Genomic DNA, 72,089 nt, shown 5'->3' on the forward strand with positions numbered 1-72,089 from the left:
TACAACCAGTAGACAGAGCTACTGTATTTTAAGAGCTGACAGTGTATACATATTTGTTAAGCTTTCCTAATGTGTGCTTTTATTCCATTATTAACTTGTCATGACTAAGGTATACATGTATTTATGCCTTTGTATATGTCATTTTTTTTGCTGTAATGACATGAATATTGTTATTTACAACTTCTGATATTATTGATTGTTATAGATTTTCTCAAATATATTTATGTAAAACATTTTTCTCTTGTTATAGGCTTTTTTAGCACAGAGTAAAGGTTTGTGGAAATATGTGAATGCAAAGTTTTAATGGTGAATGTACAGGTATATTTATATGCATGTGTTACATGGTACCAGTACTTACAGTAATTCTTCCACCTTTTTTCATGTTTGTAAGATGTTTATTCAAGCATATTCTGAAGGCAATTTTTCTGTGTTGACTGCTAAAATTATACTTTTTGTGCAGCCCTGAAATTGACCAATCCAATGTATTGTCTCCAATATTGTATTAAAGATTGCATAAATTGCACTGAAATTAGCTCTTTCACATGCGAAATGGTTGAGGAATTAGGGTAACAATTTATCAGTCATATGACAAAGAGTCATTAGGTGTGTGCAGATATACAATGTCTTCTAGTCACAGGGCGATTCCGTGCTGCCAAAGTGTTGTCGCCACTGAAGTATCATGTGGAAGACAACCAGACATGACACCTCACCCAGTCCACATTTTACTGACAACCAGTCCTGTTTCCTTGCTCTAACCTCTCAGTGCTGAGTGCAAAACAAGGCAGCAACAAGTCTTTGGAATGACCTGACCAAGATTTGATCCCGGTCTCCTGACTCCTGGTGGACATTCAAACCATTAAAGCCACCAAAGCAATCTTTCCAGTGTTTAATATCTATCTTAAATTTGCTTCCTGGTATGTGCATTGGTTACTCCATTCTGCTTCAGCCACATGTAACACGTGATATTGCTTGAAGATTATAAATTTGGGATGCTAACTGAAAAATTTTCTGGGTCCAGTTCAAAAGTGTATTAGCACTTAATCCTGATATTAAATGTAGTCTGGACTTACATGACATCAAATTTATATAGCACCAAGACTGGTATTAAGATTTAAGTCTGGCTTAATTTTTAATACACTTTAGAACAACAGGACTATGAACTTCCTTTACTATAAAGGGGAGTTAAATTGAGTTGACTGATAGGTTGATATGACAAACCACGAGCATATATGCCTGGTTAAGGGACTGATTAAAATTCTCCCCCACAAAATTTTACTGTTTTTACTTACTTGATACTGTTTAATTTATTTTTTTATTTGATTGGTCTTTTACGCCGTACTCAAGAATATTTCACTTTTATGATGGCGGCCAGCATTATGGTGGGAGGAACCCACAACCATCCGCAGGTTGCTGGCAGGCCTTCCCACATACGGCCGGAGAGGAAATCAGCATAAACTGGACTTGAGCTCACAGCGACCGCATTGGTGCGAGACTCCTGGGTCATTACGCTGCGCTAGCGCGCTAACCAAGTGAGCCACGGAGGCCCCAATAATGTTTAAACGCTGCACTGAAGTGTTTTTCGCTGTTTATGATGAAGGTCAGGAAACTGGGTGGATATAGTGGAATTCAGCGCCCAGGGCAACGTATATAGTGTTAAGTGGCAACGTATATTCCATGGCAACAAGTAGTCTGTAGGTATTACGTTGCCATGGAAATTACGTGTGGATGAAACAACAGCTGCACAAGCGTCACCCACCGACTGTCCCCCACGCATGCTGCCAAGGCCTCACATGTAGGAACAAATTTCATAACGCATGGCTCAATCACGCAAATCCGTGCATCACAATTAAGACACAGGAATGTGCAAAAATATTTCATTTCTGTGAATTGGCTTTTTAAAGATCAACCACATAAACATCAGCCAGCTATTCATCAGTAAGCTGCGGTGAACCGGGCATTTAGAAGTGCAACCACAAAAACCAGCTATCACCACGTTAACAATGAACCTTGGTGGAATAGGGGTTTTAGAAGTACAACCACAAAAACCAGCTATCACCACGTTAACAATGAACCTTGGTGAATAGGGGTTTTAGACGTACAACCACAAAAACCAGCTATCACCACGTTAACAATGAACCTTGGTGAATAGGGGTTTTAGAAGTGCAACCACAAAAACCAGCTATCACCACGTTAACAATGGACCTTGGTGAATAGGGGTTTTAGACGTACAACCACAAAAACCAGCTATCACCACGTTAACAATGAACCTTGGTGAATAGGGTTTTAGAAGTGCAACCACAAAAACCAGCTATCACCACGTTAACAATGAATCTTGGTGAATAGGGGTTTTAGAAGTGCAACCACAAAAACCAGCTATCACCACGTTAACAATGAATCTTGGTGAATAGGGGTTTTAGAAGTGCAACCACAAAAACCAGCTATCACCACGTTAACAATGAATCTTGGTGAATAGGGGTTTTAGAAGTGCAACCACAAAAACCAGCTATCACCATGTTAACAATGACCTTGGTGAATAGGGGTTTTAGAAGTGCAACCACAAAAACCAGCTATCACCACGTTAACAATGAACCTTGGTGAATAGGGGTTTTAGAAGTGCAACCACAAAAAACCAGCTATCACCACGTTAACAATGAACCTTGGTGAATAGGGGTTTTAGAAGTGCAACCACAAAAACCAGCTATCACCACGTTAACAATGAACCTTGGTGAATAGGGGTTTTAGACGTACAACCACAAAAACCAGCTATCACCACGTTAACAATGAACCTCGGTGAATAGGGGTTTTTAGAAGTGCAACCACAAAAACCAGCTATCACACGTTAACAATGAATCTCGGTGAATAGGGGTTTTAGAAGTGCAACCACAAAAACCAGCTATCACCACGTTAACAATGAATCTTGGTGAATAGGGGTTTTAGAAGTGCAACCACAAAAACCAGCTATCACCACGTTAACAATGAATCTTGGTGAATAGGGGTTTTAGACGTACAACCACAAAAACCAGCTATCACCACGTTAACAATGAACCTTGGTGAATAGGGGTTTTAGACGTACAACCACAAAAACCAGCTATCACCACGTTAACAATGAACCTTGGTGAATAGGGGTTTTAGACGTACAACCACAAAAACCAGCTATCACCACGTTTAACAATGAACCTTGGTGAATAGGGGTTTTTAGACGTACAACCACAAAAACCAGCTATCACCACGTTAACAATGAACCTTGGTGAATAGGGGTTTTAGACGTACAACCACAAAAACCAGCTATCACCACGTTAACAATGAACCTTGGTGAATAGGGGTTTTAGACGTACAACCACAAAACCAGCTATCACCACGTTAACAATGAACCTTGGTGAATAGGGGTTTTAGACGTACAACCACAAAAACCAGCTATCACCACGTTAACAATGAACCTTGGTGAATAGGGGTTTTAGAAGTGCAACCACAAAAACCAGCTATAAGCCAAATAGACCTACATACATTCGGTAATAGCTAGGTCAGCATCAGGATCCATATATTCAAAAAGAGCCGTGACATCCACCAAAAAGTCCATGCGTGTCGTCTTGCACTAAAGGCCCCTCGATAAGTTCATTTATTTATTTGTTTGTTGTTTTACGCCATACTCGCGAATATTTCAGACACATCTGCCAGCAATATGCTGGGAGGAAACCTAAGGCCAATTTAACAACGCTATTTCTGACTCAAGTCAGAAACGTGATCTTAAAGCTTATTTTTTCGGCCGTAGAAATTAAAAATTTTATCCACTTCACCCATGTTATATTAACAAAAATGTGTCCAAATTTCAACTTCGTGTACTAAAAACTAAGCTTTGTGAAGGAGTTTTAAATTTTGATTTAAGTCTGTCCCTCGATAAGTGCCCTTGCTAAAAGACACAACGGAAAGAATTTGCCTGAAGAAATAGAGTAACTGACCAATCAAATATGTGACGGACAGACGGAACATACAGACAGACAGACAGACAGATGGAATAGACAGACAGACATGGAATAGACAGACAGACAGACAGATAGACGGAACAGACTTTATACAGACCTGCTTGTTGCATCTTACACGTTTAACAATGACAAAACACACATCTTAAGAGTGAATCTAAAATTTTATTCATATCTGCGTCCCATTATACATACATGCATCTGTACCTTTGGACTTCCCTAATTCCTCAACCTTTTCACATCTGAAAGAACAACTTTCAGCGCAATTTATGCACATTTTGAAAGTTGACTGTGGAGAGAAAACTACGTTGGTTGGATTGGCCAATTTCAGGGCTTCACAAAAAGTGTAACTTTATCAGATCAATGCTTTCAGACTATGCTAAAATGAACACCTTGGAAACACGCAAAAAGGCTGAAGAATCAAAATAGTCACCATGGCAACCCATGTCACCAAACAATAAAAACAATTTTGTTCCATCACTCAAATATTCTTCGACCTTTCATTTTAGTGTGTTTTACTTTTTATATTATCTTTTTTTTTTTTAAATAACTTTTCTTTCGGTTTCTTTTAAACATTTATTTTTTTTTTCAATTTTTACTATTATTTTTTTTTTTCAGTTTTTTTATTAATGTCTGTGTACATTTTTTTTCTTTCGTAGTTTGATTGACATTAGTAATGAGGAGAAATACCTGTGAGTAAAACAAGGTAAGAAGAAAAAACAAACTGAATTTCATCATATTGTGCTATTTAATATAACAATAATTAAACCTGTGACAGACGGACAGACAAACAGACTGAAACTAATTCATAATATGTACAATTGAATGTATATGCTGTGTAATAAATATATGTGTACAAAAGTTATTGTAAATTCTGCATGAAGTATCAAAACTGTAGTTGAACACTGCGCTTGTATAATGCAAACACGAAGACAAATTGCACTATTACAACATATCTAAACTGTGTTCTTTTTTTTTTTTTAACACATAATTTGAAATCTATTTTAGTCTTTATTTTACTATCTCTATTCTCTGTCTACGGAAAACAAGTGCATTCTCACTTGCACAATTCCTGATTGATATTTCACGCATATTAAAAGACATGTGCGTAAAAAAGTGTAATCTGGCACAAATATGTGAAAATGATTCAAGACGGTGCTATAAAAAAACTTAAGGAAAACAGTAAGATCTGTATATAAACAGTAAAAAATTGTATTAAAGCTTAAACAGATGCATCTGCGGCATTAAAGCTGCACCAACTCAATATACAAATACTGGGATTATGTATCCAGTACCAGACACACATCATGTGAAGTACCAGGACCCCATACCACAAAGTGATTCATTATTTTTTGCTTCAGTCAAAACTCAAAACCTTAATATAACAAATAATACCAAATTTATGGTCTCAGGGTATCAAATTTTGGTACCTTTGTCTTCATACCATCAAGTGTCCTGAATCTCAACTTACATGGTCTAAAAGATAAATCTGTATATAACATGTTAAATCCCAGACTGAAGTCAAACTCGGTTTGGGGAATTCCACCCCCCACCCCCCAACCCTCCCACTACCCCTTGTCATTGTACATGTCTATATCAACTACTAGTGACTAATTAATGCACACCTGGCTTTCTGTGTGTCACTAAAAACTTTCTATGGTATTTTTTTTCAAGAATACTTTGTTTCCATCTACAGATACAGTATAACAGTGTAGTTTACAATACATTTGAAACTACGAAGATTTTTCAAAAAAAAAAAAAATTGAAATAATTATTAATTACGTTACACCTGTTTTTGGCTAAGATATGGGCTAATTATAATTTGACTTCATGGAATATCAATTGGAATTCTGGGAAGACTTAACTTGCCACCTTATATTTTACATGCACACCTAATAATCTTCTACAACACTGCTATGATTAACCCACAATTTTGTAAGGAGATGCTAAATAGATACATCAAGGAATTTACCTATTTACCTATCTTGTATACAAATGTACATCATACAATTCACTTTCCACCAATGAAAACATTACAAATATCTCCACAACTGAGAACATCACAAATGTCTGCACTCATGAGAGCATAACTACTGTCTCCACCAATGAGAACTCCACAACTGTATTCACCAATGAAAACATCACGAATGTCTCCACCAATGAGAACATCATAAATGTCTCCACAACTGAGAACTTCAAATGTCTCCACAACTGAGAACTTCAAAGGTCTCCACCACTGAGAACTTCAAAGGTCTCCACCACTGAGAAAATCACAAATCTCTCCACCACTGAGAAAATCACAAATCTCTCCACCACTGAGAAAATCACAAATCTCTCCACCACTGACAGCATAACAGTTGCCTCCACCAATAAGAACTTCACAAATGTCTCCATCCACATCAGTTAAAAAGTCACAAATGTCTGCACCAATAAGAACAGTACAAATATCTTCACCAATAAGAATATCACAAATATTTTCGCCACATTTTGATCCGTGTCAAACTGGCAAAGACTCACAGGTATTTATTGTTTGTTAAACTATTATTAAAATGTCACCAAAAATTGATGATATTATCAAAAAGATGAATTTCCAAATTCTTTATCTGAAGATTTTACAAACCAAATATGATTATTTCGTGAAATAAATTCCAAATTAATTATCCTACAAATAATGTTATCTTAGAGCTGATGAGCTTTTTTAAAAAGCAAATTTATACACGCACGTATTAAATTAGGTCATTTAAACCGTACAGCTGCAGCATGCCAGTTCTATAATATCCTATAATCAGGCAGACAACAGAGTTGAGAAGCCGATTTCAAGGGGATTGCATCAGATGATTTGTGCTATCGGTGGAAAGCATTTAGACGACAGATTGGCTATCGATGGTGTTTTCAGCCAATCACAGGCTTTAATTCCAAAGTACTTAATGATGAAGAAAACATCTTCATATGAAGACAGTAAGTCATGAATTACGGAGCCAGAGAAACCCTGCGTCGAGTGACCAGACCTTGATTGACAGGTCACCGAACAAGTGACATAACAATGGCTGTTGGGTTGACACACTGACAGACCAGTGACAGGAAAAGAGGGCGTGGCTTTGCATGAAATAGCCAATCAGTCGTCTAAAACGGATAGAGGTCATAATGAAAAGTCTTCATGATTATGACGGGGGCGGAGCGAATTATATCTATCCTATACGAGGCAATATGATTGGCCAAAAATAAGATGTCAACTGAGAGAATGGAGGTAGCCTTTTATGGTTGTCTTACACATGTTAACTTAATATTTCAAAAACTCCTTTTGCCTATATTACGAAAAAACAATTTTCGACAAGAAACAAATAATAAGTCATTTTCAATAATGCAAAGACACAAACTTACACTTATGTTTTCCTTTAACCAACTCCTACGCCATACTTAAGCCCTATCCATACGCACTCTAAATTTTGCAACTGAAACTAATTTATAATAGGTACAATTGAATGTATATGCTGTGTAATAAATATATGTGTACAAAAGTTATTGTAAATTCTGCATTAAGTATCAAAACTGTAGTTGAACACTGTGCTTGTATAATGTGAAAATTTGTAATCAGAACAAATGAAGACAAATTGCACTATTAAAACATATCTAAACTGTGTTCTTTTTTTTTTTAACACATAATTTGAAATCTATTTTAGTCTTTATTTTACTATCTCTATTCTCTGTCTACGGAAAACAAGTAAGTACATTCTCAGTTGCACAATTCCTGATGTGCATAAAAAAGTGTAATCTGGTACAAATATGTCAAAATGATTCAAGACTGTGCTATGAAAAAACTTAAGAAAAACAGAAAATATTGTTAATTCATGACAGTGTATGCCTCTGACTAGATGAGAAACCTTAGGGTTTGAACCGTGACAAAAAAGTGCTTTTGACAGCTTCTCTTCTTGCAGACTAGAGACAAAGGAAAATCTAAACCACAAAAATATCAATCAAAACTGAAGTCCTCAGGTTCATATATATCTATGGTGTTGGAAAATGTATTTCACTGTTAAAAATTATCACTTCATTTTAAATTCTAATTCATAATTAGGTATGAATATTATTTTTCCATATAAATTATTTATGATATTGTATATCTTGTTACGGTTAAAAAAAAGAGTTCAAAATACTCACGTTTATACGTGTACTTGTAAAACCACCGTGTTTAATCTGTAGAGCTACATGTATTTATACAACATGTTAAAGTTCAAAAATACAAAAAAAAAACAACATATAAATCACATTTGTGCCACCACAAAAAACAATTGTATCACCACTACTTTAAATATTGAAAATTGCTGTACTATACTAATATAACAGAAATGTGCTTGATACTGAATATATTTAATTTTCAACATATATATCTTTTATAACTCATATAACATATATTTGCTCTTTTCATTAATGCTATGATGACTGCAGTTCCTGTCCGTTTTCAAAAATCGCCCTTGAGAATTGACGGAACATCTTATCCAGGAAGGTGGGATTTGTAAAGGGATTCAACCCTTCCAGGAATCCAATATGGCCGCCGTGGGACGTGACAATAATGGCAACATTGTGACTGTCGTCTGCGTCTTTCAGAGGTATGGCTGCAGGAGAGAGAAAGTAGCGTTGTCACGGTAACATGGAATGTTACTGAAAGCAAAAGCTTGTCCCAGAAACAAGGCTATCTCCACTTAATCCCCATTGATCTATAGATTCACAGAGTGTTCTCCTGCTTCCGTGTGAACATCAGTGAAATCACACTATTTCCTTCACTGATAAACATATTTTCACTAGCTACATATCACTTTTGTTATTACATTTTGCTATTACACTGATGGAGACCTTGACCTTCGTGGACCGCATCACAAGGCCGTGCACTTCTGCACAATATATAGTTCACCAAAAAAGTGGTAGAAATTCTTCATGTGCTTAATTTACATAAATACCTACATTGCATTAGCATTAAGCACCTTTGTAGAATGTATAATTAATTACAGATAACATTTAAAAGTGTAAAAAGATTTTGTGAGCGCGGACGTGAACGAAACTGCAGCCCGTATGAATAGAATCAGAAATACGACGAAGATGGCACATTGCTTATTTTTTTCACGGATGCAACAGATAAACTGATACGCGTCTATGTACATGTAGAGAAAATGTCAGGATATAAATAATAAACAGAATATTGCACAGTGAAGGTTGAATGCCATAAATATGGTTCTCATGAAAGGTAGAAATGATAACCCATTCAATGCTTTGCGTCTCATGAGCTATTATTTCCACCTTTCACTCGAACAATATTTATGGTATTTAACTTTCACTGTGTCATATCCTCTATTTATCTTATTTACCAGCTTTATTTCTAATACTATAATGAATCATCAATCACTGAAAACATTCCACAAAAGCAAAACTAAAAAAAAAAAAAACACAAAAAAACCCATAATAACAAGAACTGGATTTGAACCAGCAACCTGAATGGTAATGAAACTAAGACACATACTGTGGTATGGAGAGAAGGCATCATCTGCAGCATTGATGCAGATGAGAGGAACCTCAATGTGGTGTATCTTGTAATGCAGGTTAGATTCCTTGTAATAGTCGTCACAGGTCTGGTATCCAAACATCTTGGTGGTGAACCGTTCATCAAACTCCCTTATGGTAGCGCTCTGTAGAAAGAATCAAAACTTCACATCAAACTCGCTGTCGTAGCGCTCTGCACAAACAATGAAAACCCTCAAAACTTCACATAATCATTACATAGTTTTGACAACTTTGTCTCGATGATTTTCGTAAAATTAATATACTACGGCAAGGCACTGACAACAATTTAAGTTTCAGCGACGAAATCCTTTATACTACTGAATGTATTGTTTAAATACAAAGGTTCATTCGTACATCGTAAGTGTCTTTTCTTTCATCATTTAAACTATCAGTTTGAGAATTTACCTGGTTTCATGTATTAAATTGTTAATCTCTTTGTTAATTTACCAGATATCCTACTTTTCATGTCAATTATCTTTTTATGAATTTACCAGAAATTATGTTTCTGATTGAAAGACTATCCCTTCATCTATTTATTAGGTTTACCCACTACTCAATTTATTAATTTATTTGACTGGTGTTCTATGCTGTACTCAAGAATATTTCACTCGTACAACGGCGGCCAGCATTACAGTGGGAGCAAACCGGGCAGGGGCGCAGTGGAAACCATCCGCAGGTTGCTGGCAGACCTTCCCAAGTATCACCCTACTCAAGATCACTGCTATAAGAATATGTTTTGCAAGCAAAACAGATAATAAATTTTTCCATTTAACTCCTTATCTCTTGTAAGGAAAAAAAAATGCAGGCATATGCAAACTAAGAACATGATACAGTTGTCTCCCTTGGATTATTAATGTAAACTCACCTGCAATACATGGTCCATATCAAAATGCTGTTCAAACAGCTCAATATTCCTGAAGAAAAAATCAGAGAAAACTTTAATAAATTAATGATTGATGAAACACATGGGTATTTCTACTGACTACACATGCATATCTGAAAGGACATGAAAATTGCGCTGATATTTTTACATGCCACCCACACACTAAGACTTCCAGCTGTCCACTGACCAGTATCTAGGCCCTCTTGTTTAAAAGTGTATTATAGTCAGTGAGTGAGTGCTTGGGGTTTAACGTCGTACTTAACAATTTTTCTGTCATATGACGACGAAGGAATCCTTAGAGTGCATGTGATGTGCTTCCTTGTTACAGAAGGGATTTCCACCACTCTTTTATCTAGTGCTAATTCACCGAGACGCCTTACCAAAAGCAAGTAAGTCGCCCTGCCCTAGCCATTATACTGATACAGGTCAACCAGTCATTCCACTATCCCCTTCATGCTGAATACCAAGCGAGGAATTTACAACTTCCTCTTTTAAAGTGTTAGGTGTGACTCAACACAGGATTGACCCTGGATCTACAGCTCCTGAAGCAGACGCTCTACCAACTGTGCTATCAGGGCCGGTAAAATAAGTGTAATAGAATCACGCCTTACATTAATTTTAGTCCAGACTAGAGTGTCATTAGTTTTGTATCTGACCAGGACTGGTATTGAGATTTAAGCCTGGTTTGATGCACTTTTGAACAACCAGCCCCTGACCTTGGGTGGAAAATAAAACTTCTAGATCTTGGGATTATGAAACGATTATAGACAAGTCAAATTTTCAGTCATTAAACTTCGTATGTTCCTTTCTGTTATTTTAACTGAAATCACCCAGGCCATGTGATCACACAGTAATCTCAGACTTAAGTCTAAATTTAGACAGTCAAAATATTGCTTGACAACATAAATCAAAATATCAGGAAAGAACATACCAAGTTAAATGACTGAAATTTTGACTTAAGTCTATGATCGCTTAGTGACCCTAGTTTTAGGCGGAGTTTCCCTTCGTTCTGTTCACGCACTCAACTCACAAGGACTATAGGCGTCGTAAGCATCGTGACTTATTTATTTACTTCAATGGCGTTTTACGTCGTACTCAAGTATATTTCACTTATATAACAGCAGCCAGTATTATAGTGGGAGGAAACCCACGACCATCTGCAGGTTGGTGACAGACCCTTCCAAGTACAGCCGGAGAGGAAGCCAGCATGAGCTAGACTTGAACTCACAGCGACCGCATTGGTGGGCATTTTGTGAAATGGACCCTGTACACATGTAGGCCATACATAGATGTATTTGCACACTTTTGGATACTTTTGAGTATTTTAAACCAAAATTTCATCCATGGCAGATTCTGGGAGTTCTTGTCAGGACTTATATTTTCCAAGATTAATTTCTTAGCCCCTACAAAGGTCTTTCTTTTTTTCTCACATGAAACAAATTTGGTCAAATACAGTAAATGTCACACACCCACCTTCTGACTGCCGCACACAGGTTTCGTGCTAAGGGCTGGTTGTACAGAAACCTGTTGATTGGCTGCTCTAAAACTTTGGAGGACTCGAACACATCCCATGGCACAGATGCCACCATTCCTCCCAGAATACCGCATTCTTTGCCTGTTTTGGCCAGGTAGTTGAACAAGATCATCCTACAACATGAACACCATCTAGTCAATAAAACACTTCAAGCTTCTTGTTTTGTAGCTCAACAGTTCACGATGTCAACGCAAACTTTCGTTACCTAAGACAGAATCAGCTCCTGGCCCCCCGATCAAAAAGAGATCTTAGACTTCAGTCAAAATTTCAAATCACTTTAAAATTGTTATTTGTTATGTAACAAGGCCAAAATATTGCTTGATGATGTAAATTCTGGGTAAGTTATTCGAAAAACAAATTTCAGCTAAAATGACGGAAAGGAACCCACTATTACAATTCTATGATTGATATTTTGACTCAATTCTAAGATGGCTTCATGATCGGGGGACCTGAAATGCTATATCCACCAGTTTGTATCAGAGTTTTCCTGGCGTACGTCATATACAGTGTATATTTCTGATAAGCTAACACCTTCATACGTTTCATATTAAAGTAGTACGTATTTGTTAAAAACTGGAGAATCAAAGAGACAGTTTTTGTCAAGATTATCAATTTTTAAAAAAAAGTATAAAAAAGGTTGTTAAAAAGTATATCAAAAGTCAAGCAGGGGCCTCCATCACTCATTTGGTTGGTGCGCTAGCGCAGCATAATGACCCAGGGGCCTTCCACCAATGCGGTGGATGTGTGGTTCAAGTCCAGCTCATGCTGGCTTCCTCTCCGGCCGTAGGTAAGAAGGTTTGCCAGCAACCTGTGGATGGTCGTGGGTTTCCCCTGGGCTCTGCCAGGTTTCCTCCCACCATAATGCTGGCCGCCGTCCTATAAGTATATTACTGAGTAACACATAACAAATAAGTAATATTCCTGACTATGGCGTAAAACACCAATGAAGTAAACAAATAAAAGTCAAGCCAGGCTTAAATCTTAATAAGTCTTTCCCTACTATAAAACAACTGGACTTTAGTCCAAAGTTGATACTGGGCTTAACTGCTAAGACCCTTTTGAACACCTGTTCTATGTTGACCTTAGAGATGTGTTTTAAGGCTGGTTTGGAAGGTAGGATAATTTTAGAAAAAGTTTCAGCATCAAAAGTAAAATTTTTTGACTTTTATTTGCCTCTGAAGATGCAATTTTTTTGGGGGGGGGAGGGGGAGGGGGAGGGGGAGGGGGGCGTGAAATGTTTGGTCATTAAGTGTATCCAAAAATATGATATTCAGTTTAATGAATGAATGAATGAATGATTGAATGAATGATTGAGGTTTAAAGACGCTACAATGGAGATTTTTCCCAAAAAAGTGATTTTCGATATTCCATTCAAATCTTCTGTATTTACTAAGAACAGATAATTTTTTTTCTTTCGTAAAGCCGATATTTACCTGGGCATTTCTAAAATAATAGTTAAAAATTGATTGCATTAAAGCTGATGGATTTTTCGTCAAAAATCTCTGGTATTGCCTCTTAAATGCCATCGTGTCAAAACCATGAAGCCATTCTAATCCCATGATGTTGTTTAAGTATACCTACCCGCCCAGTGAGAATCCGGCAGCAAACAGAGGGGCTTCTGGGAACTGACCCTTGATCCGTTGTACAACCAAAGACATGTCTTCTGTATTAGAAGCACAGTACGTTCTTGGTGTCTGCAAAGATACAGATTTGGGTAATGGCTATGTCACACAAGTATTCATGACTAACGAAGACAGTGTGTGAGCCAAAGATCACGGGTAATCCTCGTTAATGTTGGAATGATTGTATGATCAGCTGTTGGGCATATTGATGAATCTGACGATACTGATTGGCTGACAAAATGATTGACATGACTGACCTTAAGTGTAGCTCCTCCCATACCTCTGTTGTTGAAAACAACCGTTCTAAAAGCAGAAAAATAAACAGTATTTAGTGGTTTACTTGTAACAAAGCATGATAGTGCTTCTGCAATTTGTATGAAATACTACAGCTTAAAGCCACTGTAGTATCTATGCCTCGGATTACAGTGCTACTTCAGTCCTTAGTCAAAATGGGTTAAAATAGTGAAATGATACAAAAAATACCCCAGAGGACATAGCTAGCACCATGGTTCAAAAAACTGTGATTAGTTCCACTATTTGACATCAATAAGTAGTCCCTGAAAACAAAGTCTTCTGCAGTTTCCGTAAAATTTCCCCTTGTGTGACGTGATGATATTCCTTATGTGACGATGAGTCAAGTAGATGTGACGATGGGTAAGGCAGACGTGATGATGGGTAAGGCAGATGTGACGATGGGTAAGGCAGTTATGCTGGAATGACGTCACGATGCCAAGTGTTCTTGCATGATGTCACACCAGGCAAAATTGCAAACGACAGAAAAACTTTTATTTCCATGTCATCCACCAAAACTAGCAACAGCGGCTTTAAAACATTGCAATTTTCGTACAATTTACGAAAGCAATTCAGACTATCTCGATCCTGATCATTTAACCTTGCTTTTAACGCATATAGGTCTTCACACTCTAGTAGCTCTTTAAGACCAGGGGCCAGTTTCATGAAGCATACTTAGTGTTAAGTATTCCTTAGCTATGTGCACTTTTTATCTCTACAACATGCGTTGCCATGGTATTTAAAGTCTTACTTAACTAAGGGCGCTTCATATCTCTACAACATGCGTTGCCATGGTATTTAAAGTCTTACTTAACTAAGGGCGCTTCATATCTCTACAACATGCGTTGCCATGGTATTTAAAGTCTTACTTAACTAAGGGCGATTCATATCTCTACAACATGCGTTGCCATGGTAATTAAAGGCTTACTTAACTAAGTGCACATCATATCTCTACAACATGCATTGCCATGGTAATTAAAGGCTTACTTAACTAAGTGCACTTCATATCTCTACAGCATGCGTTGCCATGGTAATTAAAGGCTTACTTAACTAAGTACACTTCATATCTCTACAACATGGGTTGTCATGGTAATTAAAGGCTTACTTAACTAAGGACGTTCATAACACTGGCCCCGTTTGTATTATAATACAACCACGAACACCCCAGCAATTTAAATATTTATTTATTCATTTGATTGGTGTTTTATGCCGTACTCAAGAATATTTCACTTATACGACAGCAGACAGCATTATGGTGGGAGGAAACCGGGCAGAGCCTGGGGGGAAACCCACGACCATCCGCAGGTTGCTGCCAGACCTTCCCACTTACGGCTGGAGAGGAAGCCAGCATGAGCAGCAATTTAAAAAAAACTCATCAATGATTCTCAAGCTTTATAGCAAACATCAACAAGATTTCACAGCGTGTTGAGACACAAAAGAAGGTCATTTTCTGTCTGCTAACAAAAACCTTGCAGAGTAAAGAGTGATTCTTGGACTCTCCATGTAACAAAACACCAAGCCTTGCTCTAAACAACAATAAATCAGAGGGTTACAGGTCTATGTTATCACATACAAGTTGCAATAAGAGATTATATACTACTGTAATTCTCCAACCTTTTCCCATGCTTGCAACGTGTTTATTTAAGCACATTCTAAAAGCATTATTCCGTGTTGACATATAAAATTATACTTTTTCTAAAGCCCTGACGCTAGGCAATCCAACCAACGTAATTTTGTCTCAATGTTCATAAACTGCCCTGAAAGAGGCTCTTTCACATACGAAAAGGTTGAGGCATTAGGGTATTAAAAGCGTGCGATATTCTGTGTAAAATAAGCCGCAGCTATTGATATTCAATATTGATATCTTTAATTATATAAACTGTTTATTAATACAACGGACACACCTGATGAATTTTAGTCTGGCAAACTTATGGAAACTGACTATAATTATAAGTTTGAACTGAAATTTTCAATGCACCCTAACCATGTGCATGACATGCTCGTTATGAGCATAGAGTTTCATGAGTATTTTGAGTTGTCATGAGCAGATTTCCTATTTCATTCACATTTACATGTACACAAACGTACACATATTTCATTCACAAGTACACAAACATATACATATTCACATTTACATGTACACAAATGTACGCATATTTCATTCACAAGTACACAAACATATACATATTCACATTTACACAAATGTACACATATTTCATTCACATTCACATGTGCACAAATGTACACATATTTCATTGACAAGTACACAAACATATACGTATTCACATTTACATGTACACACACGTACACATACTTCATTCACAAGTACACAAACATATACACATTCACATTTACATGTACACAAATGTACACATATTTCATTCACATTCACATGTGCACAAATGTACACATATTTCATTGACAAGTACACAAACATATATGTATTCACATTTACATGTACACACACGTACACATATTTCATTCACATGTACACATATTTCATTCACATGTACACAAATTTCATTCACATGTACACAAATTTCATTAACATTTACACAAATGCACACATATTTCATTAACATTTACATGTACACAACTGTACACATATTTAATTCACATTTACACAAACGTACATGTTTCATTCACATTTACATGTACACAAACGTACACATATTTTCAAGATATATCAACAAGGACTAGATATCTTGTATATTTTTTGAATAGTACAAATAACGTCTGGCAGCTTACCTGTAACCCGCAGTGGTGGCCTCATGGACAGCGCTAAGGATGTAACTCTCTCCACTGGAACCTAAAACACAGGCAAGGTACGGGTCATGAGCTTTACACAAGGTTCATGCAGTATCATGATACTTGATCACTTTTGCAGATAAAAAACGATATGTCAACGATGTTTATGGTTTATCCTATTTTTACAAAAAAGATGTTTTCGGATCGGTAACAATGTTCCTCTTTAACCACTCCGCCACAACCCCGCTTCCCTTTGTGGTTATAGAGGCAGAGAATCTAACTTTGTGAACCAAATCAAATTTTCCGTATTTACTGAGAAGAGATCAAATTACTGAATATCTGTAAATATCAGACTTGTAAAACAGTACAATTTATAGTGTTAAAATAATCCTAAAGTTTGAACAAATTATAATACTTCATAGATGTTAGGAACTTTATTACTGATTTTACACAGTAACTCTTTAACAGGCGAGGGCTGGTATTTTGGGAAAGTTATTTTGGGCTGTTCTAAAACAATAGCCAAAATTCAACTGGTTTTGTGATATCCATTTTTTGCCAAAAATCTCTGGTTTCTTTAACCTTTCCTGTAGCATTTCACACTGTTGTTTACCTGTCAGACCTGGCAGCAGAAGAACAGTGGGGCGGACATTGGCTTCCCACCGAGAATTCTCCTCATTGTGAAACCAGTCCAGTTTGATCTCACCGCCATCTGGTGTCGTCAGCATCTCACTGCAAACACAAACAAGGGAGACAACTCTTCAGCTAAATCTAAATATTTCCACACATTTTATTTATCACATTAATTTCTTCATTTGACTGGTGTTGTAAGCCAAACTTAAGATTATTTCGCTTAAATGACAGCGACCAGCATTATGGTGGAAGGAAACCAGAGCAGAGCTTAGTTCCTTCATGTTCATGGCAGGAGCAGGTAAATTTCACTTATTTACTATATCTGACATACACATCCTGTCTGTATACACTGTGTAAGAATGGGACACAATAACCCCAACCCTCATCCCCCACTCATGGGGTTCCTGCTTTCATCAATGCTGAAGTCACTATTGCTAAGGTGAACTGAATACGGAAGTTGACCTTGAAACAGCTACCTGTATGGTGAGTACATGTGCACTAAATGACACTCAGTGTGAAGAGCACCATACAATATCTGTGACAGTGACACAGTTTTGTAGAACCTAGTCACCCAGAGCACTGGCCAGAAAAGTGACAAAACCAGGTGAACAGTACACAGTTTTTTCTACAATTTCTTTAACCTGGTAAAATGCATTTGAATATTTTATTCTATGGTTGCCTTTTCTGACCACAATGGAACCAATGCAGTGACGTCACATAAGGTTTTTGCTATTTAACACACATAAGACTGCTACATTTATGTCTTTCACCTGATAAAGACTTTATTTTAGAGTGGTCTTTGCCTTTAAGTCTTTCACCTGATATATACTTCATTCTAGTGGTCTTTGCCTTAAAGTCTAAGATTGCTTTGAGATCCCGCTGCCTGTTGAAATACATGAACAGTATGTAAGGGTTCTTTGACCCAGGGTCTTTCCTTGACCCAGGGTCAATCATAAACAAATCCCACAACCCCCAGGGGCAACTACGAGAAGCTACTGGCCCTGTCGAAATGTACCATGCTTGGAGCATGTGGACATAGATGCTGCTCTCCACCCATGCTGGTACATGCAGGTAAAAATTGTTAGATTGTTTGATTAGACTGCTGACATGTTGACAGACCGAGGTTCATGTTTACACTGAACATGTGTCTAGTAAAGCATACATTAACAGTGTGTGTGCAGTAAAATGCTGTTTACATAACATCTTGTACTATTATACCTACTGTATATCATCTATTATACACACCACAGTGATTCGGTGAAAAAACTTAAACCTTGTTAGGCAACAGCGAACACCAATTCTATTTTGTGTCTTACATGCGAGCTGACCCTAAAAAATCCAAAAATGGAACAAACTAGAATCCGGATGTCCAAAATACCCCCCACCCCCACCACTACACACACACCCTTTCCATTCCCCCAACATTTCCAAAAATAAAACAAAGAAATCTAAGAATTGCTACGAATCTAGATTGTTTCATGGGTCTTTCACGGTGTATGCTGATTGCACTACTGGTACATCCCGGCTGTATAGAGAAATGTAAATAGACTTAAGTGCAAGTGCATGTACAAGTTTGGATTATTGGGAAGTTGTATCCTATATGTAAGTTTTCATGGAAATAGGTTCAGTACTTTAGGAAGAGTTGCAAGGACAAAATCTATGGAAAAGCACTGTTACGCAGTCCTAAATGGGGGGGTACAAATTATGAAAATAACAGACAGACAGACGGACGGACAGACAGACAGGATGATTCCAGTATATGCACCACCCTCCCCCCCTCGCCCACCCCAGCTGAAACTCCACAATTTTATTTTCTCCAATCTTGAAGTTTATATACCTAATATCATATATACATGTATAATAATATAATATTTTATATATAACAGGTTATAGCCTCTCTTTTATTTGTCAGGGCTTTCTGATCATGTGAACAAGTTTTCAACAGGAAAAATTGCCAAAATAGTCATTTCCATAAATCTGATGATTTTCACGTTTTATTTTTACACCCTCCACGGACACTGAAGAAACATTTATTCTGCACAAAGAAGAACAATTACATGTAAATCTGACGGGGCCTAATTTTCTATTAATAATTTGGATATATCTAATATCCCAAGACACATGAGGCTTATAAATAGGCTGGAAGTCCAGCTCCTGCTGGCTTCCTCTCTGGCCGTATGTTGGAAGGTCTGGCAGCAACCTGCAGATGGTCATGGGTTTCTCCCAGGCCCCGCCCGGGTTTCTACCCACCCTATTGCTTGCCGCCGTCATTGAAGTGAAATATTCTTGCAAACGGCGTAAAACACCAATCAAAAGATAGGCCGAGGGCACACTCATAGCATGTTACTTGTACATATACACAACATAGATTTTATGTCATACAATAAGCATATACATGTACGTACAAGCATATATATACAATAATTTTAACTAATTTGCATAGCAGAAACTTCGTATGTTATATAGTTGTAAATCATTGCTGTTGTAAAAGACACCATTTTGGGTAGTGGTCTTTGCATGCAAATCGTACACCACATTTGGCAATCCATGTTCTGTGGGCAGCATTTGCAACCCTGTGAACAACTGAGCAAATTTTGAGCTATGGTTTTAAAAAAACAGTGAATACATTGTCAGTTTGTAGATTCTTTTCAGTCGATACCGCATTAGAAATGTAAAGATTTACTTATTTGATTGGTGTTTTACGCCATAATCAAGAATATTTCACTTATACAACGGCGGACAGTATTATGGTGGGTGGAAACCCATGACCATCTGCAGGCTGCTGGCAGACCTTGGAGGAAGCCAGCATGAGCTGGACTCACAGCGACCGCATTGGTGAGAGACTCCTGGGTCATTAGACTGCGCTAGTGCGCTAACCAACCGAGCCATGGAGGCCACTAGAAATGTAAAGAAGCAGAATACTAAAGAATATTATAAAACATTATAGAATATTAAAGAATATTATAGAATATTCAGAGGTTATTTCTAAGTTCATAGTACACATTGTGGGATTTATGTTGAGTATATTTTTACAGCCTATGCTGGACAATACTAAATCTCAACTCACTGTTGATAGGTAAATTTGGGGCGTTTCTTCCACAAGGCTCTTAGCACTGTCTGAGCCCTAGATTCAAAACACCAGAATGTTGGCCAGAATTTGGAGTTGACAGCTGGGCAGTAGCGCTGCAGGAACTTTCGCAGTCTGTCATCTCGGCACGCTATGAATGGTTTCTGAAAATGCAAGTAAACACAGATTTATTCCTTCATTATGACGACAGTGTACATCCAAGGGTAAACCGCTGACCTATCATGGCAAGTTACTGGTCAACTGTTTATTATTACCAAAACCCGATGAACATGAAAAGAAGAAAAATCTGTGTAATCTTCCTGCCCAGAGCTGGGATTGAACCCACACATCTGAAGCCAGTCCAGCTATCACTTGACTTGGGGTTAAACACTGTACTCAAGAATTTCTCATGCTCAAGACGACAATGGTCATATTCACAGAGATGAGGTGGACTACTCGGATAAAACCACCAAACTTAGGCAAGTTACTGAAAAGCTTTATTTATTTCTCTGACTGGTGTTTTACGTCGTACTCATGAATATTTCAGTTATGCGACGTTGGGCACATTATGGTTGGAGGAAACTGCGCAGAGCCTGGGTGAAACCCATGGCCATTTGCAGGTTGGTGGCAGACCTTCACATGTACAGGAGAACTTCGTCTTCAGTTCATTTTTAAACTACACATTTCCTATGGCCCTAGTGATCAAGCCACAAATTAAGTAGCCTGCTGTGGTGATAACTGTCTAAACGATTTTGTTGGGGGGTGGGGGGGGGGGGGTTGTGGTGGTGGAAGAGAGTCCGAATTGGGGGTGCTAGGCTCGTTTCTCCGTTCCCGGTATGCTCATTGATGATGTAATTTTTGAATATTTCTGACAACTGATGGAAAATATGCATAAAATAAAGAAATATAAAATATACCTCAAAAGTGAAAATGTTTTCCTCATTTTTTTGACATACCCTTCTTAATGTTGCTTAAACCCATACTTTTACAGTACCCTTTCATGTATCCTGTCACAAACTACCTCCCCTTTTCCCTTCATTTGATTAGTTTGACACCGAACATGTGTATTATCACATTACATATACATGTATAAATAGTTAGCTTACACTGTACAAGTACATGTGTACTTATAAATGCATTCTGGTGGGCCTAAAGGCAGAAGGCTTATTTATTTGATTGGTGTGTTACGCCATACTCAAGGATATCTCACTTATGCCACGGTGGCCAGCACTATGGTTGCTGGCAAACCTTCCCATATACGATCAGAGAGGAAGCCAGCATGAGCTGAGGTAGAATGCTTAAATGTGTATTCTCTGCCCGTTTTGTGCAGTATACCAGTGGTTAGTTCATCTGAGAATGAGTAGACACTAATTGTGAGTACATTCTTTCCCACAACTTAATGGAGTTTCAATGCATACATGTATGTACAGTCCATTAGTAAGGAGTCAGTGTCTGATCAGTCCAACACGGCTCAGCTGGCTGGGTCAGGGTGACCTGGAAGGGTTTCCATAAAGCTGTACCTTTGGCTAATTCTACGAGTCCTGTTGATTTTTGAAAGATTTTTTTTTTTCCCCTTTATTAGGAAGACAGGATGACATCCTACGGGAAAAATACAAGTTTCACTTCCAAAATTAATATTTTATTACATTTATTTGCATTTATTAGGTCATTTACGCTATTTACCTGCCATGACAATGGTCACGCATGAGTACACACTGGTGTGACCAGCTAATCACTGCATGGTGCTCAGAAACAGGACACGCCCATATAATGCATTTGCCCAGCAGATATCAACTATTACACTTCAGATAGCCTCAATAAACAATTCTGTAAAACAGCTTGGAAGTTGGAGGTCACGTGACCAACCTTTCGTGTTGAAAAAAACTGGCCACCCAATGTTAAAGCATTGGGGTAAAGGTCACTATTTGCCACTTCACCAGCCACGAGTAAGGTCTGGTTGTACAAAATAGCATCACAAAAGCTCTGCAGAAATACTCAAACTATCAGCAAAGCTGAAAATTATACAAATCCAACAGACACAAGATCGCTAACAGCGATTCCAAAAAATGGGTATTTTCCCATGCAATAACATTGGGAGGACCACTTTCTTCATCCACGCCGTTTGTTACTGAAGAGATTACGTGGACTCCGATAGAATACTTTCTCTAAAAGTTGCAGATTAAGGTTTCTAGATTAATGTGAATCACCATCTTCTTGTTTCACAATTACCATCTTCTTGTTTCACAATTACCATCTTCTTGTTTCACAATTACCATCTGCTTGTTTCACAATTACCATCTTCTTGTTTCACAATTACCATCTTCTTGTTTTAAAATCATTACTAACACAATTTATTTCTTCCTTCTGTCCATTACTAAAATGAAATGTAAAATTAAAATTAAAACTCCCAAACAAGTTGAGAATCGCCCTGTTCATTGCTGTAAGCTCTAAAGTGTCTCCTGTAGAATAACTATATGTACAAGTAGATACATGTATCTTAATTTACTGGAGAATTTGTAAAACTCCTTTCCATCTGTATCAAGACAATCCAGAGCTGTGAACTCATTTTTTCTTTCCTTAATTACATCACAATTATTAGCGTATTATGTGTGCTCATAAAACATATATGAAGTACAAACGAATTCCAACGTCACAGAAGAAAACGATGGCTTCTACTGTCATTGGGATCTTCTGTGTAGCTCATCCTTGACTCTCATTTACAGCACCATGCAATAACGCTGCAGGCCTTGTGAGAATGTTTGTCTTGGTACCTGCGTTGCCAAACTCGCATACAAGTATCATACCAAAATACTGGTAGCATACTGGTAGTTTTCCTGAAGGCTTAAATTATACTTCAATAATACCTTACTTAACTGAACATCCCAGCCTTCGTGGTGAGTTTTAAACTACTGATACCATAGTGACAGGGTTTAGCCAGCAAAGTGAAAAACAGTGTCTTAAAACATCCCTTTTTGAGTCCATTTTTGCCACAGCAGGGTGTCAAGATTTCATTTTCTCCTATCTCTCCCATGTTAAAAATGCTGAAAACAGGGTGTCCAAATAGCACCAGTTTTCTATTTCACCCGTCCACATGGACGGGCACCTGGTTAACAATTACACCACTCCTCAACTAACAAATGGCAACGTCATTTCCTTAAGCTTTTGAGTAGGTGATGTATGTTTGGGTGTGGTTAGCATCAGTCGAAAAGGCCAAATCCAGGACAGAAAATGCCAACGCTGTTCTACACGATTATCTCTTTAATTCGGGTTTTAAATATTAATATGAGGTGAATATATAAATCTATGAAAAAAACCCTCAACGCATGATTAAGTTGCCGGCCAGTAGGGCAATTCAATTTAGTCGTGAGAACGGACAGTGAGTCAGTACCGGTAACTGGTGCGGCAGAGGTGGTGTCATTTACAATGCTAAAAAGCGATCAAGAAATCCTTTTACTTACTCTGACAACATAGAGAATGTAATATGCGGCGTAAGTTGCTCCAAATCCGACAAGTATCGACACAGACGGAGACCTTTTGCAATATTCTACGGCTTCACAGAATACTGTCATTTTCTTCCTTCTCTTCGAAAAATAACACCAACACTGACGATAACGGTTTCACTTTTGACCCCAGACACCGGACTTAACCATTTTGCCACAAGGGAAGTCAGTACTGAGTCCAGTGTAAAACATTAACCCCTCTGAAATGTGATAAACGGACTTCTGAACCAATTCTGCAGACTTCATTTCTTATTTGATTTGTGATTTAACGATGTACTCAAGCATTTTTCCACTTTTCGGTACCTTCTGAGTATCTCACATTATTGTAACAATTATATTAGTCCCAGTTAGTAAAAATTATTAAAAAATACGTAAAAGGCCTATGTGGAATGGTTACAAATATTGTAGTATTTAAAAAAAAAAGGCAGTGCAAGGAATTCAAAGAACTGCTTACTTGTTGAAACGATATCATTACATTTATATGTATATTTGCATGAAATATTTTGAAGAAAGGCTCAAAACATGTCAGATAAATAAAATGAAAGAGCAAAGTATTGTTAATGTTGTTCCCAAACATTAGCATTTTTCCCCACAATACAAAGTTCTACATGCGAGATATAATTTAGCAAAATTCCTTAGAAAGTATTAAAAGCTATAATTTTCCTGTCTCTTCATTGGCCCTGAACGTTAACAAAGTTTCGGTTTTTCTTTGAGTTGTAGTTTTTCTTACCCGTTTTTCCGCCTGACAATCTAGCAGAAATGTGGAATCGCCCAATTGACCCGCTGACCTATGCTATCACCAGTCAAAAATGGCGTCGGGTGCACTGTTTGGAAATGCTGGGACCCGTTCCCAAAGCAAGAATCTGGTGGAATTTCGAGCTGGAAAGATGTTCATGAAGGGCAACATGGTCAATCCAGACAAGAGGAAGGGGCAGATCTACATTTACCAGTCGGACGACTCCCTGATGCACTTTTGCTGGAAAGATCGTGGAAGTGGGACACTGGAAAATGTGGGTACAACAACAACAACATAATGTGCAAGTCATGGTTACGATAACCTACCGTAACGCCCAGCTTCTGTCATGTAGACTTCCAAGCGGACAATTTCACTAAAAAATCCGGTTCGAACCCTACCTTTTTTGCTATCCACCGATTCCTGAAATGTAATATGTCAAAGTCCGCATGGATAAAGCATCTTTCAACTGTAATACAGCTGTTGAAACTTTCAAATCGGACAAGTTAAAAAAACAAAGATTCCAAACATGGCAGATGTTGATTTACCTTGCAGGAGTACCCACCTCCCTTCCTGTGGTTAGAGTACCCACCCACCTTTCTATAGTTAGAGCACCCACCTACCTTTCTATGGTTGGAGTACCCACCTACCTTCCTATGGTTAGAGTACCCACCTACCTTTCTATGGTTAGAGTACCCACCAACCTTTCTATGGTTAGAGTACCCACCTACCTTTCTATGGTTAGAGTACCAACCTACCTTTCCATGGTTAGAGTACCCACCTACCTTTCTATGGTTAGAGTACCCACCTACCTTTCTATGGTTGGAGTACCCACCTACCTTCCTATGGTTAGAGTACTCACCTACCTTTCTATGGTTAGAGTACCCACCCACCTTTCTATGGTTAGAGTACCCACCTACCTTTCTGTGGTTAGAGTACCCACCAACCTTTCTATGGTTAGACTTCTCATCTCCTTTTTCATGGTTAGAGTACCATTCTACCTACCCCCCCCCCCCCCCACACCCAACCACCCAAATTAACTAACTGACTAACTAACCAACCTTAACAGATATTTCAGTGTTGTGTTCAAATCTTTTTGCAGGATCTGATCATTTTTCCTGACGACATCGAATTCAAACGTGTGAGTCAGTGTACCACTGGCAGAGTGTACGTCCTCAAGTTCAAGTCTTCAACCAAGAAGTTCTTCTTTTGGATGCAGGTAATCTCCAGCTTTATAAAAGGATTCATGGAACATGAAATTTTTTTTTGTCTGTAGTGTATTTATTTATTTATTTATGTGATTGGTGTTTTACGCCTTACTCAAGAAAATTTCACTTATACGACGGCGGCCAGCATTATGGTGGGTGGAAACCGGGCAGAGCCCCGGGGCAACCCACGACCATCCGCAAGTTGATGGCAGACCTTCCCAATTACGGCCCGGAGAGGAAGCCAGCATGAGCTGGACTTGAACTCACAGCAACCACATCGGTGAGAAGCTCAGGGTCATTACGCTGCGCTAGCGCGCTAACCGACTGAACCACGGAGGCCCCGTCTGTACTGTATATTTAGTGATAACATTAGCTAGTACAAAGTAAGGTTTTGAGTCTTCATCTCAACATATTCAGGAATGTGACGAAGGAGAATATTCAAAGTAAAGGTGTTCAAACACTACTGGTAATGTATAATGTGTGCTGTATTTGACTTCACATTTGCCCTTTAAAATGGATTTATAACAGGCAGATAAAAGGTTGTAAAATATTACTTTTGGTGTTGAACTTTGTGTTGAACCATTTCTCCAGCAGTATATCATCCTACATTCCAATTTTATCAGTCTACACAGAATATTGCCCTCAGAATTTACTTGAATAAACACCTGGCAAACAGTCTAAAAGGTTGAAGAACATCAGTACATTATGCCCAGGGTCCAGTTTCATGACTCTCTCTTAATGTTATGAGCTGGCAACTACAATGTAAGGCCTACAGTATTGGTTGCCGTGGTACTTAAGTGAATGTACCGTATTGAGTGCTTTGTGATATGGGGCCCTGGCTTTTATTTTTCACCACTCGGTTATATCTGGTCTGTTGTATTGTTGCAGGAGCCTAAGACTGACAAGGATGAAGAGTACTGTAAGAAGGTGAATGAGTACCTGAATAACCCCCCTGCGCCAGGCTCTAACCGTGGGGGTGGGGGAGGAAGCGGGCTGCCCTCAGAGCTGGCAGGTAAGATGGAGTCATCAGGACATGCTTCACCAAAGGTAGAGCTCGAAGTCAGAATCTGTGAATGAGCCATGTGCAGTGTTCCTGCACAATGCAACATGTCTAAAGTTATATGTGCAAAACTGCACATATAACCGTTTTCAGGAATGATTTTCATTACACATAGCTAGCTCTTCTTACTAACAAACAATAAAGGGTTTTGTTCACCATTTGCACTGCTCAGAAATTTAAAATAATTCCATGATAAAACGAATACAGGAAGGAACTTTCAATTTGTTAGGAACCTAAGCATTGAGATAAGAGGACAGATGTATGCATGCAGATAGATGTAATGTAAGACCTATTTTTAGAATGTATGAGGTTTATAAGCTCGAAAGGGCCTCCTTGGCTGAGGTGGTTAGAGTGACGCAGTGACTCATTTCACAAGAAATAATTGTTCACCGCGCTGCCTGCAGGACTGCATGTCTGTTTATTACTCACACAACATTACACTACAACAAACGCCTCATTCAGTGCTGTCGTGTTGTTGTCACTGTATTGTAGCATATTTCACCTAAAGTTTGGAATGTAAAAATGCACTTTCAGAAGCACAAAAAGGCCTTAAAATGATATTTTTGATGCCAATGCTTAAGTCAAAGTCCAGCTCATGCTGGATTTCTCTTCAATCGTACATGATAAGGTCTGGCAGCAACCTGCAGATGGTCGTGGGTTTTCCCCAGGCTCTGCTCGGTTTCCTCCCACCCTAATGTTTGTTGTCGTCGTATAAGTGAAATATTTTTGAGTACGGCGTAAAACACCAATCAAATAGATAATTTTTTGCTAAGAAATGAATCGAACATTACAAAAATTGACCCTACAAGGTGGGTCAGTCAGAATCAGGCAAATTGTTTGGCTTGAAAAATGTCAAACTTTATTTGAAGTAAGGTTCAGAGGTTAATACAGTGTATATGTCTGTTTTTTACGATGTCTATTCCAGGAGACACGGACCTGCAAAGCATGCTGGGAAATATGAGCCAGCAACAGTTGATGCAACTTTTAGGTACGTACTATGACAACTTTATGACAGATTGCTTCAAGTGAATTCAGTGACTGGAAAATATACCCATTGAGCCGAAATTGAGCTTGACAAGGCAAAGAACATTTAAATTGTCTGAGCTATAGTCACCTTATCAAGAGTTCGTGTACATGGAAGTACTGAGTGTAAAATGTAAGGTATTTATTAAAAATGTCAAGTAATGCTTTTAAGACCACACCATTTTTGTTGTCCTACAAGTCTTTTTTTCCTTTATTCGATGTTGGAAGAGGGTGTAAAAATGAAACTTGAATGCTTGAATAAAACTGCCGTACATGCCGTACGGCTAGGCATTGCTTGGACTTGTCTCTCACTCACCCCTGTCAATCAGAAACAATGCTCTATCTCTTTAAACACCAATCAAATGGATGCAATGAGTAAGTGTAACTGATATGTCATGTACAGGAGGAATGGGCATGAGTGGACTTACTGGACTGTCCAGCCTGATGGGAGGACGCCCAGCCAGTGCACAGTCCACTAGCTCAGAACCGTAAGTTTGCACTTGTTCTTGATGTCTTGTTCATTTTTGGGGACCACAGTTAGTAGAGCGTCTGCTTCGAGAGCGGTAGATCCAGGGTCAATCCTAGGTCGAGTCACACCTAAGACCTTAAAAGAGGAAGTTGTAACTTCCTCCCTTGGCATTCAGCATGAAGAGGATAGTGCAACGACTGGTTGACCCGTATCAGTATAATGGCTCGGGCAGGGAGGCTTACTTGCCTTCGGTAAGTCGTCTCAGTGAAGCAGCACTAAATAAAAGAGCGGTGGAAATCCGTCCTGCAACAAGGAGGTACATTACATGTACGTGCACCCTAATTACTCCTTCGTCGTCATATGACTAAAAAATTGTTAAGTACGATGTTAAACCCCAAGCGCTCACTCACTCACTCATTTTTGGGGATGCCCCATTGGGGACCTGTCAGAGGCCCTGCAGCAGGACCTTGGTGCCATTTGATTGACGTCAAATGTTCCTTTACCAGCTCATGAGAATGGCGTTATATTAAAAACAGAATCACATTATAATAGAAATTGATACATTGTAACATGGTAGAAATTGTGCCACTATCCATTTTTTTAATGTAGAAATGGCTAGAGATCCTGCTTCACAGTAGCGCTGCCTCACAGGATTGAAAAAATATGCTGCTGCCTCATCGTTTCATTCTTGCTTCCGACCCTAGCTGGTGAATTATTACTCGGGCCATGTAAGAGAATAAGGGTCTTGTAAGCTTGACCCCATGTTGCCATTGGGCAGGAATAGGTACCCCCATGAAGATATTTTGTCATGCAACTTACACCTTTATATGCCTACTTCATGTGGTGTACTCAGCCAACAGGTCATCATTGCTTCTCATTTTCCTAGCTTCAAATCCAGGAGCGACATCTGGAAATCATTAAAGTCCAGGCAGTAAAATTTCAAGATGTATTTAAGGCCACACCAATTTGTTTTTGTTTATTGGCAAAATGGAGTTTTTTTTATTTTTTGTTCTGTGTCACAGAAGGTTGTAAAGATAAATGTAAAACTGTCCCAGCAAGTTTTCCTCTTAAAGACATGTTTACTTGATCAGAAAGTTTTGAAAAACACAAAACATTTAGGTCGGATTTTTAATTTGTTTTTTGTTTCAGTTTTTTTTTAGTTCTCAGTGTTGGCTTGCCCAAAATAATATTGGTGACTTTACCCAATCTTAATGCTTGGTGTGTACATACCAAACTTTTAAACAATAAAAAAGTAAAAGCTAAATATCTGAAATCAGTACATATGTTGCCCCACCTGATACTGAGCTTTCTTCAGTCCTCTTAGAGCCCAGTCCTCCCCGGGAAGTCGTGCCACCACAGCAGGGGACAGCACTCCGACCTCACAGACCCGACCACTGACTGCTGCAGCCTTGCCCACCCAGGCAGGGGGGACAACTGCATCCACTCCTGCCCCAACGCCGTCCACGGGTGCGGGGAACAGTTCAGCTCGCCAGCAGATTCAGCTTAGTGACCTACAGAACATCCTCTCAAACATGACAGGTAAGCTGGCAGTGGAGGGCGTTCACATGCTACTCTAGTCTCAAAATAAACCAGGTGAAATTGTAAAAATGATATGAAGGATACTCCGTGAGACAAAGCTAATACTGTGATTGAAATTGATTAGCGGACAAAACTGTAGTTACCGTAAAAAGGGATGTCATAATATTCCTTATGTGATGGCGGATCAGGCAGATATGACGTTGAGTTATACTGAAATGACGTCCTGAGTGTTTGAATGCAAGATGTCATTTATATATATATATATATATATATGTCACCTATCGGTAACATAAACTGTTCTTGAAGGAAGTCACACCAAGCAAAATTGGAAAGGACTGAAAATTTTTGTTTCCATAATGTGCCCTGAAGCTTTAATACAATGCATTCTTTTAACAAATTAGGTAAGCCATTGATACTATCTTGATCTGTATCAATTGGTCTTGCTTTGATCAGGTATATGTCTTGACACTGGAGTAGCTCTTCAAATGATACATGGTAAGGTACTATAACATGGAGAGTGTGGCATTCAGGAGTATTAAGGTAAATGGGCCAAAATGAAAAATGATAGTTTGAGGCATATTTTATATTTCTTCATAACACCTCTGTTTTATGCATATTTTCCATTAAATGTCTAGAATATTCAGAAATCTGTACATACTGGGAACATGGGACCAGGGATAACTGTAGTTTAAAGTCATCTATACACCTTAAGAACGCTGCAAGGCATTTTTGTAAAATTACATATGCAGCCACATCCTAAATGACACATTAAGAAATAAAAGTAAACCATTTGATGTTTCCTTTAAGGCAAGTTTCAGGTCCTTAGAAAACCTTTCTGATTTGTGACTCATTTCTCATGACGTCTTTTCTCAAAATTGCTGATGCTACAAGATGTTATGTTCAAATCATAAGCCTTGAACATTGGATTTGGTCAAGGGGCCTTGGTGACAGTAGGCAATCTATAATCCTCATAACACTACAGAGTGTAGTTATGTTAGTTGTAGACCACAAATTTTCCATCAGTGTGATGTGCATATATGCACATGTCATATGAGGGAAAACTTTGTCACTGAATTGCTAAAGGTCAGTGGTTTAATGTGGGCACTCTGTTTTCATCTACACAAGAAATCTACCACCATCGTTTAAATGATGAATTCTGGAGCATGGATTATGGCATTTAACAGCACTCAATCAAGTAAATCCTATGATGTGTTTGGATTTTGATTTTTGCTGGAACATTTTTGATGATGCAGGGTTATGAGGCTATTTTGTTATTGCATACTTCAGTCTGTGGGGATTTTCAAACTCATGACAATTGCATCGATCATGAAATATGTCATCTGTCATCAAAATGTGTTAGGAAAATGGTGTTAAAGGAAAAGACCTCTAAAATCGAAGTAGACATCACTAAATGGAGAGCACTTAAAACTATGCATAAATATACTATCATTTTATTTTTTTTAGGTTCTTTAGAAGAGAGTTAAAAATTCAGATGTTTGAATTCTAAAGTGGACTTTAAGAACCATACCTAAACTCTGATGTCCAGGAAGATTTTCCAACTTTAATCACGTCCCTGAATGTTGGAATAACTCCTCTTACCCATGACTAAAAGATTACTGAAATAGCGTTCTCAAAAATTCCTTTCTTCTGGTCAACATTAGGAGAAAAAGGTGATGAGATGCCAGAGTTCCTAGATAACGTCAACATGACTTATAAAGCCCACTACGGCATGGAAATATCTCAGTGCCTTTCAACACTCTTCCAAAAAATCTACAAAAATAAATGAAAGTATTTGTACGCATAGTTTTTCATTTGTCTGTATGATAAACCTTTCTTCATATTTTAGCTTTCTTTTACTTTAAGACTCAACTGAATTTGAGTTCAGTTTGTCTTGAAGCATGCATACTAAAACAAATTTGACTTGTTTCTCAATTTCAGTACCTGAAGCTCAGAATAAGGATGGTAAGACATTAACATTTTTTATAACGGTAAATCTTAGACCATTTCACCGTGTACGGACTTCATGCATACACTTATTATGAGAATGACACTAAATACCATATTTCTTCTAAAATTTAGGACAGCTGGTCTGCTCATTTTAGCTAATATATATATGTAAATCTAGCACCGGCCCGGATAGCACGGCTGGTAGAGCGTCCGCTTCGGGACCGGTAGATCCAGGATCAATCCTTGATTGAGTCACACCTAAGACTTTAAAAGAGGAAGTTGTAACTTCCTCGCTTGGCGTTCAGCATGAATGGGAAGTGCAACGACTGGATTCACCCGTATCAGTATAATGGCTCCGGCGGGGCGGCTTTCTTGCCTTCGGTAAGTCGTCTCAGTGAAGCAGCACTAAATAAAAGAGCGGTGGAAATCCGTCCTGCAACAAGGAGGCACATTACACGTACATGCACTCTAAGGATTCCTTCGTCGTCATATGACTGAAAAATTGTAGAGTACGACGTTAAACCCCAAGCACTCACTCACTCACTGTAAATCTAGCAACAGCATTGAGTTTCTTTTTTCTCACGTGGTTAGACCATCTAATGGACAATATACTAATATCTTGACTTTACCAAAAGGCTGGTAACTCAGAATGCTTCAAAATATTGAATAGGTTGAAGAATTATTTATTTATTTATTTATTTATTTATTTATTTGATTGGTGTTTTACGCCGTACTCAAGAATATTTTACTTATACGACGGCGGCCAGCATTATGGCGGGTGGAAACCAGGCTGAGCCCGGGGGAAACCCACGACCATCCGCAGGTTGCTGGCAGACCTCCCCACGTAGGGAAGAACTAGAAATATAATAGAGGGTTTCCAAACAGCCCTTTTGTTTTTTTCTTAGGCTGTTTTGTGTGAGCATGGTGCCCAGATTTCATTCTTTTTTTCATTTTTTTCTCTATTGGGTTAATTGCTGAAAAGAGGAAGTTCAAAGAGAACTTTTCACGTGTTTGCAAGGTGTTTATATAAGCATATTCTAAAAATGCTGTTCTATGTAAAATGATAAAATTATAATTTTTGTGAAACCCTGAAATTTGCCATTACCACTAATGTGGTTTTGTCTCCAAAATCAAATTTAAAATGTTCATAAATTGAGCTGAATGTTGTTCAACAATAGGTTTAGGAATTAGGGTATTTTTCTAGGTGGTTAACCCATTGGGTGATTGCCAGAAGACCCTCTGTACAGAGCATATGTCCTGTTACAGCTATCAACCTAGCCCAGGCTCTGAACCCCGAATCCCTGATCCCTATCCTGGCCAACAGTGAAGTCCAGGAGAGACTCCTCCCCTACCTACCAGAGGGGGAGGCCCTGCCCAAAACAGAGGAGGAGCTGAGGAACACTGTCCAATCCCCACAGTTCCAACAGGTGAGTGACAGCTGTCCGTTGACAGGCATGAAATTTTTTTTTTTTTTTTTTTTTCTTGCAAAAATTTTTGGAGTTTAAAAGCTGGCATGAAGTTCATTCCTTCACTATATGACCTGTGCAGAATTCTTGCTCTTTTGAGCAGTTGTTAAAGAAACGAACATGGCAATTTCAGCTAGGAGCACACACCACTTGAGATTTGTTTGCATGTTTTCAGATTGTATAGGAAAAAATATATATATATAGGAGATCTATATCTTTAATGTGTTGTCTTAATTTCCTAATGATACAAAAAAGATGATTTAAGTGTGAATGTAATGAAAATATTTAGTGTTTTACCAAGAAAATATGCCCTATGGGTGTCTTAAAGCTGTTATTTTGTGTTTTTTTTACAATTCTGTGTTTGTTTGGCAGGCTTTGGGGTCATTCAGTGCAGCCCTGCAGTCAGGTCAGCTCGGCCCTCTCATGCCACAGTTTGGTTTGGGAGAGGATGTGGCGAACGCTGCGGCACAAGGAGGTGAGTTAATCAGGCTGTCTACTCAGTAAGTTTGGTGGGGAAGAGCGAAGCCCTTCCGCTTCATCTCAAACCTAGGAATCCATGTTCAAAGTGTATGGTTTTACTGAATTTACTGTACCTACATGTACATGGTGGCAGTTGATTTTATGTGTGATTTGTGGAGAAAACCAGACTGCCCACAGGATAAAAACAGCTGACCTTTGGCAAGTTTACTGATGAACTGTCCCATGTGTGATGCAGAGATATGGACCGCTTATTTGTCACCAAGGTCGGCCAAACGGAGAGCAGACAAATACACAAATTCCGTATTCAGTTGATTTAATTAGTGTTTTATGCCGCATTCAAAAATATTTCACTCCAAAATGAAATTATTTATTTATTTGATTGGTGTTTTACGCCGTACTCAAGAATATTTCACTTATACGACGGCGGCCAGTATTATGGTGGGAGGAAACCGGGCAGAGCCCGGGGGAAACCCACGACCATCTGCAGGTTGCTGACAGACCTTCTCACTTACGGCCGGAGAGGAGGCCAGCATGAGCTGGACTTGAACTCAGAGCAACCACATTGATAAGAGGCTCCTGTGTCATTACGCTGCGCTAGCGCGCTAACCGACTGAGCCACGGAGGCCCCTAAAATGAAATTAAAACTGTGCTTAAGTTGCACTGAAAGATGCATTTTCATATGTGAAAAGGGTGAGGAATTAGGTTGACTGAAAATTTCTTGAGTCTGGTATGAAACACTAATCAAATAAATGACTGTTTCAGATCTTGAAGCTTTTGTACGGGCCATGCAGCCTCAAAAGGCAGAAGGGTCTGAGGAGAAGCCAGCTGAGAAACCCGACGATAAAAAAGAGGAAAAGTAAATGAAGGACGAGACAAAAGAAAGTGATGTCTCTGTTGTCAAATCAGGCCTTGAAGTGTCGTAATTTTATTAAAGTGCTCTTGCTTACATGAGATGTTTGAGAACCTGTAGAACTGCATACTAATGAAATAAAAGCTCTCAAAGTTTGTTTGATTAAACTTTACTATAAACAGGAAATTTGTCTTTTATCTTTTTTTTTTTTTTTTTTTTGATTGGTGTTTTACCCCGTACTCAAGAATATTCACTTATACGACGGTGGCCAGCATTATGGTGGGAGGAAACCGGGCTGAGCCAGGGGGAAACCCACGACCATCCGCAGGTTGCTGACAGACCTTCCCACATACGGCCGGAGAGGAAGCCAGCATGAGCTGGACTTGAACTCACAGCGACCGCATTGGTGAGAGACTCCTGTATTTTGAATTATTAACTTTTCTGTCTGTTGTAAAAGAGTGTATTAATTTTTCCCAAATTAAAACATGCCTAAGTAAACATAGCCAAGGAAAATCTTTAAGAAAGGCAAGGGGTTTATGGTGAATTTAAATGTCTGTAAATAAGAGAAAAAAACAATAATTAACTTAATAAAAATATGACACTTATATTTGATAGTTTCTCTGTTTTGATTTTCTGCTGTACAGAAAGTTGTTACTGTGTTGGTCGTTTGAGAAACCTAGACCTTGCTGAAACGGGAAGCATAACGACATCCATGTTCTAGTTTGGTAATTGAGATCAATTTTAAGTCAATTCATACCATACACTTCAAAAAAAAAAATGTTCAGCTCGTGATAGTTTTCCGTACTAGTCGTTAGTGGAAAAGATCTGGCGGCAACCTGCTAATGGCCGTGGGTTTCTTCCCACAATCATGCTGGCCGCCATTGAAAAAGTGTGAAATAATCCTGAATATCGCGTAAAACTCCAAATAAATAACTCCAAATGCCCCACATGATGGGGGCATTGTGTCTGATGTCTTCAGCATGGCGCTGCGATGAGGAGGAACTATAAATATGTGCGGATTTGATCTGGCCTGTGCCATCGTCGTGACAGGACCGAAATGTATATTGAAAGCGTAGTTAAACACCAGTCAAACAAACCACAGATCACTAAGTTGGTGTTAGTGACGAAGTGCCTGTCATTCAACCGATAGGTTTTGATCCTTCTGACGTCGGCAGAAGTCTGAAGCGGAATGCATATCCATTACTCACCATTTCCTATCCGGTTTTTCCTACCATAATGCTGGCCGCGTACGGCGTAAAACAGCAATTAACAAAAAAAATACTCACCATTTCAGTGACGCTGAACAAATCTCCATGGCTAAACTAATCAGTGGAGCACATGGATTTTAAGCTCAGTGATATATCACTTTTAGGTGCGTATAGGCCCTATATGGGCCTACCAACCTTTGTGTCATTGTTGTTATGGCGCTAGCGCAGCGTAATGACCCAGGAGTCTCTCACCAATGCGGTCGCTGTGAGTTCAAGTCCACCTCATGCTGGCTCCCTGTCCGGCCATGCGTGTGAAGGTCTGCCAGCAACCTGCGGATGGTCGTGGGTTTCCCCGGGCTCTGTTATACAGAGCTCTGTTAAATTTCCACCCACCATAATGCTGGCCGCCGTCGTATAAGTGAAATATTCTTGAGAACGGCGTAAAACACCAATCGAATAAGTACGAGATTATATGTATATATCAGTAACTGAGACGCAGTGGGAATTACTGCTCGACCCTTTACCCTACTGTCGTCTGATCATTATCTCGCCCTTTTCATGCCTTTTCTTCGACACCTGCAAATCCCACGCTAATCCGTTTCGGCGTTGTTTCAAGTCGAACAAAATAAATGATCCATCTGAGTTGTATACAGTACTGTCTCTAGGGTATATATACCTCCATGACTTGTTCAGTTCCATTCCGATAACAATAAATACGAATACAACAGTAAGTTTGTTTTCAAACAAAAGGAAACAGCTTGATAGAAGTATCAGAACCAAGAATATACGTCCAAGGAAAACAAAATTAGAACAATTTCAAAGAGCCAGTAATCTTCATGGACAAAGGGTAATGGGCAGTGTGCCGTGCGCATGCGTGGTCGTTAAGCCAAAGAAGTCCATGCATTCGGATTAATGGAGTTGAGAATTGAAATCCACTAGGCATTTAGTGTACTGGAGAATATTAAGCCTTTGTTTGCAAAATTGGTCTGTAAATTATTTAGTACTCGTAATTGGTAAAATGAACATATAAAAATGGGTAACGGCGTATAGCCCATTAAAGTGTCTTCATTTGGTATTCCACAGTTTAACGTGTGAAGGTTCGCCCATAATTGTTGGCAAAATGACCACAGTATATACCCAGTAATTTTCTAGCTTTGAGAATGGCCGCCACTGATATGGAGTGGGAAAGTCAGACAGGATTTTAAACAATGGCATGTATGCACTCGGTTTAATGCAATCCATTAACCTGTCAGCTGTCATAAAAGTGAGAAAATTCATCGAAACAGACATTCGCATACCAACTGTCAACAGGAATGGACGATTAGGGTCAATAACCGAACGGTCAATAACCGCGTAATGACCCAGGTGCCCCTCACCAATGCGGTCGCGGTGAGTTCCTTCCCCGGCCGTAAGTGGGAAGGTCTACTAGAAACCTGCGGATGGTAGTGGGTCTCCCCCGAGCTCTACCCGGTTTCCTTCCACCATTATGCTAGCCGCCGTCATATAAGTGAAATATTCTTGAGTACGGCGTATAACACCAAATTAAATATATAAATTATTTGATGGAAGTTTAATGCGACACTCAAAAAAAAAATTTCTCTTCTATGATTGCGCTATGGTTTGTGCTTGGAGGAATGTTCATTTTGGCCTAATACTTGTGGGCTGGTCGTGAGTGACGTGTGAAAACACAAGTTACTTTGAAAGCTTCTACCAAGAGATACATGTATGTGGTATAGACATACGCAACTGATGTATAATTAGACGAGACGATTTTTAAATCCAGTTACCGTTCCACACCGCAAAGATAAACCCACTCAAGCCCCGAAACTGGCTTAAAGCCACGTCGCTAGCTGGGGTAAGTAAACCGGATTAAATGCACCTAAATAAATACCAGCTTAACTGTGCCAGTGTGAACGGGGTGAAAGATATCCCGTCGTTGGAAGTAGGATTAGTTCTGGAATGGATAACAGATATACACATACAATCATACATCTTCTGTCAATTTTCTTGAAACGAATATCGGATTGTTGAAAAAGATTTCCAGATACGTCAATTAAATTTAATACAAAGGAAATGAATTTAAGACATTTGGAATTAATTCAAGAAAGGTGACGTGGTTTATGAATTTCTGGTTGAAGGTTTGGAAGCTGGTGGTGTTTAAGGCCTTTATCGAAAGGAGCATTGATTTACTTTCTACACATACAGGTGTTAAGAGCGTGGGTTTGTTTCGTGATGAAAACGCGATGCTACTATTGGTTTCTTTTTCAACTGTGAACTTGAAGCTGTTCTGGGGTTACCATTGTTTACTAGGGCACACGTGTCAACCATTTCACGGTTCAAACCACGGTCGGGTCAAACCAAATAATTTTAAAATGGTAGGGTCTATATACGTGTTGCTGAGAGGTTACATAGCAAGGAATACCGGACTGGTGGGCCCGGTGTCAATGTGGTGAGTCTGGACGGGATGTCATGTCTGATGTCTTCGGCATGATATATCAGTGGTGGAGGCACTTTGTTATAAAATAAAAATTTATTTATTTATTTATTTGATTGGTGTTTTACGCCATACTCAACAATATTTCATGTATTCGACGGCGGCCAGCATTATGGTGGGAGGAAACCAGGCACAGCCCGAGCGAAACCCACGACCATCCGCAGGTTGCTGTAGACTGGAGAGGAAGCCAGCATGAGCTGAATTTGAACTCACAGCGACCCCACTGGTGAAAGGCTCCTGGGTCATTACGCTGCTCTAGCGCGCTAACCAACTGCAACAAGACACAGTATATATATATACACACACCTATAAATGACTCCTTGCCGTCACATGAAAATTGTTAAGTACGATGTAAAATACCGATATAAAATCTGACGGCTCTATAAAATTCGGCATTTACTGTTTACACCCTTACCGGCCCAGATGGCTCAGTTGCTATAGCGTCCGCTTCGGGAGGGGTAGATCCAGGGTTAATCCTGGGTCTGTTCACACCAAAGACCTTAAAAGAGGAAGGTGTAGCCTCCTCGCATCGCGTTCAGCATTAAGGGGACAGAGCAACGACTGGTTGACGGGTATCAGTATAATGGCTCGGGTGGGGCTGCTTAATTGCCTTCGGTAAGTCGCCTCAGTGAAGTAGCACTAGATAAAAGAGTGGCGGAAATCCGGCAACAAGGAGGCACATTACATGCACTCTAAGGACTCCTTCGTCGTCATATGACTGGAGAATTGTTAAGTACGACGTTAAGACCTAAGCACTCACCCACTCAATCACTCACTCACTCACTCCATTTACACCCATGTCGCAAGTGCGGTATAGGAGGAACTTAACAAGCGGACAGTACAAAACAGGTGCAATACAACAGAAATGTTCAAAATTAACTTGATAAATTTACAAATAGGTTGGTGAGTGCATTGTTTGGAGCAAATTATGGAAAATACAGTATGTAACAGTTATTATCACAGTACGTTACAGTTATTCTCACAGTATGTAGCAGTTATTCTCAGTGTATGAAACAGTTATGCTCACAGTATGTAGCAGTTATTCTCAATGTATGAAACAGTTATGCTCACAGTATGTAACAGTTATTCTCACAATATGTAACTTATTCTCACAGTAGTGCAACAGTTTTTCTCACAGTATGGAACAGTTATTCTCACAGTATGTACAGTTATTCTCACAGTATGTAGCAGCTGTTTTCATAGTATGTAACAGTTATTATCACAGTATGTTACAGTTATTCTCTCGGTATGAAACAGTTATTCTCACAGTATGTAGCAGTTATTCTCAGTGTATGAAACAGTTATGCTCACAGTATGTAGCAGTTATTCTCAATGTATGAAACAGTTATGCTCACAGTATGTAACAGTTATTCTCACAATATGTAACTTATTCTCACAGTAGTGCAACAGTTTTTATCACAGTATGGAACAGTTATTCTCATAGTATGTAGCAGTTATTCTCAGTGTACGAAACAGTTATGCTCACAGTATGTAACAGTTATTCTCACAGTGTGTGACAGTTATTCTCACACCGTGTAGCAGTTGTTTTCATAGTATGTAACAATTACTCTCATAGTATGTAGCAGCTGTTTTCATAGTTGTTTTGGCAGTATGTAACAATTCTTCTCACAGTATAGAACAGTTATTCTCACAGTATGTAGCAGTTATTCTCTGTGTATAAGCAGTTATGCTCACATTATGCTCACACCGTGTAGCAGTTGTTTTCACAGTATGTAACAATTATTCTCACGGTATGTAGCAGCTATTCTCAAAGTATGTAACAGTCATTTTCACAGGATTCACTCACAGTAACAGTTATACTCACAGTATGTAACAGTTATTCTCACAACATGTAACAGTTACTTTTACACTATGAAACAGTTATTCTCACGGCGTGTAGCAGTTACATTCACAGTATGTAACGGTTATTCTCACAGTATGTAAAACTTATTCTCACAGTATGTAACAGTTATGCTCACATTATGTAGCTGTTATTCTTATAGTATGAAGCAGTCATTCTCATAGTATGTAGCAGTTATTCCCACTGTATGCAACAGTTATTCTCGCAGTATGTAACATGTATTCCCACAGTATGCAATGGTTATTCTCACAGTATGTAACAGTTATTCTCGCTGTATGTAACAGTTATTCTCACAGTATGTATTGGTTGTTCTCAAAACATGTAACAGTTATTCTCACAGTATATAACAGTTATTCTTACAGTATGTATCCGTTATTCTCACAACATGTAACAGTTGTTCTCACAGATACACTTTAAAAGTGCTTTTGAACACAAAGCATGACTGTTACACTTCATTCGCTACTACGCTTAACTTTATTAGTTTCCATCTTACCTTCTCCGCAAGAGGTAGATTTCATTTTGGAGGTTGGGGTAGGGATAGTGACTGGTGGTTGATGTAAAACTGCGAGATATAAATGAGCAAAACAATTACCGTGAGCTCTCTCTAGCTGCTCGTTAAAGAGAGCAGTGCGTAGGCGTATGATGTCGAGTGATGTCGACATTCTAGATATTCACAACATAATCGCGCTCGTGTTCTCTCTGATTATACCGAACGCCACAGCCATCCTCACGTACAGTGCTGGCTAATTCCGTTTTGTTTTTCCAGAAATTCCCATCGGCCGTTCCCCCTCAGCTACCAATGGCTAAGGACAAAAAAAAGACAATCAATTGCCTTCGTTACTGCTCCTCATGGCTGCATACCGTCTACTGTAGGTATAGTATAGACAGAGAATTGTATACACCCGGTATATGTTCTTCATCGTCTTGCTAGAGGCCAGCTCCCCGCTAAAGTGTTTTGTGTCTTTTAAAACTTCATTTCTACGCCGTCAACAATTATTGAAGGGTTGGATTAAAACTTGTTCAAAGGGAAAACGATGAAAACTGGTCTAATACGAATAATTTTATTTTCTAAAATTAATCGCACATACAACTGATGTATATGTTTAAAGGCTACAGACTACAGGCCACAAGCTATTGGGTATATTTCTGTAACCGAACAGCTCTTTTCTGACTTTAAATACACAGACAAAAAGTAGTGTTGATCAACACCACTTTGTATTGTAGATTCCGACCCTACACCAAAAAGTAGTGTAGACCTCTACACCAAAAAGTAGTGTAGACCTCTACACCATAAAGTAGTGTAGACCTCTACACCAAAAAGTAGTGTAGACCTCTATATCAAAAAGTACTGTAATCCAAGAACCATCACCACTCCGACCCTAATACAAAAAGTAGTGTAGATCTCGACACCAAAAAGTAGTGTAGACCTCTACACCAAAAAGTAGTGTAGACCTCTACACCAAAAAGTAGTGTAGACCTCTACACCAAAAAAAGTGTAGACCTCTACACCAAAAAGTAGTATTATCCAGGAACTATAATCACTCCGAACCTACACCAAAAAGTAGTGTAGACCTCTACACCAAAAAGTAGTGTAATCCAAGAACCATCACCACTCCGACCCTAATACAAAAAGTAATGTAGACCTCGACACTAAAAAGTAGAGTAGACCTCTACACCAAAAAGTAGTGTAGACCTCTACACCAAAAAGTAGTGTAGACCTCTACACCAAAAAGTAGTGTAGACCTCTACACCAAAAAGTAGTGTAGACCTCTATATCAAAAAGTACTGTAATCCAAGAACCATCACCACTCCGACCCTAATACAAAAAGTAGTGTAGACCTCGACACTAAAAAGTAGAGTAGACCTCTACACCAAAAAGTAGTGTAGACCTCTACACCAAAAAGTAGTGTAGACCTCTACACCAAAAAGTAGTGTAGACCTCTACACCAAAAAGTAGTGTAGACCTCTAAACCAAAAAGTAGAGTAGACCTCTACACCAAAAAGTAGTGTAGACCTCTACACCATAAAGTAGTGTAGACCTCTACACCAAAAAGTAGTGTAGACCTCTATATCAAAAAGAAGTGTAGACCTCTACACCAAAAAGTAGTATTATCCAGGAACTATCACCACTCCGACCCTACACCAAAAAGTAGTGTAGACCTCTACACCATAAAGTAGTGTAGACTTCTACGCCAAAAAGTAGAGTAGACCTCTACACCAAAAAGAAGTGTAGACCTCTACACCAAAAAGTAGTATTATCCAGGAACTATCACCACTCCGACCCTACACCAAAAAGTAGTGCAGACCTCTACACCAAAAAGTACTGTAATACAAGAACCATCACCACTCCGACCCTAATACAAAAAGTAGTGTAGATCTCGACACCAAAAAGTAGTGTAGACCTCTACACCAAAAAGAAGTGTAGACCTCTACACCAAAAAGTAGTGTTATCCAGGAACTATCATCACCCCGACCCTAATACAAAAAGTAGTGTAGACCTCTACATCAAAAAGTGGCATCCACATACACACAACAGCGATTGTGCTGTTGTGACGAATTAATGTGCATGGCTGACTTGAGCGATAACACGTTTGACGCACAGATGCGTGTATGCACGCCATATCGGAAGGAGACAAGTGGACTTAACGACAGCATCCATTTAGAAATATCATTGATTATGTGATTATCTGCTAGCAAAGACTAACCTGTAAACTGTTTTCTCGAGGTACCGTATAGACAGACAATGAAGGGGTCGTTTGCACCAAAGCGTGTAGACATGTAAAGTGTTTGGTCTAAGCAGCTACAGTATGCAAAAACAGCCAAGGAGTTGTCTGCACCGAAGCGGAACAGAACTTTTCACATTACCCGGATGAGATTACAATGCCTTTGCACTTATTCTCTGAGTCTTTTGTTACTTTAGGAACATTCAAAAGAGTTTCTGCTGGCGTCTTTTCATTCTTGATCAGGTTTTTTTAAGGATGATCATGTCGCTCGTGTGATGTAGAAATTTGGTCAATATTTTCTGCTGGTGCGAGTTGCTGTGGACGTTTATCTGCCTTGGACATAAAGTCATTAGTAGGAATGACTTTAAAGACTGGAACAATGCTCAGTTCTTTGGCTAGTAAAAGTTCTGCCTAAGCACCTAAGAGGCATGGGGAAGCCCTCCAAAGAAATAGCCAAAACGTGCCTTTCGCTCAGTCGGTTAGCGCGCTAGCGCAGCGTAATGACCCAGAAGCCTCTCACCAATGCGGTCGCTGTGAGTTCAAGACCAGCTCATGCTGCCTCCCTCTCCGACCGTACGTGGGAAGGTCTGCCAGCAACCTGCGGATGGTCGTGGGTTTCCCCCGGGCTCTGCCTGGTTTCCACCCACCATAATGCTGGCCGCCGTCGTATAAGTGAAATATTCTTGAGTACGGCGTAAAACACCAATCAAAAAAAAAAAAAAAAAAACCTGCCTTTCTAGTCCAGCTCATGCTGACTCCCTCTTCGGCCTTACGAGGGAAGGTCTGCAGCAACCTGCGGATGGTCGTGGGTTTCCCCCCGGGCTATGCCCGGTTTCCAACCACCATAATGCTGGCCGCTGTCGTAAATATTCTTGAGTTCGGCATAAAACATCAATCAAATAAAATAAATGAATCAATAAGTTCTTCTCATAAAGTTGTTGGCTCTGTCTGATCTTGACATTCCCGCCATGAACGATTACAAACTGTGTCTAAATCATAATATTGGCAAGGCATCAGCACGTAAATACAATAAAGGTTTCACAAGCTTTCGACTAACCCCTTTTTTTCAAAACATATTTATTTATTTATTTGATTGGTGTTTTACGTCGTACTCAACAATATTTCAGTGATACGACAACGGCCAAAATTATTTTGAGAGGAAACCGGGCAGAGCCCGGGTGAAACTCACGACCATCCGCAGGTTACTACAAGACCTTGTCACGTTTTGCCGGAGAGGTTTCAAAAAATATAAATAGTGAAATGTTAATATATACAAGAGCCAGTCATTGCCAGTGTTTACTCGTGACCACACCATTACATCACAATAACAATTCGAACGTCATTAACGGTTAAGGAAAAAAATTACCTATACATGAAGTCTAGAATAACGTCACAATTCACTGTATTGTGGAACAACAAACAGACCAAATGATCAGCAAACAGAATGTTTGTTTACAAGCGTAAAAACAATATTTAACCATATCACACATTCTTTAAAGACTATAATCTGCGGTGATCGTGAGATCAGGCTATAATTATTACTAAAGCAATGTATATGTCTAAATTATTACACAAAATACGTGCAGAGGAGTATATGTAATCTACCATAAATTTGAGCATATGTATAACAATCGACCTATGCATTCAGGGGCCCTGTCACCATAAGTATGAAGGAATTGTGTTGGTGGCTTAGTAGCGTGGAGCGGAGATCTGGGATCAAACCCGGGTAGGGTCAAACAAAAGATGTTCCTGGCTGCAGCCTCGCTTTAAGTTAGAGAAGTTAGAGCAAAGAAGAGGGCTGCTTGACCCGGTGTCTTTTCTCTTGTCTTTGGCATGATACTTCAGTGGCTCGCCTTGCCACATGATACATACATACATACCGAAAAATTCCTGGTCGTCATATAACTGAAAAATTGTTGAATACGCCGTAAACACGTAAGCAAACATGTAAATACAAACAAGACGATATCCTCTCCATTTTGTTTCTAATATTCTCGCGATGCAGGTATATGAAAAGCCATTATTTCCTAAAAACATACAGGCATATATGTATACAACATTAAGCTCAACAATGTAGAGAACGGTTCAGAATGACGTCTCTGAAAACACTGCGTCGAGCGATAGAAGCAACTGGTGTTGCAAACCAAAAATTGATCACGTATATTTGGACGTCCGCTGTGGCTTCATCCCATGCACTTTGCGATTATTCTTCAGGAATATTTGAACCTAAAACTCACACGAAGCTAGGGCATGCTAGTGCGTTGGAACTATGGTAGCGTCCACAAGAAGTACATTTTTCAGGTACTTGCCGACGTTTGTTGGTTTATTCCGAGTGCACCGCTTAACTCCCCTCACCGAAGCTAACAGCCGTCGTAGATTTATTTGATTTATTTGATTGGTGTTTTACGACGTGCTCAACAATATTTCACTTATACGACAGCGGCCAGCATTATAGTGGGAGGAAACCAGGCAAAGCCCGGCGGAAACCCACGACCATCCACAGGTTGTGGGAGATCGTCCAACGGACAGCCAGAGAGGAAGCCAGCATGAACTGAACTCGAACTCACAGCGACCGCATTGGTGAGAGGCTCCTAGGTCATTGCTCCGCGCTGGAGTGGTAAGCCCCGCCGTCATATAAGTGAAGTCAAATCATTTGTTTACGGTTGTATGCAGTACGTTTGTTTGGTGACTAGTCACCAGCAGTCTGGCTCAGTCGGGACGAACAGCTTCTCAGGCAATCGGTAGAAAGAGGGTTGCGAAGAACATTGTTTTTATCATTCGAGCAAGAACAATATTCTCCCGCCTTTGAGCTTGGAAGCATAATTATTTAAATTTCAGTTATTATTTAATATGTTCTAAAATAATAGCCAAAATGTTTTAAAGAAAACTAACCTCGTTTTATGACATTTTAGCCGATCAGGACAGCTAGCGCAATTTAATGGAAATTGTTTTCGTTGAAAATAGTGGGGAACCACCTGCATTCGGCCTAACTGGTGCCAAATACTGTAGCTTCTTTCTTTTGACTTATCACCTTTCTATATTCAGCTCTTTTAGAAATCAGTTACCCCACACTACCAAAATTGTCTTTAGCGAGTGACACGTATCATGGCAAACACCACGCATTTGTATGTTGAACCACCATATAATTGCAAGGCGAATATCAATGGAATACTTTTTCTAAAATTGCAAAGGTTTATTTCGAGTAGAAGACTTCATCGCTTCATGTGATATTACAAACATTCCAGAACAAACTAAAAGAAACAGACTACGTAGATTAACCCTACAGACTTGTTTCAGTTTGAGGAGCAACTTGGTGAGATTTTCGTCACATTTTTTTTTATTACTGTACGAGAGCAAAGCATGACAAGTAAAATAATTAAGAAAGAACAATTTAAAATGTCTGAGATTTCCCAGCGGAACATTAACGGCTGGATTATGTCGCACTGGGTTGCGCTTTTGTTTTGCACATCCCTTTACGCAAGAGACAATAACTGTAGTCCCTAAGGCGTCACGGCTCAGTAGAAGATGTAAGGTACTCGAATACCTGTACAATGTTAGATCTAAGATCTGTTTCATTCTTCCCAGCTTAGCTTTCAGAAATACATTGTTAATGTGGAAGCTATAGGCTGGGGACATGGCTAACCAATCCCAGAGTTCGCACAATATATACATAATGTGATATTTCGAACTTGGGACCTGTCAAACGCCCGACAGCAGGGCCATGACTTCATTTTATTGACATCAAGTGTCCCTCTCCCAGCTCATCATGATGACGTCACATTACAGCACGACACATTACAGCACGACATTACAAAAGAGTCTGACACACTGTAACACTGCAGACGTTACGCTACAATCCATTCTTGACGTAACAATGACTGGTGGTCCGGGGACCACTTTCACAAAGATGTCGTACTTGTACCATATCGCACATATAGGACAATGGTACGTTAATAGTGACGTACAAAATATCGTACGACAAATGTACGATAAATAAACGGGATCAAAAAAAAAATGCCGCCCACCATTAGAAAAATAAAGGCAGAAATTTGCAGACATTTCATTTTCCAGAATCACATCATTTTGGTAATTGGACAAAATTATCTTCATCAAATGAAATTTGAAGCATATATTGTGTTCTGTTCTAACTCACTGAAACAAAAAGACTTATTCAGCATGATGCTGTTGCACATTTAACGCTTATGTGTTCTGTGTTTTGACGTTCTGATTGGCTTCCTGAAATAACAACCGTCTGTGAGTTTTCCGTCTGTTGCTGCACATTTAACGCTGTTCCGTGTTTTGACGTTCTGATTGGCTTCCTGAAATAACAACCGTCTGTGAGTTTTCCGTCTGTTGCTGCACATTTAACGCTGTTCCGTGTTTTGACGTTCTGATTGGCTTCCTGAAATAACAACCGTCTGTGAGTTTTACGTCTGTTGCTGCACATTTAACGCTTATGTGTTCCGTGTTTTGACGTTCTGATTGGCTTCCTGAAATAACAAACGTCTGTGAGTTTCCGTCTGTTGGTGCACATTTAACACTTATGTGTTCCGTGTTTTGACGTTCTGATTGGCTTCCTGAAATAACAACTGTCTGTGAGTTTCCGTCTGTTGGTGCACATTTAACGCTTATGTGTTCTGTGTTTTGACGTTCTGATTGGCTTCCTGAAATAACAACCGTCTGTGAGTTTTCCGTCTGTTGGTGCACATTTAACGCTTATGTGTTCTGTGTTTTGACGTTCTGATTGCTTTCCTGAAATAACAACCGTCTGTGAGTTTTCCGTCTGTTGTTGCACATTTAACGCTTATGTGTTCTGTGTTTTGACGTTCTGATTGCTTTCCTGAAATAACAACCGTCTGTGAGTTTTCCGTTTGTTGGTGAGCATTTAACGCTTATGTGTTCTGTGTTTTGACGTTTTGATTGCTTTCCTGAAATAACAACTGTCTGTGAGTTTTCCGTTTGTTGGTGAGCATTTAACGCTTATGTGTTCTGTGTTTTGACGTTTTGATTGGCTTCCTGAGATAATCACCATCTGTAAGTTTTTCGTTTGCTGAATTTCCGTTCTGCCTCCTTGACACAACACAAGCTTCTACAGGTTCCACCCTTTGACGTTAAATCTGGCTCCCCTCACACAAATAATCACCGGAAAGTGTCCCGTATGTTCATGATCCGTTTGACTTCAGTGTTCTGAGCGTTGCCGTTCCGTCCTGTCAACCAGAAAAAAAACAAATGTTTACAGGTATTTCTTCTGTTGAAGTCCCCTTTCGCTTCCTTGACAAAACAAACGCCTAAAAGGAATCCATTTTTTTTCATCCCTTTTGGCTTCCTTAAATCCGTTTGGCTCTCATTACACAGCAGTCAACCACCTGTAAGTTGTCTGTGTTCTGTATTTCCGTTCGCCTTCCTGACATAACAATCGTTTGCAAGTTTTTCGTCTGTCGACGTTCCGGTTTGCATCGACGAAAAAAAAAATCCATTCCACCAACACGTCTTAGCAAATTTTAAAACGTGTTATTTATGTTGGTTTTCCGTTCGGCTCCCTGACACAACAAATTATTGCATTCTTCTATCTGTTGGCATTCCGTTCAGTTTGCCTGTCCAACACAACTGTCTAAACGTGTTTTGTTAGCTGACGTTTTGTTCGTCCTCTTAACACAACAACTACGTGTTTTGTCTGTTGACGTATCGTTTGCCCTATTCGACTCAACAACTGTTTTTGCGTATTTTGTCTGCTGACGTACCGTTCGCTCTCTTCGAAATAACCACTTTCCATATTTGTTTTATCTGATGACATTTTCTTAAACCTCTCCAACACAACACCTGTCCATACATGTTTTATCAGTTCACCTTTTGTTCGACTCCTAAGACACAACATCTGTCTGTTGACGTTTTGTTCTGTTTCTGTTTTTGACACAACAACTACCTAAAGGTATTCCATTTGTTGGCGATGCGTTCAACAATCCCGACAACAACAACTGAATATAGAATCATCATTTTAGCGTTTCGTTGACACAGGAAACGTTCCGTGTGACCTCTCCGACACAACAACGGGCAGCAGAATCAGTGTTTTGGCTTTTTGATGACACGCGGGGCGCCAAGGGGCCTGTCATGTGTTGACCTAAACGATACAACAAATGACTATGCATGCGTGTCCAGTACGCTGGCATTTTTGTGACACCGATAACGTATATACGTGTCTGCAGTGTTGACGTTCTGGGCCCGGTTTCACGAAGCACTCTTACCGTTACGTTCACTTAACTACCACGGCAGCCAGTGCTGTAGGCATTACGTCGTCATGGTAGTTGCGAGTTCGTAATGTTGAGAGATTTTGCGAAACTGGGCCCTGTTCTGTAATTCTGACACTGTCTGTATTTGCTCCGTTTGTTGATGTTCCGTTCTGCGCTTTTTACACAACAACCGTCTATACGTATTCCGTATGTTGACGTTCATGACGCCGTAGATAATCCAGTTTATCCAGCTGTTGGTGTAGGCGAGGTAGAGACAGGCAATGTGAATAGCAGGGGCCCAGTTATTGTGCACATCTCCCAGGGTGGTCACAGTGTAAGGTAACATCAAGAGGACGAGCAGAATGAAAACGGTAAGGAGGGTATAAGCTGCAGTGATATCGTGACGACTGTATTTACTAACGATGTATTCGGCGGAGGGATTCGGGAATACCCTCTTCAGCTTCTGTCGCACTGTGAACATTTTGTAGAAAATCATGGAGTAGAAGATCAAGACAAGTACTGCAGGGACAAACACAGTGACCAGCATTTGCATTAGAATGTACATCAGGCCGCCAGATCGCAGATAACTGCAGAGGTGCAGGATGACGTCGTATCCCATATCGCCGAACCCGAGAAACGGGGCGATGTTCATCGGCACCGGGATCAGGAATAAAATCGCGACGCAGAGACATGTGTTCCTTCTAGACAACCATAAATTGTACTTCGGCGGATGACAGATTTTCACGAAACGGTTGAAGGCGATAAATGCTAAGCTCCAGAGTGACAATCCATAGCAGTAGCAAACCGTAAAAGCGTTCACTTTACAGAATGTTTCGCCGACTGGATATCGGCCGTAAATGTAGTCGAACAAGGAAAAGGGCAGCACGTAACCTTGGATCGTAATATCCGCCAGAGCAAGCGTTACCAAAAACACATTGCAGCGCGTCCGAAGTTTCTTTTCGGTGAAGACGGCGACGATGAGAAGACCATTGCCGAAAATGCCGAGCAGAATGTAGCATAGAGAAACAACGATGAGTAAGACGGTGACAAATCCGGGAAAGCTGTGGTACGATCTGTGAAGCACATCTGAGTCCAAGCTACCAGCTGTTTGCGACTCATTCTCATTCATTATTCTGCGGTTTGTGAATTATACACATTACCAGGTGACAATATATAGAGAATCGACTTTGATGAATTTGCGCTGGGAATGTAAGCAACACACAGCTCCCTAACTTCATGGAGAGCCTTCCTTGGAGAAGGCGTAGGTTTAAATATAATCCCACAATATATCAGACGTAAGCCCTATACATATCAATAACCCTAGTAAAGGTTTGCCCCTTTTGCGCATGCGTTAAGAAAGGGTGCAGAGTTCGCTTAAGAGGATGTGGCCTTGTGTCAAGGCATGTTTGTGATATTCCCTGGGATGAGGTATATTCGTGTATTAGGTCTACCTGTACAGGACCAAATATTTCATACTGTGTGTGTTTTTAGCATATCCCATAATAATTAAGCTCACTCTTATTCTATCTGTGTTCTTAACAAGGCCCTTACACTGCGCACTCTAGGTCACGCCTACGTGTGGCTGTTTAGTACAGGTAAACGACTGTGCTATACGACATCAGTGACGTCATGCAGACAAGTCAGGTATTAAATTCGAATTAGGTTTCCAGAACACTGAATTACCGAGTCAAATATATATGCCTTGAAGGTCAAAAAGAATGACACTAATTGTCACAGGCCTCGTAAATAAATGCTTTTGTATACGAGTACACTATGTAACAGCAATTCTTACCATATACATACACCCCTCAGGCTTTCATTTCTCCTACGCCATTGCAACAAGATGGTGCAAATCAGTATTGCTATACTGCACTTACACAGTGTAGTTCTCGCTTGCCTGAACACTTGTCGTGATAAAATGCGGTATACGGTGTTTTACGAGACAAAGGCTGATAAACATCGATAGGAACCCATGTAGATGTAACAAATACGACGGGATTGTAGGCTTGAGGGTTAATGGTCTTGTAATCATGGGGTTGGTGGATCGTTGTCTTCCCTCAGGGTACGCGAGACGAGCCATTAGAAATGCGTCGTGCAGATTGCAACAGACAGTAGGAAATTAATTAGGAATTAAGACCAAATTTTCACGTCGGTAATCCGTGTTTTGGGTTTATATTGCATGTAACGGACATAGTCCCAGAAATTAAAACGGATGAACGTAGTGACCCAAGAGTCTCTCACAAATGCGGTCGCTGTGAGTTCAAGTCCAGCTCACGCTGGCTTCCTCTCCGGCCGTAAGTGTGAAGGTCTGACAGCAACCTGCGGATGGTAGGGGGTTTCTCCCGGGCTCTGCCCGGTCTCCACCCACCATAATGCTGGCCGCCGTCGTATAAGTGAAATATTCTTGAGTAAGGTGTAAAACACCAATCAAGTAAATAAATAAATAAAACGGATGAAAAAGGAGGAAACTCCGAAAATCTGTACAATCTTCATTTTGGTAATCAATGCTTCGAGTCCATATTGTATATTGGACACTACAGAAATAACAAAACAGAATGGGAAACTAAATCCCACGATCGCAGACAAAAACTTCATTTTGGTAATCAACATTTCGGGTCCGTACATTGTATATATAACGGACACTGTACCAGAAATTGGAACAGTTAAAAAGAGAAGGAAACTAACTCCAAATAACAATATCTTCATTTTGGAAATTAATATATCCGCTCACATTGTACATAACGGCCATGAGAGACTGACCGATATTAAAACAGAGCAATGAACTAATTCAAGAACAGACAAAATCTGCGTTTTTGTAATCACTACTTCGTGTTTATAATAATTGTATAAAATAAATATTGCGGCAGAGATCAAAACGGTCTAGCGGTCGCTGTGATTTCAAGTGCAGCTCATGCTGGCTTCCTCTCCGGCCGTAAGTGGGAAGGTCTGCAAGCAAGCTGCGGATGGTCGTGGGTTTTCCCCACTTTTGCGTCAGTAGGCCTATTTCGTGTCGATATTACAAAATAACGACATACAACGATAATGTCAGATGTAGCAGAAATTAAGACAGTTCAAAAGAAGAGAAAACTAAGTTGTAGCAGAAATTAAGACAGTTCAAAAGAGGAGGAAACCAAGTTGTACCAGAAATTAAGACAGTTTAAAAAAGGAGGAAACTAAGTTGTAGCAGAAATTAAGACAGTTAAAAAAGGAGGAAACTAAGTTGTAGCAGAAATTAAGACAGTTCAAAAGAGGAGAAAACCAAGTTGAAGCAGAAATTAAGACAGTTAAGAAGAGGAGCAAACTAAGTTGTAGCAGAAATTAAGACAGTTAAAAAAGGAGGAAACCAAGTTGTAGCAGAAATTAAGACAGTTAAAAAAGGAGGAAACCAAGTTGTAGCAGAAATTAAGACAGTTCAAAAGATGTGAAAACCAAGTTGAAGCAGAAATTAAGACAGTTAAGGAGAGGAGCAAACTAAGTTGTAGCAGAAAGTAAGACAGTTCAAAAGAGGAGGAAACCAAGTTGTAGCAGAAATTAAGACAGTTCAAAAGAGGTCAACCATGATGCACGTTCCAAATACATAACCGCAAGGCCAATTCCCAGTACGACGTATAACACAAACCACCTAAGAACTAAGAAAGTACACAAAGTATTAAACTAGGACAGAATATTGCAAAGAGAAGAAGTCAATTGTTTCAATGATGTTGGAAAGAGAGAGTGAAATCAGTATTCAAATCGTGTACCATGCTAGAATATAAGCTGTGGATACCAAAACATGTATCTAAGTCGCGCTTTGATTGCAAATATTATCGAATTTTCGTACTTTTGTTTATCCAACATATACAGCATGCATGCGATGATTGTATTTACCCAAAGCAACGTAGCAAACAATCAAAAATTAATCAGTCTGAACAAACAGAGTTCATTATAATGAACTCTGATTAATCAGATAGATTATGGTATATAGTACAGTATACTATATTAATTAGTGCCGTGGTAAAACTGGGGGGTGGGGGGGGGGCTTCTACACTTCAAGGCCATGTTTTCCTCAAACAATGAATTATTCGCACCATTTATAGCCGTAAAAGTGACGGTGTATTTATTCACCATAAGTATAATTAGAAAACATGTTAACAGAAAATAAAGCATGGCGGGAATAAAGTCACAAAGGGTTTGATCTAATTACAAGTATGTAAGATGACGCTGGTTGTAGGTGAATTATAAGTAAATAATAGCAGAGTAAACGATTTACATATTTAAGAAAAACGCAAAAATGCCAAAAGAAATGCTGTGGTGCAGGGCTATAAGACCTGAATTTTTGAAAATAAGTCAGAATTGTTTCATCAAGTGATCTTTTGGACTTAAAAAGAGAAAGTGAGTCAATAGATTTGAGAGAAATCGGTAGCCTGTTCCATTCCCGGTGGGGTCACATGTTACGGCAGTTCAGGGGTATTTTATAGGGGTGATATATATATTTATGAGCGATTAATAAAGAAAACTGAAGGATAGAGAATTTTACTTGTAAAATATTCAGAGATCCGAAGAGAGGGTCTTTGTCCTCGGGTCGATTAGATAGGGTTAGGCATAAATGAATACTATTTGAAATAGTTGATACTTAAATATACATTAACTGCATTAATTTCGCTTTAACCAGACAAATTCGCTGACACACGTACATAACTCGCTCAGTCCAAGCCGTGTTCTCTTTGGTACTATTTTGTAATACGTCAGTGGTTTTTTTTTTTTTTTTTTTTTTTTTTTTTTTTCTTGTGGGGGCCTCCGTGGCTCAGTCGGTTTGCGCGCTAGCGCAGCGTAATGACCCAGGAGTCTCTCACCAATGCGGTCGCTGTGAGTTCAAGTCCAGCTCATGCTGGCTTCCTCTCCGGCCGTACGTGGCAACCTTCGGATGGTCGTGGGTTTCCCCCCGGCTCTGCCCGGTTTCCTCCCACCATAATGCTGGCCGCCGTCGTATAAGTGAAATATTCTTGTGTACGGCGTAAAACACCGATCAAATAAATAAATAATAAATAAGTTTTTTTCTGTATAGTTTTGCTGGCAAAGCCAAGAAGCAGTTCACAAGTCCTGTAGTTTAACACCCGAAAAAGGTGGATTTTTACACACCTTAAAACACTCCAACCACATTGTTTGGAAAACATGTAGTTTCACCAATGTAACTGGCCATTCACCAAAATGCTGGCCATGGTCGTACAAGTGAAGTACTCTTGAGTACGGCGTAAAACACCAATTAAATAAATAACTAAATTGGCCCTGCATTCAGGTCAAGAGAACCACGAAATTTCGAGTCCGAACTCTTTTGTCCCGAAAGGTAAAAATGTCCTCCGCTTTGCACGTGACTTGTCAAAAACTATTAGGCAACTTTTTATGACATTAATTTACCGACACCTTTGTCGCCGTGTTCCAGAGGTACAAATGACACCTCTTTGTTTAAAGGACTTTTCAAGTTCACAAATGTTCAACTGCTCAGTTTGAATTCTGCTCAGCTCTCCATTCTTCATCTAACACTTTTTCTTTCTTTCTAACGCTCCCGGTATACACGTAGTAAATATAATAAAAAATAGTGGTACGGTAGGACATTTCTACCTTTGGTGATAAAAGAGTTCGAACTCAACAACAAGAAAGGCACTGGTGCCGGTTTAAATCTATGCGATTCAACACATAGATTTACGCAGTTCTAATGTACAGTTATGTTTAAAGGGACAAACCGTCGATGCCCAAACTCTTGGGCCATTATTTTTGACATCATTTACATAAAGTTGACACTTCCAGATGTCTACTGACATATATCTGACTTTGAGCGAACAATCGCATGTTCAGTTTCCCTTCGACTATCAACTCACTGGAATCGCTATGTTTAGATTTTAGATTGACTGATTTTTTAAGTCAGTTACCTTTCCTTGTTGTCTAGACGACGATAGAAGTTCAGCGAACTTGCAATGCCAGACAGATTGTGTTGTATGTGTGCGGCCAACCATGTACCTTCAGTTCTGCCGTACAGATCACGAATGTCTTATACAACATTTTCGATACAGAGGAAGATCGTTGGTTTACTAGACTTATAATCCGCTCTTAATCCATCCTATTGTTTACATGTGCGATCCACGAGCGAATGTTGCATTGTGGGAGTCTTTGGGCTTCCTTATTTGCATGTTATCTCTTCGGACGGACAGTTTAGACCAGTGACGGATTTCTCCTTGTGATTCTCTTAATTGACATTTTCGGAAAATATAGACCCAGAAGATTTAGTCAGGAGTCAAATGCAATTCATTTTTTTATTTAGCTGAACCAACTGAAAATTTCAGAATTTCTTTCGGCGGTATTTCCCTAAAGTTTATGGCCCTAACAGCAACCATTGACAAATTCAGAAATACTTTGGAGATGTCCCCCAATACTAGTCGGTCCGTCTGTCACAAAAGAGTTTCCGAGTGTATTTTCAAAAGGGTTCGTCGTATTGAAACTGAAAACTGAAACTGAAACTGAATACTGAAACTGAAACTTTGTTACAGGATTTCACCATGACAAGTTATACAGGTCAAAATGGAGATTTGCGCTTTTAAAATACTTTTTAATGAATTTATGGCCATATTTTATGACATGAGAACGCACAGTTTGTTATTCTGAACTGTAACATGGTACATGGCATCATCGAGATAACACACAGATTATGCTCGGGTTTTGGGCAATTTCGTTTATTTTCTACAAAATTACAGCCGTTTTTGTTCTAATGTGAACTTTGTCAATGCTGTTGTTTTGACGGCTCCAACGTAGGGAACATGTACGGCGAGAGTAATGCTTTTATCAGAATGCGTGTTTGTTTGGGTGGGCTCATGAAGACTTCTAACAATGGTTCTAACACATCTGCCAAATTGCGCACTACACAGAGAATAGAGACATCGACTGCATATATCAGACTGTATATGCAGTGAATTTTTTCACGCGACCCAACACTGTTGTCGACTAGTAACGTGACAGCGTTCAGCAGGGTTGTTCCCATTGGTTCTCGACATGTTGACCCGGTAGTTCCGTAAAGTGGACTCTTCCATGGAGCGATTGACATTAGAGAAAGAAAATGAACCGCTAATTTCTTTACCAGTTTACAAGTAATTAGGAAAACAAAACTGGAGTTTGTGTTCGAACTCTTTTATCGCTGATGGTAAAATAAATATCCTACTGTATTATGTGATCTGTCAAAACTGTTGTGTGTTAGCCAAATATTTCTGATCACATTTACTACAACATAGGGTTCTGAAAGTTTCAGGAAAAAATAATTACGAATAGACAAATGATTCAGGAAAGTGAGGAACTGAAAGTTTGTTAACTTGCGAAGATCCTAAAAGAAAGGGGTGTCATCTGTGCCTCTGGAGCACAGTGTGACATTTTACGTTTTAGGACAAAAGTGTCCGAACTCGAATCTCTGCTATTCCAAAACACAAACCGAATAAATGATAACATGCAGTCTCGCGACAAAGAAGGAAGCAAGGCAACTATTATCTATCACCCCATTACATCAACACCGTTGTCTGTTTTTTTGATAAACTTTATTTCTTTATGACAAGGTTATTAACCATCCCCTCTGTACGGAGGCTACCATGGTGACAAATATTGTGAGTTCACTTTCAGTAGCAACAGCAAATTGGAGGTGGTAAACTACGTGGACATTTGATATGCTATATAGAAGAGTGCAAGCTAAGAGTGGTACTGACAAATTTACCCTCCAAAAGACGCATTAATGTCGCGCAGAAGGCCGATGTACAGCAGAATCGCTGCAGCGTCGTCATTGCTTTCACAACAGAATAAAAGAGATAATCTAGTCACTCAACCCCACGTGACAGTTGCTGTCCAATTAAAACTGGTGTATTGTGTCTGAAGAGGGATAAATATAGGTGGTTATGTGAAGACTTGATATGCAAATGCCTGCAAATCTACAAATGTGAACTTGACCTTCAGACTATCCTTAACCCCAAACCACACCTGAGAGCACAAATATTCTCCTTACTAAAAGAATACATCAAATCGACGGGTTACGAAAGCCGAATCTGATAAAACATAATTGACCAACAACGGCGATACCTTGATTCTGAGGGCCGTTTCTGCTCTAGTCAACAGTACGTCACCTTCTCTGATTAAAAACGGTGCATTTTCCGCAATTACCAAACACATATACTAACAACGGCGATACCTTGATTTTGAGGGCCGTTTATTCCACAGATACATAATTCCTCCCTACAACTTTATCCCCAACTATATCGGCGGTACCTTGATCTTGAGGGCCGATAAAACGTCCATGAAACCAATCTGCAAAAACATAGCACACGAAAACAATGTAACCACAAAAGTTGATAACTGTAGTAATTAATAATATTTCTCCATTAACTAATCTGCCCTCTTATTTGTTGTTATTTATCTATTCTTATTAGTTGATATTTATTTTCTATTTATTTACAAATGTGTATATATCATACGAGGGCAGACCCTCTACCAATTTCTGATTGGTAGCTATACCACTAATTTGCTCCTAAGTATCTGTTTTATCAAATATCTTCTTGCTTAAGATATACATTATCTCATAAACAAAACCCCTTCGCAAATCAAAAATACAACTATCTTGTATATTTGTTTTCTCTATTTGTTTTCACAGGAAAAAAAAAAAAAAAAAAAAAAAAAAAAAAAAAAAAAAAACAAGGATGAAAATCTTTATTATCGGCAGCAGTTACGTTCATAGGCTGGAGAATAGTATCCTTCGAAATTCGATCCCAAACTCTAGAATCGACTTTGGAACAGGCCAGGACATTCGGTTTTTTGGCATTGGGGGAGCTAGAGTTGGGACACTTAGATGCTCTGGAAGATTGGAAAGTCTCCTTTAGGAGACAAAACCTGACCTAATTATCCTCCACATTGGGGGAAACGATGCGGACTCTCACAAATCAGCAGCAGCAATTTGCGCTGATATTTTAGACTATGTTGGTGCACTTAAATCGAAATTCCAAATTCCAAGGATCTACATCAGCCAGCTTCTTTACCGTCAGGTAACTCGGCGAATTTCGGTCCACATTTATAATACAAAAATCCATGAAATTAACAAGAAGCTGACAAACAACCAATTGGCCACCTTCTGGAGACACCGGGGACTGATCCGACCACAAAAGCAAATTCTAACCAACGACGGAGTGCACCTAAACACTCTAGGCCAGGAACTGTTCTACCGGCCTATGAAACGTGCTGTCTGCGCCGCCATGGGAGGCCACAAATAAAAATTGGAAATAGAGAAGGAAATCAATTAAAGAAGAAGACAGGGAAAACAATAAGAAGACCCATGGGACCAAAGAAACTTAACAACCAGGAAACGAAGACCAGAAACATGAAAGACATCATGACAATAGGACTATCTCTTGCTTCAACTAAGTGGATGAGGCCTGACATCCTTACTCCTCATTTATACTTGTCGCACCTGTTACAGGCACAGGTTTCCAGTACGCTGGTTTTTCCTGGACGGCGTCCGGTATAAGTGGCGGGAGCTCCTTAACTCCACGCCACAGAGGAGGAAGCAAGAGAACAAAACTGTTAACCAATAAATAAATGCACTACTGTTGTTTTCTCTCTGTGTAAATTTCTGTATAGGCAACTCATTGTAATTCTTTAATGCAGATCTATGTATTTCTAATGTAAAGATAACGTTAATCTCTGTAAATTGCTTACTATTTATCCCCTTTCTGTTAAATGACCATGGCAGCATTTGAACCTATACAATAAGCTATAACATGCTACCACAAAGAGGTTAATCCCACTAATTGACTCATGTACATATGTAAATAGTATACCAACGCACTGCTGTTATGTAACCAAAATATTCATGTGTTAAAAAAATAAATAAATAAAACACTGATTTGATGGGCCACGATATCCGCCAGGAAAGTGGCCCTAAAACCAGTAAATAAAAAAAAAAAGACTTGATATATTTACACTATAAATTAATAGTAAGGAAAATCAATGGGTTCGTGAAACATGAAGATGGTCATTGCCTTGAAACAAATCTCTTTTGTACTTACAGTTTGGGTATAATTACATTGTTTTGTCAGCCCTCAACACTGCCAATTACACGCAAGTGTATTCAGTAATTGCATCTTTACTTCGTCGGGAATATGATTTATTATTTTGGCCTAATAATCAAAACATCCGTCGTCACACAACGGAAAAGTCTTTGAAGAATGTACAAATGACTCAGACACTATAGAGATCATGCTGAATCAAGGCCAGTTCCCTAATGATCGGTAATCATGTCAAATCATGTGAAATGACAGATAAAGATATGTTCTTAGCCTGGGTCATATAAAAAAGCCCTACTTACATATATAAGTTCACCGTGCTGTCAATCATAAACACTCAACAGTTACATATACGAGACTACAGCACGGAGAGTAAAACCATTCGAGCGACGACAGTGTGACAATTAACTGATAAATGGTCACACGTGACAGGTGAAATACGTTCATCTGTCAACCTACTCGTATCAGGCCCTTTTCCAATGCCACAAGACTTGTAGAGACACACCCAAATATCCGCGTATATTCTTAAGTGTTAAATCCCCGAGGGGTCTCTGGGTTGAACTTGAGGCGGGAGGGGGTGGGGGGAGATTAGTTTGTAATGGCGTTTCCCCATCCAAGTCGAATGATGCACGCCAATAACAAAACGTTGAATAAATTGTTTTCTCAAGTAAACTGCCAATTGAGGCTGTTTGACATAAATGTCCAGTACTCAAGAAAACTAAGCCTTTACACAGCTATCGTAAAGAACACCGATGGTATAAGGATACACGCGTGGACAGTAAAGAGGGGGAATATTAACACATTGAGTCCACAGAAAATGCTAGGCTTTGACCCTTGACAAATTACGCATGTTCAAGCAACGATAGATAACATTTCAAGACATGCTTGGGTACACCGTTAAGTACACATTTTAAGTGTTAGGATCTGTAGCAGCGAATGAGAAAATTGGCAACAGCCTGAAAAACTTTATTGTAATTTCTGACCGGTTTTAAAACCGTGTCGTCTGACGGGTTCCCAACACCAGCACGAGTTAATTCTGCGTAAAATACGCGCCTGGCGTCAATATGACGTCTAAAACGAAAAAGAACATGCGCAACAGTATCTTCTACAAAACATTCCTCACAATGACCCGTGTCATGGAGATTGAATTTATGCAAATAGCTGTTTGTTTTAATGTGACCAGACAAGAGTCTAAATACGAGTATTTCGCCACAGCGACAGTCGAGAGAGAGATTGTAGCTTACAGAGATTTGAGGGTTGTGAGAATAAAAGAATCTTCCTGTAACAGAGTTATCCCATTCATTTTGCCATACTGGTATAAATTTCGCTTTGACATAACTAATAGCTTCTTGTACAGACAACGGGATGGTCTGGGATATATTGGGTAGATCAAGGGCCTTTTTGGCCATTTTGTCGGTCAACTCATTTCCGTCAACACCAATGTGGGCCGGCACCCATTCAAACGCCACAGATACACCTTGGTAGCCCAATATAGTACAGATATACAGTATTTCATACACACGCGCTGCCAACTTTTTCCAAATAAAGTTACCAAGTGCCCGTAAAGAACTTAAGGAGTCTGTGAAAATAACAGCCCTAATCGGTCTTTACTCGAGTAGATAGTTAAGAGCACACAAGATTGCGGTATTGAACTTGAGGCACTGAGCCTGGCGTTGTATAGTTCCAAATAGTTGTCTCTGGTTCGAATGGTGTAATCACGAGACTTACAAGGCGTAACGTTTTCAGAAATGTGGCAGTCGTCGAAAAAGTGTATTTTACGCATGATTTCTTCAAGTAAAATCCGGATGCCTCGGTTGTTCCGCGTGCTAGCGTATAACGCATTGACTCTCACGTATGCGGTCGCTGTGAGTTCTAGTATAGCTCATGATGGCTTCCTCTACGGTTATGCTTGGGGAAGGTTTGCAAACAACCTCAAGACTTGCTTTTCCTGTTAATTCTGGCCACCGTTGTATTCGTGAAATATTCTTGAGTACAGCGTAAAACACCAGTCATAAGTAATTATAGCTGTACATTGCACACATATCGTGAGAAGCATAAACCCCATGGTTCCTCAACCGCTCCTGATAGTTGTACATTACACACATGTCGTGAGAAGCATAAACCCCATGGATCCTCAACCGCTCCTGATAGTTGTACATTACACACATATCGTGAGAAGTATAAACCCCATGGATCCTCAACCGCTCCTGATAGTTGTACATTACACACATATCGTGAGAAGCATAAACCCCATGGTTCCTCAACCGCTCCTGATAGTTGCACATTACACTCATATCGTGAGAAGCATAAACCCCATGGTTCCTCAAGCGCTCCTGATAGTTGTATATGGTAAGCCCTCCATGGATGCATGATCGGGGTTTAACTCCACATTGGCAATATATTAGCTATACCGTGATAAGCCCTCAATGAATAAATGCATGTTTGGGGTTCGACGCCAAACTGGCAATATTTCAGTCATATCGTGGTGAGTCCTCAATGAATGAATGAATGATTGAGATTTAACGCCACACTAGCAATATTTCAGTCGTACGAGCCTTCAATCAATGAAAGATTGAGGTTTAACGCCACAATCGCCATATTTCAGTCATACGAGCCTTCAATGAATGAATGATCGAGGTTTAACGCCACAATCGCCATATTTCAGTCATACGAGCCTTCAATGAATGAATGATCGAGGTTTAACGCCTTATTTGCAGTATTTCAATCATGTCGTGGTCTTGAATGAATGCTCCTTCCATGGCCACTAAGCACTGGTGTCTACCTGTGAGAAAATAGTAATAAAAATCTAGACATCGGTTGACCGTCAAAATCTGAATTACTTCATTATGTCAGAAACTCGGAGGGGTACCTAGCAACGCCAAGGGGACGTCACTCGCAGCCTCACCACCACCTTCTGCCCTCTCGCCAAATATGGCCGCCTGGCAGAGGAAATATAATTTACACCCTAAAATGCACAGAAGAACGGAAGTGGTAATAGAGTCTGTCCGCTGCAGGATATGGGGATACATGTATATACCGCCCCACGTGAGTGTTGCTGCCCAATGAAAATGGAGGTATTTTCCGAATAATAAGTTAAACACGTCTAAAAAAACTGTTTATTTTTGGCAGAGTTTCTACGCAAGCTTTGTAGATACATGTACGAATGGCGTCAAAAATTGTTCAAATTATTCAACAGTTTTGGGGGAAACAATACCCACTAATACAAATTGTAATGAGATTCTAATCTCAGCAGTGAGGAGCAAAGAAACAGGACTGGTTGGTCCGGTGTCAGTATATTATGACTGGGTGGGGCATATCTGTTTCTTCGGATTCATTGTCAGAACCTAACGAATCCTTGTCGTCATATGACGGAAAACAGTACGACGTAAAAATCCAAATCGTACATACAGCAAGCCTCTTTATACTAAAATGAACAGATGCAGAGCGTATGCACTTAATGCAGAGCGTATGCACTTAGTGCAGAGAGCAGAAGATTAACAATGTACCAGAACACCTGTCACCAAACACACCTTCTCATGGCCAACTTCGTCACTCAGATTAGAATCTCGTTAACTTGTCATGTTTGTATCATTATACAGCTGGTGACATGTGTAAACACTGCATGCGCGCACACACACGTACACATACCCGCAGCCGAATCCACAAAGTCAAAATGTAAAAACTCTGTACGATGCTTAGTTTTTGATACAGGAATTGGAAATTTGGGCACCAAGGGCACAAAAGCTTAATTTCTAAAACCCACGTACCCATTAAGTTTGACTTAAGTCAGAAATAGCTTTGTGGAATTGACCCAGGACTGCATATAGTGAATGACATATAGCTTAACAAACAACCTTGTCTATGCATTTAAGGCTGCAGTATGACTGTTACACACTGCAGATGAACGCCTACCTGGACAATCGCATAACATATTCAGTGGGATACATACTATATATATGTATGCTTGGGAGTTTTCAATCACATGAGCGACGAGGAGTCATTAGTTGTGTGTGCATACAATTTGTCTTCTTCTGGCAGAGCGAGTTTAAGTATTATACCCACGACACCAGACATGACACCCCACCCAGTCACCTTACACTGACACCAGGCCAACCAGCACTTTAAACTAGGAGTCGGCAAAAATCAGGGTTTCGACCATTTAGCTCCGTGTTATTTCTCACCGCCTGCTTTTTGCGAGGAAGTCGGGTGTTCCAAACTATGAATACTTGACATTCAGGTATTCTCTTTATCTGAAATATGCACAGCATGATTCTATCCAACATCTGAAACAATCTGATTGATGATTGATGAATGCTGATGATAGGTCCGCGTGAGGACATTGATAATGAGGCTCAGCCTAAACAGAACCTAGGGTCCGTCATATATATGGGCACCAAAGGCCAAGCTTGTCAAGAGGTGACAGTGATTTCAATGGACTCATGCGCCTCAGGGAGTACGATATTCCCCGGAAGCCAGACGTATCGTGACGATATGGCCTCAGACACCTATTAATTTTCCAAAAGCAACAATGGTAAGGTTCAGTGCTGAAACTGTACTTAGTGCTGTTTTGGACTACTATCTGTGACGTCATCAGTCCATGATGTCCGTTCTCGCTGTAGTGGTATGTCAGACGCTAATATAGGATTAGCGTGCAGTTGTCAGTCTACCGTTGATCTTCTAATTTGTATCTAAATACAACGACCAATCATAACATGGTGCCATAAGTAAGCGATTTCAGCTCAAGGCATTTCTGCAAGCTGTTCTTAAACTGTTTTCTCTCTACGATCAGCCGACTCTGGACGGAACTGTTCAATGGACTTTCCCTCCGCGCGTGACATGTTTTGCTGACATTCTACTGATTTACTCTGATCTGCGTGAACTTTCTATGACAAACTAACTTCCCTTATAACAAACTGTCTCCCAGGAACTGTCTGCGTTCTTGCTTTAAACTGAATACACTTTGTATGCTTTGAAATCGACGTTTTTCTAAAGCCGAAACTCAGTTATGCAATGTTGCATACCGGTAAGCGGATCATTCTACGTCGTATATTCTGAAGGTGATTTTAATGTACTGCTGCTCTATAAACTCTCCCCCTACTCACTACTGGACAATAACTAAGCTGTTCTTAGGAAATAAGTACATTTACTTTATCTACAAGAGTGGACTTCAAGTTATGAATTCCAACATATCAACAGTTGTCCTGGCTACGCTCAGTGAAACGGAAAGACCGAGTCTCCTGTCAAAATGGCGAAGGAACTGATCAGAAAAAGCCAACTCTGCCAAATCGGACCATTGTCTAGCACTGTTAGATTATCGTAATACACCAACATAAACCACGAAATCTTCTACTGCTCAACGCCTTTTCAACAGGAGAACGAAAACCGTATTACCGATATCGAGACAGCTTCTACAACCGATAGTTCTTGAAAATGTTAAAGAACAGAAGATCCGTAAACGTGTTAGACAGGCAAAATACTACAACCGTTCTACAAGAAATTTACCTCTCCTACGAGGAGATCGTGCCAGGATACAGCCCATACGGCTACACGAGAAAGTGTGGTAAACAAACAGGTAAACATCCGATCATAAGAGGTTACCCATGATGACGGAAATGTTGTAAGTCGAAATCGACGCCACCTGCGAAAATCACTGACCAACCTGGAATCTGTGCGAGAAGATGTAACACCGAATGAGCTTGAGAGAAGTGGAAATACTTCAAAACAAGTCAATCCCACACCATGTGTCCGGACTTCAAGCCCACCAGGAGTGGACGTGTGACGTCAAGCCCATGCATTGATTATGACAAGGAGTGGACGTGTGTTTAGACGTCAAGCCCACTGACCGTGACCAGGAGTGGACGTGTGTTTAGACATCAAGCCTATTGACCGTGACTAGGAGTGGACGTGTGATTAGACGTCAAGCCCACTGACAGTGACAAGGAGTGGACGTGTGTCCAGACGTCAAGCCCATTGACCGTAACCAGGAGTGGACGTGGGTCCAGACGTCAAGCCCACTGTCCGTGACCAGGAGTGGACGTGTGTCCAGACGTCAATCCCACTGACTGTGACCAGGAGTGGACTCGTGTTCAGACGTCAAGCCCATTGACCGTGACCAGGAGTGGACGTGTGTCCAGACGTCAAGACCATTGACCGTAACCTGGAGTGGACGTGTGTCCAGACGTCAAGCCCATTGACCGTAACCAAAAGTGGAAGTGTGTCCAGACGTCAAGCCCATTGGCCGTAACCAGGAGTGGACGTGTGTCCAGACGTCAAGCCCATTGACCGTGACCAGGAGTGGACGTGTGTCCAGACGTCAAGCCCACTGACCGTGACCAGGAGTGGACGTGTGTCCAGACGTCAAGCCCATTGACCGTGACCAGGAGTGGACGTGTGTTCAGACGTCAAGCCCATTGACCGTGACGAGGAGTGGACGTGTGATTAGACGTCAAGCCCATTGACCGTAACCAGGAGTGGACGTGTGTTCAGACGTCAAGCCCATTGACCGTGACCAGGAGTGGACGTGGGTCTAGACGTCAAGCCCATTGACCGTGACCAGGAGTGGACGTGTGTTCAGACGTCAAGCCCATTGACCGTAACCAGGAGTGGACGTGTGTTCAGACGTCAAGCCCATTGACCGTGACCAGGAGTGGACGTGTGTCTAGACGTCAAGCCCATTGACCGTAACCAGGAGTGGACGTGTGTCTAGACGTCAAGCACATTGACTGTGACCAGGAGTGGACGTGTGTCCAGACGTCAAGCCCATTGGCCGTGACCAGGAGTGGACGTGTGTCCAGACGTCAAGCCCATTGACCGTGACCAGGAGTGGACGTGTGTCCAGACGTCAAGCCCATTGACAGTGACCAGGAGTGGACGTGTGATTAGACGTCAAGCCCATTGACCGTGACGAGGAGTGGACGTGTGTCCAGACGTCAAGACCATTGACCGTGACCAAGAGTGGACGTGTGTCTAGACGTCAAGCCCACTGTCCGTGACCAGGAGTGGACGTGTGTTCAGACGTCAAGACCATTGACCGTGACCAAGAGTGGACGTTTATGTAGACGTCAAGCCCATTGACCGTGACCAGGAGTGGACGTGTGATTAGTCGTCAAGACCACTGACCGTGACCAAGAGTGGACGTGTGTCTAGACGTCAAGCCCACTGTCCGTGACCAGGAGTGGACGTGTGTCTAGACGTCAAGCCCATTGACCGTGACCAGGAGTGGACGTGTGATTAGACGTCAAGACCACTGACCGTGACCAGGAGTGGACGTGTGTCTAGACGTCAAGCCCACTGTCCGTGACCAGGAGTGGACGTGGGTCTAGACGTCAAGCCCATTGACCGTGACCAGGAGTGGACGTGTGATTAGACGTCAAGCCCATTGACCGTGACCAGGAGTGGACGTGTGATTAGTCGTCAAGACCACTGACCGTGACCAAGAGTGGACGTGTGTCTAGACGTCAAGCCCACTGTCCGTGACCAGGAGTGGACGTGTGTCTAGACGTCAAGCCCATTGACCGTGACCAGGAGTGGACGTGTGATTAGACGTCAAGACCACTGACCGTGACCAGGAGTGGACGTGTGTCTAGACGTCAAGCCCACTGTCCGTGACCAGGAGTGGACGTGGGTCTAGACGTCAAGCCCATTGACCGTGACCAGGAGTGGACGTGTGATTAGACGTCAAGACCACTGACCGTGACCAGGAGTGGACGTGTGTCTAGACGTCAAGCCCATTGACTGTGACGAGGAGTGGACGTGTGATTAGACGTCAAGACCATTGACCGTGACCAAGAGTGGACGTGTGTCTAGACGTCAAGCCCATTGACCGTGACCAGGAGTGGACGTGTGCCTAGACGTCAAGACCATTGACCGTGACCAAGAGTGGACGTGTGTCTAGACGCCAAGCCCATTGACCGTAATCAGGAGTGGACGTGTGTCTAGACGTCAAGCCCATTGACCGTGACCAGGAGTGGACGTGTGTTTAGACATCAAGCCCATTGACAGTGACCAGGAGTGGACGTGTGTCCAGACGTCAAGCCCATTGACCGTGACCAGGAGTGGACGTGTGTCTAGACGTCGAGCCCATTGACCGTGACCAGGAGTGGACATGTGTCCAGACGTCGAGCCCATTGACCGTGACCAGGAGTGGACGTGTGTCCAGACGTCAAGCCCATTGACCGTGACCAGGAGTGGACGTGTGTCTAGACGTCAAGCCCATTGACCGTGACCAAGAGTGGACGTGTGTCTAGACGTCAAGCCCACTGTCCGTGACCAGGAGTGGACGTGGGTCTAGACGTCAAGCCCATTGACCGTGACCAGGAGTGGACGTGTGATTAGACGTCAAGACCACTGACCGTGACCAGGAGTGGACGTGTGTCTAGACGTCAAGCCCATTGACTGTGACGAGGAGTGGACGTGTGATTAGACGTCAAGACCATTGACCGTGACCAAGAGTGGACGTGTGTCTAGACGTCAAGCCCATTGACCGTGACCAAGAGTGGACGTGTGTCTCGACGTCAAGCCCATTGACCGTGACCAAGAGTGGACGTGTGTCTAGACGCCAAGCCCATTGACCGTAACCAGGAGTGGACGTGTGTCTAGACGTCAAGCCCATTGACCGTGACCAGGAGTGGACGTGTGTTTAGACATCAAGCCCATTGACCGTAACCAGGAGTGGACGTGTGTCTAGACATCAAGCCCATTGACAGTGACCAGGAGTGGACGTGTGTCTAGACGTCAAGCCCATTGACCGTGACCAGGAGTGGACGTGTGTCTAGACGTCGAGCCCATTGACCGTGACCAGGAGTGGACATGTGTCCAGACGTCGAGCCCATTGACCGTGACCAGGAGTGGACGTGTGTCCAGACGTCAAGCCCATTGACCGTGACCAGGAGTGGACGTGTGTCTAGACGTCAAGACCATTGACCGTGACCAAGAGTGGACGTGTGTCTAGACGTCAAGCCCACTGTCCGTGACCAGGAGTGGACGTGTGTCTAGACGTCAAGCCCATTGACCGTGACCAGGAGTGGACGTGTGATTAGACGTCAAGACCACTGACCGTGACCAGGAGTGGACGTGTGTCTAGACGTCAAGCCCACTGTCCGTGACCAGGAGTGGACGTGGGTCTAGACGTCAAGCCCATTGACCGTGACCAGGAGTGGACGTGTGATTAGACGTCAAGACCACTGACCGTGACCAGGAGTGGACGTGTGTCTAGACGTCAAGCCCATTGACTGTGACGAGGAGTGGACGTGTGATTAGACGTCAAGACCATTGACCGTGACCAAGAGTGGACGTGTGTCTAGACGTCAAGCCCATTGACCGTGACCAAGAGTGGACGTGTGTCTCGACGTCAAGCCCATTGACCGTGACCAAGAGTGGACGTGTGTCTAGACGTCAAGCCCATTGGCCGTGACCAGGAGTGGACGTGTGTTCAGACGTCAACACCATTGACCGTGACAAAGAGTGGACGTGTTTCTAGATGTCAAGCCCATTGACCGTGACCAGGAGTGGACGTGTGTCTAGAACTACCCAACATTTGATGGACTCCGTAAAGTGAACATTGTCATTTAACGGACTACTGAACTATAGTAACAGAAGAGACTTATGAAGCGAACAGTTGTCGAATTAAGACACTAATTAAACTTAGACATTTATCTAGTCAGGCAGACTCAGAGATGAGTTCAATTTCGATTTATTACCGGTGAATGAAAAAGTAATGCATACCGGTTAGTAATCAACAGAGAAATACTCTAATGCAGTTAATACTCAGGCGAAGAATATAATTGATATATACCTCTGCAGCGAATTGTGCTGACACTGAACACCTCGTGAACTTCTCCCAACAGCTGCTGAACTTGAAATTCCATTACAGTGATGTTAAAGTACCCTTTGTACTTTTTTCTTTTCTTTCGTTGTTTCTTTAATAAAAGGAAAGATGTTACGATATATTTTTGCACTAATATCTGTGACGTCATCAGTCCATGTTGTCCTCTCTCGCTGTACTGGTATATCAGACGCTAATACAGGATTACTGTGCAGTTGTCAACCCTGGTGTTGGTCTTCTAACTCTTTGTATGTATATGCAACGGCCAATCGTAACAATCACCACCTGTCTCCTTGTGTCGTCTCGCCCAAAATTTCATGCTTTCACCATTAAAACTCATACCTGCCCAAAGCTTAGCCAATTTCCATCATTTTGATACAAAGCACCTGTACATCAAAAATCGTAGGCTTTACGCCCTAAATTACACAGAATTACTTTCGTAGGCAAATAGGGTACTAATTCCGTATTGAGCCCCGGATTGAACTAGCTTAATCCCGTGTGTTCATCGGAAGGCAGTGTGTCTACCTATTTCTAATCGATTCAAACTGATGCCAATTATAGAAATAAAACCCTATATATTTGGTGTGTCAACGGCATTAGACCGGATCAAACTCTACAGCTTTGAAACTTCTGCGCTTCGGGATGACAACTGAAGGTCAAGGTAAGTAACTCTAGCTCTAACTCATAAAAGAAATTTTCCTTTTATGGCCCTTTGCCACAACTCAAAAGGCTAATGAGACACGTTGTTGAAATTTTCCGAAATTGGTGAAAATGATACTTGAAGGTAATGACATTGATGAAAGGACACACCTTGCTTGGGTAGGCCTAATTAGTCTGCTAGCTCAGTTGGTAGAGCGTCCGCTTCGGGAGCGATAGATCCAGGATCAATCCTGGATTAGGTCACACCTAAGACCTTAAAAGAGGAAGTCGTAGCTTCCGCATTAAGGAAATCAGAATTAAGGGGAAGTGCAACGACTGGTTGACCCGTATAAGTATAATGGCTCGGGTATGTCAGCTTACTTGCCTTCAGTAAAGTCATCTCAGTGAAGCAGTACTAGATAAAAGAGTGGTGGATATCCGTCCTACAGCAAGGAGGCACATTACACGTACATGCAATCTAAGGATTCCTTCGTCGTCATATGACTGAAAAATGGTTAAATACGACGTTAAACCCTAAGCACTCACTCACTCGTTACCAAAAAATACCTGTACATGAGCAGGTATCCACTGGAAACAAACATTGACACCCTGGTGGAATAACAGTTGAAGTAATATCAAAAAGAATTTCGAGGATTTAGAGAATGTTAAAATGACACACATGCTGATCGCAATGTGTAACAGGACATGTTGAGACCTTAAAATACCTGTATAAGCCCATGCAGATCATGAGCGAGTGAGTGAGTGCTTGCGGTTTAACGTTGTACTCAACAATTTTTCAGTCAGATAGGTATAGATGTCATTTAGAAAGTGGGATTAAGTAACAGTATTATCGTTAATAAGGATTACACTTTCTGAATATAGCACAGATTCTAGTGCTGAAATTTGGCTGAGACCACTGCGGGTTTCGAGCCAGCGACCTCAGAGTCAGGCACCTAACCGCCAGCAATACATGTCAACCGTCTAGACCACTCGACCAACAGGCCTTCCACAAAAAATGGAAGGTAGTTGACCGGTAGACTTTACAGTGAACATGCATTAATACTGTTAATTTTTCAGTCATATGACGACGAAGGAATCATTAGGGTGCATGTACGTGTAATGTGCCTCCTTGTTGCAGGACGGATTTCCACCGCTCTTTTATTTAGTGCTGCTTCACTGAAACGACTTACCGAAGGCAAGTAAGCTGCCCCGCCCGAGCCATTATACTGATACGGGTCAACCAGTCGTTGCACTATCCCCTTCATGCTGAACGCCAAGGGAGGAAGTTACAACTTCCTCTTTTAAAGTCTTAGGTGTGACTCGATCAAGGATTGATCCTGGATCTACCGGTCCCGAAGCGGACGCTCTACCAACTGTGCTATCCGGGCCGGCCCCCATGCAGATCGTGAGATCTGCGGCTGTGGAAATAAGCTGACATCACTTCCTGCTTAATTATAATGACCTTACAATGATCTCGGCGTTGTTCAAGGTTTCTGTACAAGCTTTGCTGGTAGTGGCAGTGATGTAAGGAAAATGTAGAGCCCCGCGCATGCGCTGTAAGGAGTATGTGACTTTACCTCAGTTAGGGTTATATTTAAATAAAAATTGTACGCCCCCTAACAGAATTAGGTTTAAACAGTGCGGTGATGTTAATTTTTTGGAGGTCACTGGTCTAGGACTAGATCATGGTGAATACTGTAAAAGGGGAGATTTGAGTTCGAACTCTTGCATCATTGAAGGTAGAAAAAGTCCAACTGTATCATGTGAACTGTCAAAAATGTTAGGCAACTATGTTTGATGCCATTCACTATCACATAGGCGTCTGTAAAAAGTGTCATAAAAGTAATTTAGACTACTGAATGAAAGAGAAATTGAAAATCTGAACGTTTTGTGAAATGGAGAAGTTCCTAAAGGAAAGAGGTCTCGTTTGTGCATCTTGAAAAGAGTGAGACAGGTGATCAGTAAGTCATTTTCAACAAGGTTGCCTGTCATTTTTCACCATTCACACACTAGGGCTGTTATTATCTTCGACGACAAAAGAATTTCTCGAACTCGAAATTCCCTTACTGGTGGAAGGTTTATGTGATTTCACCTGAACTCTGTGTAAGACCACATTAACAGCCTCGAAGAGACCTGTCGATTGTTCATTGTCACGGAGGCACTCCGAGAGTTTGGGAGGCGGGTGAGTCTCGAATTCCCTGCCCGGGATTGAAATTATAAAGCTAAAGCTCAGTTTCCACAGCATTGAAAGGCAAGCCCTTCAACCGTTAAGTCGAAGCCACGATCCGCTCATTTCAATGAATGAAGAAAAATACGTTACAGTTACCGCCTGAGGTTTAGCTGTTCAAGCTCGATGATCGCCCAGCGACAAAAGGTGGCCTAGGCTAGGTGATCATCTAACTTTTGCACCAAAACCGAAGGCGGTAACTGACTTATACAATGGTTTCATTGCTTGGCAAGAGTCATTCGTTATATG

The 72,089-nt window shown here is 40.5% G+C and overlaps 4 protein-coding genes across 5 annotated transcripts in view; 2 read left to right on the forward strand and 2 right to left on the reverse strand.

The window, feature by feature from the left end:
• Positions 1–6,956: 6,956 nt before the first annotated feature.
• On the reverse strand, positions 6,957–23,907 carry LOC135463758 (phospholipase ABHD3-like). Its single transcript, XM_064741184.1, has 10 exons — positions 23,764–23,907; positions 20,306–20,469; positions 17,219–17,337; positions 16,609–16,669; positions 13,827–13,872; positions 13,529–13,641; positions 11,887–12,060; positions 10,396–10,444; positions 9,490–9,655; positions 6,957–8,590 (listed from the first exon to the last, which is right to left on the reverse strand). The coding sequence occupies exons 1-10, from the start codon at positions 23,872–23,874 to the stop codon at positions 8,409–8,411; spliced, it is 1,185 nt and encodes a 394-aa protein (XP_064597254.1). The 5' UTR covers positions 23,875–23,907; the 3' UTR covers positions 6,957–8,408.
• Positions 23,908–24,613: 706 nt separating this feature from the next.
• On the forward strand, positions 24,614–34,786 carry LOC135463707 (proteasomal ubiquitin receptor ADRM1-A-like). 2 transcript variants are annotated; one of them, XM_064741108.1, is made up of 10 exons: positions 24,614–24,815; positions 25,641–25,757; positions 26,635–26,758; positions 27,732–27,794; positions 28,233–28,317; positions 29,614–29,837; positions 31,776–31,799; positions 33,051–33,211; positions 33,623–33,725; positions 34,493–34,786. In XM_064741108.1, the coding sequence occupies exons 1-10, from the start codon at positions 24,615–24,617 to the stop codon at positions 34,588–34,590; spliced, it is 1,200 nt and encodes a 399-aa protein (XP_064597178.1). In that variant the 5' UTR covers position 24,614; the 3' UTR covers positions 34,591–34,786. The 2 variants fall into 2 exon arrangements, with proteins under 2 accessions (XP_064597178.1, XP_064597179.1); XM_064741109.1 differs by having other exon boundaries at positions 29,623–29,837.
• A 14,365-nt stretch (positions 34,787–49,151) lies between these two features.
• On the reverse strand, positions 49,152–50,222 carry LOC135463994 (melatonin receptor type 1B-B-like). Its single transcript, XM_064741467.1, has one exon. It carries the CDS (start codon positions 50,220–50,222, stop codon positions 49,152–49,154), a length of 1,071 nt encoding a protein of 356 aa, XP_064597537.1.
• Positions 50,223–69,616: 19,394 nt separating this feature from the next.
• Positions 69,617–72,089, forward strand: part of LOC135463995 (uncharacterized) — a 10,588-nt gene continuing 8,115 nt past the window's right edge. Inside the window, exon 1 of the mRNA XM_064741468.1 lies at positions 69,617–69,635. Coding sequence (XP_064597538.1) covers positions 69,617–69,635 — 19 coding nt within the window. The remainder of the gene's footprint in view (positions 69,636–72,089) is intronic.

This window comes from Liolophura sinensis, chromosome 3, assembly GCF_032854445.1.
Source record: "Liolophura sinensis isolate JHLJ2023 chromosome 3, CUHK_Ljap_v2, whole genome shotgun sequence".
Taxonomy (NCBI): Eukaryota; Metazoa; Mollusca; class Polyplacophora; order Chitonida; family Chitonidae; genus Liolophura; species Liolophura sinensis.

Excerpts from the sequence above, each read along its gene's own strand:
- LOC135463758 (XM_064741184.1), bottom strand. The coding sequence starts at position 23,874 with ATGACAGTATTCTGTGAAGCCGTAGAATATTGCAAAAGGTCTCCGTCT. Across the intron at positions 20,470-23,763 it reads ACATTCTCTATGTTGTCAGA|AAACCATTCATAGCGTGCCG; the intron begins GTAAGTAAAAGG and ends TTGCATTTTCAG. Across the intron at positions 9,656-10,395 it reads ATATGGACCATGTATTGCAG|AGCGCTACCATAAGGGAGTT; the intron begins GTGAGTTTACAT and ends TTCTTTCTACAG.
- LOC135463707 (XM_064741108.1), top strand. The coding sequence starts at position 24,615 with ATGGCGTCGGGTGCACTGTTTGGAAATGCTGGGACCCGTTCCCAAAGC. Across the intron at positions 27,795-28,232 it reads ACAGTTGATGCAACTTTTAG|GAGGAATGGGCATGAGTGGA; the intron begins GTACGTACTATG and ends TGTCATGTACAG. Across the intron at positions 29,838-31,775 it reads CATCCTCTCAAACATGACAG|TACCTGAAGCTCAGAATAAG; the intron begins GTAAGCTGGCAG and ends TCTCAATTTCAG.
- LOC135463994 (XM_064741467.1), bottom strand. The coding sequence starts at position 50,222 with ATGAATGAGAATGAGTCGCAAACAGCTGGTAGCTTGGACTCAGATGTG.